This window comes from Emys orbicularis, chromosome 23 (genome assembly GCF_028017835.1).
Source record: "Emys orbicularis isolate rEmyOrb1 chromosome 23, rEmyOrb1.hap1, whole genome shotgun sequence".
In the NCBI taxonomy this organism is placed as follows: Eukaryota; Metazoa; Chordata; order Testudines; family Emydidae; genus Emys; species Emys orbicularis.
This window is the reverse complement of record NC_088705.1, coordinates 10,144,705-10,213,983: the sequence shown is the minus strand read 5'-3', so window position 1 is coordinate 10,213,983 and position 69,279 is coordinate 10,144,705. Positions and strand designations below refer to the sequence as shown.

Genomic DNA, 69,279 nt, shown 5'->3' with positions numbered 1-69,279 from the left:
GATGTCTCTGACAAACATATTCGCTGTCACCCTGGTTTTGTCTCCTTCGCCTTCTAGGACGCAGCATTGCTGCATTGTCTCTAGTTTTCCAACAATGGCGATTCTGTAAACGCTTTCCTGTTCCTGCCGTCCCAAAGCGCTGCTTGCACCAGTCAATGCCAACCTCTACCCATGTTTTGAGTGTCATGACGCCCGGCATTGGGCAGATCGAGGGACACAAGAAAACATCGGTCACCACCTTCAATGAAGGGCCATTCCAAGTCATTTTGTCCAAAAATTGCTAGCCAAATGTATAGAAAAATTCAGAAAACATTGTAGTTCCCATGAATCTGAACCCTCACTGTTCGCAAGGCTGAAGGAATTTCTGGGTTTGGGGAATTACAAGGATTCCTGGACTCTATTCCTGGATCCAGTCTAATCCAATCTATATATCTAAGAGAGCATTTATTTGCCCCTCATCACCACAGTCTCCCAACGACTCACTATGTGGCCTTGGATATGTCACATCACCTCTCTGTGCCTCAGTTGATCCATCAGTGAAATGGCTCTAACGACCCTTTCCTAGCTTGCAGTGTTGACGTGAAGCTTAACCAACTAGGTAAAGTGCTTTGGGATGCTTAGATGGAAGCAGTCCAGTGTTGCTTTTATTCACTGTCACAGCCACTGTGCAGGAACTCTGGGCTCACATCCGTCTGTGGCCCAGTTTTCCTAATGCATTTTCCATCTTCCGAGCTCCATTGGCACAGCTGTAATGTAGCTCTGTGTGTCATGAACATCAGGGCATGTGATCCTGCCCCTTGGCCTCACCTGGGACTGGTTCCCTTTGCCCGTGGTATCACAGGTGAGACTCTCCACCTTCCTGACCCAGGAGGAACCAAGCCCAAATAGGAGCAGAGCTGACAAACCAACCAGCTCCAAAGAGCTCTAACGGACGTCACAGCTTCTGAGGCCTCTTGCTACAGCTGGCAGCTTAGAGGAAACTGTTCTTTCAAAGTGAAGCTCTGAACTTCAGCGACTGCCCCATGGCGGAGTGAGTTTCCTGTTCTGTAGCAGCAGCTGTTGGTGGGGTGGGGGAACTGGGAGGAGACACCTCTGCCAACCTGTTCAAAGGTGGGTGCTTCAATTAGGCACCAGTGGCTTGATCTGAAGAGGTGCTGAGCACCCACGACTCCCACCGACTTCACTGGAGTCCATTTGGATTGAGACCCCTCGGATGCACCTCCTTGGATGCTGGCCCTGGTGGACTCCTCTCCTTCCTCGACATTTAGACCCTTCACATACACGTGGGCTGCGATCATGTGGGTATCCTCGGCCGTCTTCTACCAGAGCAACACCCATTTAGCGTCTCTAATCTCCCCATAGAAGGCAAACTTCCCAGCTCCCTGCTACTTGTCACTGGAGGCGCTGGAGGAGAAGAGGAAAGACTCCCAGGGTCCCATCCCAGCCTTCCCCAGGACGGTGAGGTCCTCAGCCCTTTGCACGCTCCAGCCCTTGTTCACCGGCCACGAGGAACAAAAGGCCATTGAATGAAATTCTGCCATGTACTTTGCATTATACCAGGGCTCATCTATGCATTGCAAATAGCCGGACGCTTCCTCATGGCTTGTGCTCCTAACACACTACCCTTCAGTGACCCCTGCTGGGAGAGGCTGGGTTTGCACTAGCTGCGAACTGCCCTCTGGCCTGTGCGCCTGTCCCAGTCCCTGCAGTGACTCCTGCTGGCAAAGACTAGAATTGCACTTCCTTTGAGCTTCCAAACCGCGGTTGCTCCTGCACCCCACACAGGGCCAGAACCCCGGTGTGTGTAAAGCAGCACAGAAGTTACTCTGTTGATTTACACGGTGTAAGTTACACCCACCAAAGCCTGGCCCATATTTGTAGTGTTTGTTAAATGCACGAAAACAAATGCAATACCCTAGCAACGTCAAACAACAGAAAGGCTCTGAATGACTCTGGTGCTGCGCAGTTTTCTGGTGTTTGCCACATCAAAGGAGTGGGGTCACTGGCGGTTTGCTGAAATCCTGGGGTGAGGTCTCTCTCTCTCTCTCTCGCATGCACAGAACAGCGATGGTCTATAGTTGTTACAAAGGCTGTTTGCAGGAGTGTGAGTGACCTGCTCTCCTTAGTGGGTGAGCGCCGGGGGTGGGCTGCCTGTTTGTGGTTGCGGGAAGATCTGTGACAGGAAACTGCCTGCCAAACAAATCAATGGAATTTCTTTGTACACATCCGTGCTCCAGTTCTGGATCGCTGTTTGCAGCTTTCTGTGGAGGTGCTTGCCTACTGGAATACCCCCGGTCTAGATCTCTGTGGTCACATTGTCATGGAGGTGCTTGCCTACTGGGTTACCTGGATCTCTGCACTCAGACAGTTCTGGAGCTGTATGTAGACAGGGGTAGCCCAGGTCTGGATCTGAGCAGCTGAACTGCGGTGGGGCTCACACAGGCTGGGGTACCCGGATCTCTGCACTCTGCTTGCCATGGAGGTGCATGCCTGCTGAGTACAGTCATATTGCTGGGCTGCACTTTGGAAAATTTCGCTGCAGAACCAAGCCTAGATCATTAAAAGTGATCGTTAATTAAATCAATCAATCAATCAGTCAAACCAAGGAAACCTAATAAACCCCAGCATTTCACCTTGGCAGCTGAGTGAGACCCCGTTGTGTTGTATCTAGAGGGAGATCCGGCCAGGTAGAGTCTCTTTTGCTGTGATAATGGGGAATCGTGAAGACCTCCCTCACACCCACAAACTCCCCCCCGTGGGTGTAACTACGGCCCTGGGAAAAGCCTTGCATCTTTCCCAGCTTGGAGCCAGTTCATTGATGGGAAAGGCCAAATCTGAGGTCCCACAAAGCAGGCCAGGTGCCCCCCAGCACGGATCTCTCCTGATCCCCTCCCTGTCCTGCCCCCACCCACTAAACCAGTTTATGCAGGCGTCAAGGCCACTTGCGCCCCCCCCCCCCTTTTGGGACTCCTCCTGGTACTTTTTGCATCCTAACAGGAGGGCTACCAAATCCTCCATCTGGACTCTCTTTTTCTGGCAGGGGTGAACGAGGGGCCATCTCCCTGCATGCCATTGGCTAATCCCCTGTAATCCCCGACACGTGACGCCCCCGGGAGAGCTCGTGTTCCACAAACAGGTTGTCAGAATGAGGGCTGCTGCCTGTGATCCTGCTGCAGGAGCGGCTCACCCCGATGCTGGGGACCTGAGAGCAGAGCGCACCAGCCGGGGCCAGAAGAGATGGGGCAGGACCTCTGAGCCGGGAGGCTGGGGGGCATGGCAGGGCCGGCGAGGGCTGCCCGCAGCTGTGCTGGGTGGAGGAGGAAGTGATCCCAGGTAAGTGCCACTTTCCAGCCTGGGACCGAGACTTGGAGCCAGCTCTGCAGTCAGGCATCCCAGCCAAGTGAGCAGCAGGATTGAGGTCCTGGGTTCCCATCTCTGCCTTCCTGCTGGGATCTGTGGATCGGACAGTCCTTGGCATGCAGGACCGGGAGATGCTCGGAGGAGCACCCTTGGCTGGGCCGGCCTCTCGGTCTGACAGAGGCGCTCTGCTGCTTCAGGGCATGCTCCTAGCGAGGCTGATTGGGAAGGGGCTGTTGAGAAAGTGGATAAGGAAAAAGTTATTTACTTATTCCCATAATACAAGAACTAGGGGTCACCAAATGAAATTAATAGGCAGCAGGTTTAAAACAAATAAAAGGAAGTTCTTCTTCACGCAGCGCACAGTCAACTTGTGGAACTCCTTACCTGAGGAGGTTGTGAAGGCTAGGACTATAACAATGTTTAAAAGGGGACTGGATAAATTCATGGTGGCTAAGTCCATAAATGGCTATTAGCCAGGATGGGTAAGAATGGTGTCCCTAGCCTCTGTTCGTCAGAGGATGGAGATGGATGGCAGGAGAGAGATCACTTGATCATTGCCTGTTAGGTTCACTCCCTCTGGGGCACCTGGCATTGGCCACTGTCGGTAGACAGATACTGGGCTAGATGGACCTTTGGTCTGACCCAGTACGGCCTTTCTTATGTTCTTATGTTCTTATGGCTGTTTGCTGGGGGAGGGACGGGGGCACTCTGGGCTGTGAGTCCACGTTGGTTTGAGAGACGAATCCTGTTGTCGATTTGATTGTGACTCTGCCTCGAGGCTGGCGACAGGCATGTCCTAGAAATGAATTAAACCTGACTTTCGGCGGCATTTCCTGGGGGCTCTTGCTGCCCATCTGTCTTTGGCTGCAGCCCTCTAGTGCCCGTTCCACCCCCCGCCCCGCTCTCCTCTATGAGATTCAGTTGTTGAGGCCTGCCAACCGGCTACTGCACCTCCTTCCTTCGACGGGACTCCGTCACGTGCCAGCCAGCGTGGAGGGTTCCCAGGGAGACGCAGGCACTGGCAGGGAAGTCAGTGTCAGGCTAGCAAAGCTGTATGTGCATCAAGGATGGCCACGTGAAAGGAGACCCAGCTAGCCCCATCCACGCTCCCCAATGTCCTGGGAGCCTGCAGGGGACAAAGATTTGGGATCATTGTAAGAGAGCACAGCTGGGATTCCACCTGCAGCTCTGGGCACGTCGGGACTGGGAAGAGGCAGGTAAAATGAATCGGCTTCAGAGAAGAGACACAAAAATGACAAAGGGGGCGGAGGGGGTAATTTATCTGGAAAGATTAAAGGAGCTAAAGGCTCAATTCTGCTCCCTGTTACAATCAATTGACTTTGGCAGCCCCAGGATCTGTTAGATACGATGGGCTTGCCCCAAAGACCCTGATCTGGCTATTTTGGAAGAACTTTCCTTAGGAATTTTCCCCATCTGCCCCTTTTCCTGAGTACTCCACTTAGCTTGGTACAGCAAGTCTGGACCCACTGATTTTGGCCTAGAAAGGGCTCAAGTTGACCTAGTCTAATGCGGTTGGTCACTTGGCATTGCCTGAATTGACGTGAGATGCTTTTACCTGCAATAAGAGCATCCGCTCCCAAACTCACTCCAAAATAACAAAATCAGTTCTATTCCCCCCCCCCCCGTGGTTATTTCAAAGGCCTGGCAAGAGGACAGATTTCCTGGAAAGCTCAGAGCTAGGTCTAAGTTCTCAACACTGATGCCTGGGCCGGATTTTCAGAAGAGCCCAGCGTCAATGGGCCTTATTTTGGTGCCTAAATCTGGCCCTTCCGTGTGCATGAGCATGAGAGACAATCACCGTCTCGGATCTGAGCCCGGAGAACAAGGGGGTGTAACTAGGAGAATTGAGGTGGACTGTCAGACAGGACTTCCCGATAGAGTGTGGAATAGCCACCCAGGGGAAGGGGGAAAGCCCCAGAGCTGCAGACAATTATAACCCGACTGGATACAGCAGAAGAAAATGTTCACTGCATGGACCAGTCCTGCCCTGACTGGACGGATGGATCTGAGGAGTTAATTTTTATGAGCAAATACTCCCCCTCCCTTCTGTTCTGGCGGAGACTCCACTCCTCTCCCTTTTTTGAAAAAAAATAATTCTTATTTGTCCAGTGCAGAGCTGACGATGATCCGCGCGCTTGGTGTAAGCTGGACAGCTGGAAAGGCAGAGATGGCAGCTGTGTCATGCTGGCCCCGGGACGGGTTCTGCGCCCGTCGGCGGTTACATTGTCATTGGTGCTCCCTGCCTGCATTCTGTTCCCACAAGCACTTTCCATCCATTGCAGCCACAGCGTCTGTTTTCAGACCCCCCTAGTCCCGGGGGCTAATGCTCCTGCCCGGCGTCTGCATGTCATGGTGTGCGTTAGCCATGCAGGCCATCAGCTGTGAGACGTCATGGGGGGTCAGCGACCCGCTGGCATTGGGGTACTTTCAAGTGTCCTTTGCAGCCTTTTTAAGCCAATACTTGTAAGGGTGCAGGGGACAAAAGCATCGGTCCAAGTGAATTTGTCTACAGGGCTGGACACGGGCTAGAGAGAGGGATGGATGACGGACTGTGCCCAAGTTCTGGCACTGCAGGTTGCAGATTCTCCATTGCCGTATGGCCTCTGCAGTCATTCCCCCGGGGCAAAATGAGCGCAGAGTGACCGGAAAAAGGCTGCCCGCGCAGAGTGGGATCAGGCCTTTTGTGTTTGCTTCCTGCTGTACAGCCCAAACTGCCCTTCCTGGGCAGATCTGCTTTACGTTCCAGCCACTACCGCAGACCACCCCTAGCTGGCGCTAATGAGCCCCTGGCCAGAGATCCCAGTGACCATGGGCCCTAGGAGTGAAGGGGAAGATCTAAAAAGAAGCAAACGCACAGGGGTGTAGAGCGCCTTAGGGGCAGGGATGTTAGAGGTGGAAAAAATCCATCCCATGTTACCACAGATCACTGAGCTGGTTCCCTTCGGGTGCATCTGCTATTAAGTGACCACGCTTGATCTGAGCCACAGGGACCCACCCCGGTTAATTTAGCCGTGGGTGAGGATGCTGCATAGCCCAGATTCTCCATCGCCGACCCCAGTGTGGTCCCTGGGGATCCCTGAGCTTGGTTCCTTGGAGATGACTGAGTCACTCGCAGGTGAGGCTGGTTAATTGCAGGGCGGGGCAGGGGCAAGAGAGAGAAACACCAAGTGTGTAATTCGGCTGGAGAACTTGATTCTGATCTGACCTCCACTAGATTTACACCAGTGTAACTCCTTTGCTGTCAGGGGAGTTACTCCTGATTTAAACCCGGAGATTCCGGCTCTTTGCATTCGGGTCCGGATGTAGGGTGTGACGTGTGAGCCCCCGTCTAGCGTCCTGATGAGTCTGATCCGAGCCCCCAGGGACAGTGACCCCCCCCCCCCCCCGGCCAGTGACTGCGTGGCCCCAGCCCCTGGTACTGTGAGTGAGCAGTTTGCTCTTGTCCTCCTTGTGCCAGGCTCCCCCATGCTGTGGCCAGACTGAGAGGGAAGCGAGCGAGCGGCGATGCGAGGGGAGCTCCGTGCCATGCTGCAATGGCGGGAGGCGGATTTCCAGGAACGATGCACCTACATCGTGAAGGACCAGCCGTGCGAAATGCTCACGCGCCCCGACGTCCCTCGCGCACAAGCCTCCTTACCCCGAAACTTGGCCTTCCGGTGCAACAGCAGCCACAAGGTGAGTCGCAGGCACCAAGGGTTTGGCTGTTCCTGGGAGCCCCGGCCCAGGCAAGAGGCAATGGGACAAGAAGAGGGGCTCCGAGGTATCCTTTGTGCCCCCTCACCATTCCTCTAGGCAGATAAACTGCACACTTGCAAGACACTTGTGCACATTCTCACATACGTACACACACATTGTGAACCTACACGTGGACCTGCTAGTGAACATGCGACTGTGCATACACACCTGCTCGTGCTCATACGCATGCATGTGAACATACTAACACGCGCACACCCCTGCACATGCTAACGTGCAGACACAAGTGTGTGCATGCTCACATGCATCCACACCCGTGCTCATGCTCACACGCACGCACATACCTGTGTGCACACGTAACACCGACAGACCACAGTCGTCGGCAGGCTCGAACATGCTCATCCCTTGCAAGCTGCCACGCATGCCTATCGCACACCATCAGCGGGGGCACACCAGCAGGCCTGCACACAGACGGGCCGGCTACCGTCTCTCTGCTTCCTGCGGGGAGAGATGAAAGCAGCAGGGGCTGGGCGGGTGCGGTGAGAGCCGAACGCGCCTGAGCCTCCTGGGTGTGAGTGCAAGGGAGGAAGCTCCCAGGCAGGCCCCGCGAGGGCTGTATCTGCCTGTGGTATTCACCAAGTGACAGCCTCTGGGCTCAGCTTCCTCCCATCAAAGCAGGAGAGCGAGACGCAGCCACCAAGGCATTAACCTTCCCCTCCCTCCCAGCCCTCTCCTCCCTGCAGCCTGGCCTTCTAGGGGCAGGTGCCCAGCTGGTGGTGTGTGTGCGGGGGGGTCATTCCCTTCCGACAGTGAGCCCTGCCTGGCCTCGGCCGGTGCTCAGACCCCTAGGCCCTGTCGCCGCTGGCAGTGTGCCCATGTGGTGGTGGGGTGGCATGCCATGGCGGTGGGCAGCCTGGTTATGTCTCACAGGCTCCCTGACTCTGACTCTCCCGGGCCCTCAGTGTTAACCCTCTGCCTGCACCCAGGAAGTGCCCTGAGAACTTGCCACCTTGTCTTTCTCTGTCCCCACAAAGGCCCAGGGGCATGTGGGGGCCCTGGCAGCTATCAACCGGGGGGGAGGGGGGAGCTGAGTGCATCGCCCGCGCCCGGGGTGTGAGCACTAGACCCTGCTGCCATTCCCAGGGAGTCGGAGGGGGCAGATTTCCAGGTGCCTAGCACCAGCCCAGGGCATAGGCCACGCCTGGAGCTAGGGACAGGCAGAGTAGGGGGTTGGGGTGGGGAGGGGCATCTCCTGACACGTGTGCTGGTGGGAACATGGGCCAGGTGGCTGCTCTCGGGGGGGGGGGTGTGTGTGGAGGGGCGGGGGGCTGCTGCTGGGAAGGAAGGAAATGCAGAGGAGGAACGGCGTGAGTCGAGGGGGCAGTGAAGGGTTCCGAGGAGCTGGGAAAGGCAGAGAGCAGAGGAAGTGAAAGCGAGGGAGCAGGGACATTCCCAGCAACTGGGTCAGGCTGGGGTTTTCCTGCTGTGGCAGGCTGTCCCGGGTGGAAGGGGTGAGCTAACCAGGCCTGCCCTGGGATCCGAGCAAGGAAAGACTGGGGTTTTCCTGCTGTGGCAGGCTGTCCCGGGTGGAAGGGGTGAGCTAACCAGGCCTGCCCTGGGGTCCGAGCAAGGAAAGGCTGGGGTTTTCCTGCATTTCCCACGGGAGAAAGACCCCGGTGTATTACACCAGACTTGCTGACGCAGTTGGGGCAGGAGGTGCATTGATGTGCCCGGCTGGGATAGGTTCCAGTGGGAGACTCCCCTGGGCCGGAGTTCCTCTGCCACCCGGTGATAGCCCTGGGCATGCCAAGCCAAGCCGATGGGAGCCTCAAGCAGCTTGGGCCCAACCAAGTCAAGGGAAAAATTACCATGGAGTGAACTGGGGCAGGTCCCCCATCAGCTTCTTCCGGGACCCTCCCCCCTGCCTGGGCAGGTGCCCCTCCCTCCTGGCAGCCATGCTCACCCTGTGCAGATGAGCAGAGCCCACATGGGCTGTGGGCGCTGCTGGTTCCCAGGCTAAAAGGAGGTCACTGACCAAGCTTGGGTCCCATTGTGCAGAGAGCACGTGGCTGGTGGGGGAGGAGGAGGGAGCTGAGGGGTGGGGAGGGAAAGAAGGGGCAATGAGCCATGGTGACAAGCGGGGGAGAGATATTAGCCAGACCCCTGCTGGTCCCCCACCCCTGAGCCTGCCCCCACTCCTCCCCTCCCCACAGCCCTGCTGCCTGCTCCATGGACCCGCAGCTGGGAACCCACCAGGGGAGCACTCTGATTAACACATATGCCTGCTCCTCTTCCCAGCTCTCATGTGCTGGGGCGGGGGGGGGGGAGAGCGCTGCTGGATCAGGAGGAGGAGGAGGAAGGGGAGAGATGGGGGATGGGGAAGCAGAGCAGAAGACAAACTTCCCTCCTGTACAATCTCCCTCGAGCGTGGAGGAAATCCCCCCGCTCTGTGCACCCAAGGGCGAAGGGAACAGGGCTGAGGAGCGGGGTGCCGGTCGGGAATGAGCCAGAGGGAGGGTGCGGCAAAGGGAGGGGGTTCGACTCCCGCGCTGCCCGTTTGCTAGGCTGGAGGGGCAGCTTTCCCCACGCCCGCTGCCTTTGCAGGCTCCGCTTGCACGGCCGCTGCGTTTGCCGGCAGCCGATGCTGAGGCCACGAGCGCCTGCCCTCGCCCAGCGGGAGGAGGCAGAGAAGGGTGCGTTCGTGCGATGAGCCAGCCACAGGCGCGAGTGGCCAGATCCCATCGCAGTGTGGGCCTGCTGGCAGCTGGAATTCCTCCTCGCCCCGTCGCACAGGCAGAGTTTGCATCCAGCCCTGCATGTCACCAGCCTTTGGGCCAGGGGGAGGCCAGACCCGGCTTGGTCCAGCCCAGGCCCGTCTCTGGGCCTGCCGGAAGAGACACGCTGCCCCGTGTGCAGCCGTCTCCCCTCGTGGCAGGACTGAAGGTGTCTCTGGGTGTAGCAAGGCTGGAGTGTTTTGGGGGGAACTCCGGGGTTCTTTGGGAGGCTCCGGCCCCAGGAAGGGGTAGCAGGAGCCAGTTCCTGACACTCTGATGGGAATCGGAAGCACTTTCATTCACAGTCTAACGCAGCTCTTCTGGGCTGATCCCCCCCAATGAAGCGTCTGACTAATCCTGTTTAGGGATTAGCGTGTCAGGGGCCTGGGCTAATTAACACCAGACCGATCCCAGGACCGTGCTGTCCATCACCTGTTTGCACCGCCATTAAAATCTGGTCTCCCCAGCTGGGTTGCACTGGAGGTGCCGGCGAGACCTGCCCCAGGGGAGCGGGGAGGTGGCAGGTGGCCTTGGGCCGTAGCTGTGCTGCAGTTGTGGGAGGGTGCACGGAGTGTATGGCACGGGGGAAGGGGGATGGCTGTGTGGGGGTGGGTAGTTTGGGGGTATATGTGTGTGTCAGGAGTGCTGTAAAGATTCAGGATCCAAGGAGGCTGCTGGGATGTTCCCTGGAGCCCGTTCCCAGGCGTGGGAGGAGGGCTGGCCGGTGCTGACTGCATGCTGGTGCCCCTGCAGGTGGTGGCGGTGCTGAGCCGAGAGTACATCCCGTCGGGCACGCGCTTCGGGCCGCTGGTCGGGGAGGTCTACACCAAAGAGAACGTGCCAAAGAACGCCGACAGGAAGCACTTCTGGAGAGTGAGTAACGGCTCCCTCCTAGGAGGGTGATGGAGTCGGTGTGTTCTTCCCAGCCCCAAGGCCGGCCCCTCCAAGAGCTTTCACCCACTGCTCAGGGCTATCTGCGCAGCCTTCCTCCCAGACATGTCTCTGCTCCTGGCAGCCAGCCAGAGCGGGCGGCTTCCTGCGGGGGTGGAAGGCTCCTCTAACAGTCAGCTACCAAGGGTGCCCGGGGCGGAGACAAGCAGCACCTTCCCTAGAAGACTTGGGTCACCAGCACTATGAGACAGCCGGCTTCTGCCAGGCCCTCCGCTCCTCCCGAGCCCTGCTCAGCTCCACTGGCCCCAACCTGCCCTATTGACCCGGGACTCCATGCCTCCGCCAGTCACCTGCCAGGTTCTCTGGGGGCAGGCTGGCTCAGCATGGGGGCCAGTGCCTGGGAGAGAGAGTCACTGGCATCTTTCCAGAGCTGGGCACAGCGTGGGCCTGCCTCTGGCTCAGTCTTTGGAAGACACTCCAATCAGGGAAGCTCCTTGCGGGAAGGTTTTGCTATCTCCAGAGCACTCTGCCTCCATCCCCAGTCTGGTCCCCCAGTGCCATAGCTGGACCTTTGGGGGCACTGTCTTCCGCTCATGTAGCCATATAGGGCTTGGGTGGCTGGGATCTCATGGCTGCCAGGGAAGAGGCCAGGGAACGCTCTACAGCATTGCCGGAAGCAGTGTCTCCACAAGCGGGTGTTGTATCGATGCCCCAGCATGCTGTTGGGCAGACAGTGTGGCTGGGGACAGAGTCCTAATGGGAGCATGCGTCACATCTGGGTGCCATCATGTGTCCTGACCAGAGCCCCTCACCTGGCCAGGGTCTGGAGTCCATCCTGGGGCTGCTGGTTAAGGATGTGTCTGCAGCTCCAGCCACCACACCCGAGCTAGCTTGAATCTAGCTACCTCTGGTTCCGGAGCCATGAAGCCGCGGCTGGATGTGCTTCAGCGGCAGTACAAACCCCGGGTCATTGCTTGCTGGGCCAGCCTGTGCTGAAGTGCATGCTGCCACGGCTTCACTGCTCCAGTGCCTGAGGTTAAAGCTAGCTCGGGAATGTCTGCCCAAGCTGTGGTCACGCCCTGTGCCCGCAATACCGACGTATTCTGAGTGATCATTTCTCTTTTATTGCATCTTCCTTCAAAGCACTTTACATACGTCAGGGAATTAAGTCTCTCAATCCCCTGTGCAAGGTGGATCAGTATGGCTACCCCTCCTTTACAGATGGGGAAACTGAGGCACGGGGCAGGAAAGTGATGCAACTCTGGGAGGCACAGCAACAGAACTCAGGAAAGGAGCCCCCCCGCTCCCTGTCCTGTGCTCTCACCATTAGACAACCCTGCCCTAGGTTATTTACACAGAGTAACCCCTCCCCATGCCCAGAGGAGGGGAACTTTTGCTGGTCAAACTGCAAGCAGAAAAGCCCCTTTCTGCATTCCCCTCTGTGCTGGGAATTTCGGGTGGGCGTCAGCATGCCCCAGTGCTTGCTGGGGAGTGTTGTGGTTTTTTTTGCTTTGGTTCGTTTTTCTTGTTTCTTAAAAGGAAATAGTCCCATGGCTGCGAGCCAGCTAGTACTTAGCCCTCTGGCCTTTGTCAGCTCTTCCTGCCCTTCAAAGCACCAGGCGGCTCTCAGCTGTTTGCTTCCTGGAGCGACAAGGGGAACAGACCAGCCCTTTCTGGGGCCCTGCCCAGTCCCTCCTGCCGGGAGGCAGAACCGAGTCTGGTGCCAGAAAAGCCACAGAGGTGAAGGTCGAGGCTGCTGAGTTTGAAACCAAAACTCTCCCCACGTGGGGTGATGTCAGCAGGGGCTGGGATAAAGCTCCTCCTGTGCCCAGTTCTCTGGGAGTGACTCATGAGAGCCCCACAGGGAGAGCAAGAGATCACAGACGGGCTGTAGGTGTCGCATGTACTTGGGACCTCATCACTCTCAGCAGCTGGTCACGGCGCAGACGCTCCACAGCCGAGGTGCTCAGAACATTGGTTCTTACAACCTTTTGGAGCGGGACCCGTTTTTGCGGAGGGTCCTCTGGGGCTGACCCCCGGCAGCGAGTGGTTGGCGAAAGGAGCAGCTGTGCTCCGGTGGATGGAACTCCTGGCTGGGGACAGTCAGGACTCCTGGGTTCTATTCCTGCCTCTGGGAGAGAGCTCGCTCCAGTGGACTGAACTTGCAGCTAGGAGCCAGGACTCCGACACAGGGCAAGTCACTTCCCTCCTCTCTACCTCAGCATCCCGCGTCTGTTAAAAGGGGATAACAAAACTGGGTGACCATGTGCCCATCACCATCAGTGACAAACCTAGTGGGCACGACCCAGGAGGCCCCAGAGGCAGCATAAACCTCCTGACAGATGCACCGGCAGGGGATGCTCCTTTCGCTAAGTGCCCCCAGCTCTGTGGCTAACCGGACTGTCTCTTCCCTTCTGCCTCCTACAGATTTACTCCCCGGGGGGCGAGCTTCACCATTTCATCGACGCCCGGGACCCCCGCCGCAGTAACTGGATGCGCTACGTCAACCCCACCCCTGACGCCCCGGCCCAGAACCTGGTGGCCTGCCAGAACGGCCTGGAGATTTACTTCTACACCCTGAAGCCCATCGTGACGGGTGCCGAGCTCCTGGTGTGGTACAATTACGAGTTTGCTGAGCGCTTGCAGTGCCCACTGCCGAGGGAGCTGGCCGAGGAGCTCGGTGAGGAGTGTCTGGGAGCGGGGTCTTGGGGTGGCTGGTGTGCCTCTGTATCTGAGATGTACTGCAGCCCCAGAGAGAGTCTGGCTGTAATGGGGGGCAGGGGGAGTCATGCCAGGGGGCTGTGCCCCGAAGGAGGGGGTAGCGTGTGGGGTTGTGCACGTGTGTCTGCCATCCTGCACTTGTCTGGGTTCGCACAGAACTCCTGCCAGTTAAGCCACACCCATGGATAGCGGATACTCTGCTCTGGAGCTCAGCTGATCACAGGCTGGCTGGCCCATCCCCAGCCCAGCCCTGAACCTTGATTGTGGGTGGGTGTGGAGGTGAGCTCCAGGTGCCAGCTGATCCCCAGTGAAATAGGGGAGGGACATCAAGTACAGGTGAGTTTCCTGCAAGGCGGGGAGGAGTAGGGCCAAGTGATGGAGTGACAGGGGAGCAGGCAAGGTTGAAGGGCGCAGGCTCCCAGCCCGGCTTTCCTCTCCCCACAGCTGCTTCCAAGGAAATGGACAACCTTCGCTGAACCAATGTTGATCTTCCAATCAGGGTTCAGCCTGAGTCTGGGCCAGTTCAATCCTTATTTCACCCAAACTGACCTGTCCATCTCTAGTAATCTAGTAATCTCTGTCCATCTCTAGTCATCGGCCTCGCTCCAGGCCAGCTGAGGAGCTGTCCCGAAAAGTGAATTTAGCGCTGGTGAAAGACGCGGGGGGTGCAGCTGGTCCCACAAGGGTGGAAATCTCACCCACAACCCGTGGTCTTGGGAGATCACCATTGACGATGGTGGGATTTCCACCAGATGGACCCAACCGCCTCAGGACAGGAGCTGGGTTCTGTCTATACGGCAGGCCCAGCTGCAGGGCCCTGGGGACTTGTCTGCATTTAAAGTGTCTCAGGTGCTTGGAGCCTGGGATGGGAGCCTTGGATAGGATATGAATAAACAGCCAGGTAAATCAATAGTCACTCACAGTGCCTGGATGGAAGGGGTGGGGGTGGGATTCCCCTGCCAGTGACACTTCCTGGCAAAGCCAGTACCCAGACATGTGTGGTAACATGTGTGCTTGCTTCTTTCTCTCCAGAGCACGATGGTATCCGGAAATCCACCGCAGAAGCCCCCACCACACCGGGGCCTCAGCCACCACAGGGGGGCTCGGCCGCCAACCCAAACCTCACAGCTAAGCTCACAAAGAAAAAGGAGGAGGAAGAGGGCGATGAAGATGAGAGCGTTGACCTGGAAGCGCTGGACAGGGGCCTGCCACCGAGCCCATCAAGATGCCGACGTGTGGCGTTGCGTGGGCAGCTCCCCCAGGAAGTCAAGCAGTGGCCCCTGGGGTTTAGCCCTTTCCCCAATGCCCCTGGCAAGGAAGGGGCGCCTGAGAAGTCCAGCCCTCCATGCCAAAGAGCCGCGAGCCCCAGGAACCAGCCAGTCCTCAACTGCTGCCCGTACGGCCCAACTACCTCGCTGTGCAAGGAGCTACAGCGCTGCCTCAGTAGCCTCTACCCTTCCTCCCCTCTGTATTTGCCAACGGGCCACCTGCCCCAGCCATATCTTTATGCCTGCGGCCCCATCCCTGCCCACTACCCCCAGTTTGCGCTGCCCCCCCACGCCGTGCCCTTCCTGCCAGCGCCGCCCATGAGCAGGGTGGGGAAAGTCCCTCCCTTAGGGTTGCCTTCGCAGGAGCCGCAGGTATACGCCCGTGCCCGGGGAGGCGGGACATCTCCATCCCCAGGCCTCTACGCAACTGTCTTGCCTCATGGAAAACAAGAAGCCCACGAGCTCCGGAAGCCACAGGATGTTTTAATCTCCCTCCAAAGCAGCGCTTTCTCCTTTCCAGGCTTGGACTATGGACCAAAGCAGTATTTGTCCCCTGCTGGGGGCACCTCATATACCTCTGAAGTTCAGCAACAGAAACCTACCTCCCTGCTTGCCCAGCCACTGGAGGCCATCAATCTCAGCACATCAAAGTGCTGCCCGCCAGCCGGCCGCTTGGGCACCACGCCCGTGCCCTACCCTCTGAAGAAGCAGAACGGCAAGATCAAATACGAGTGCAACATCTGCGCCAAGAGCTTCGGGCAGCTCTCCAACCTCAAGGTACCAAAGGGCCACCTTGGGCCATTCTCCCACCCTCCTCCGTCAGCAGCCTCGCCCCTCCCGACCCACATCAGTATGCTCCTGCTAGCCTCTTCAGAGGCAGCATGGTCTAGTGGCTAGGGCACTAGGCTGAGAGTCTGGAGACCCGGGTTGTATTCCTGACTCTACCTGCTGCGCGACCTTGGGCCGGTCACGTCCCTGCTCTGTGCCTCAGTTTCCCCATCTGTCAAATGGGTATAATGATACTGACTCACCTCTGCTTTGCGCACTATGGAGGAAAAGTACCTCCTCATTTGGTAAATACCCTCCTGTGCCTCTTCCTTAATCAGTCAATCTCCAACCCTCTCAGCAGCCTTTAGAGCAGGGGTTCTCAAACTGGGGGTTGGGACCCCTCAGGGAGTCACAAGGTTATTACATGGGGGGACGCGAGCTGTCAGCCTCCACCCCAAACCCTGCTTTGCCTCCAGCATTTATAATGGTGTTTAATATATTAAAAAGTGTTTTTAATTTATAAGGGGGGTGGCACTCAGAGGCTTGCTATGTGAAAGGGGTCACCAGTACCAAAGTTTGAGACCCACTGCTTTAGAGTCACGTCTCACCCACCTCCTAGATCTCCCAGTCACAAATCATTACGGCTGAAGATGTTCCATTGTTAATAGCCGGACACTGGGCTACCCGGGATCGTGCTTCGTGGGTGGGCTTCAGTCTCAAGCTGATCAGGATGCCCATGATGAATAGGGATGGGGTCTGGGAGGACGTCACTAGAGTCCCCTCAGATGTCTTTGCCCTGCCTCTGTGTTATCTCAGCAGCTCGGGGCAGGTCCCCTGTCCTGGATCTGGCACCTGGATCACATTGCAGGAGAATTTCCCCAGGCTCTCTCTCTCATTAGCACAGCACAACCCGGATGGGGGAAGCCAGGATGTTCCCCGCCTTGCCCCAAAAGTTCCAGGCAGGAGGGAAGAGCCAGCCCAGGAAAGGGCCCCCCCTCCTGGTCAGCAAGGGACAGGCAGGCGCCCCCATTATCCCTGCTCATCCATCCCCCAGATGAGGAGAGCCCAACTCAGAGGGACAGTCGCCTCTCGAGCAAGAGGCTCCATCGCCTAATGGAAATGTCTCTCGCTTCTCTCCTTCAATCCCTCGCTTTTCTCAACCCCCTGAGCTCCTCCCATGCGCTTACTCCTGCACTGTCCCACCTTTCTTTCTTTCTTTCCCTCCCTCCCCACCCCTGCCCCGCCCCCTGTGCCCCCTGCAGGTCCATTTGAGGGTGCACAGCGGCGAGAGACCCTTCCAGTGCCACATCTGCAAGAAGTGCTTCACGCAGCTGGCTCACCTGCAGAAGCACCACCTGGTGCATACGGGCGAGAAGCCTCATGAATGCCTGGTAGGTGACGCTCCCTCCTTCCTCCTGCTAAAGGCCCCGGTGCTGGGAAAGGGGCCCCCAGGCCCATCGGAGCCCGTGACGGCGTGGGGGCGGTTGACTCCGAGGTTTGAGAGCGCGGGGCACTGTCCGTTGGGGCAGCCTGATGGAGTGGTATCGAAGGAGGGGCAATGGCATCAGCGTGGTGGGCAGAGACCCAGCGGGGCCTCGGTTGCTGGGCAGTGGGAGGGTGGATAATGGTTGTCGGGGGGACGAGGACTCAGCTGGACATGGAGCCCAAGGCACAGGAGCAAGTTCTGCCCTGGGCTGAGTGAGCCCAGCTCCATTGCCTGGGCTGGAGTCGCCCCCAGCAAAGCTGATCCTCGCAGCAGGCCCGTGCCTGGGGGACAGGCCGGGGGCTGAGCCCGGGGGCTGTGGTGGCTGTCAGGCGGCCAGCTGTGGGTCTGACACGAGTCCGTCCGCCCCTCCGCAGGTCTGCCACAAGCGCTTCAGCAGCACCAGCAACCTCAAGACCCACCTGCGGCTGCACTCGGGCGAGCGGCCGTACCAGTGCCGCCTCTGCCGCTGCCGCTTCACCCAGTACGTCCACCTCAAGCTGCACAAGCGGCTGCACGAGCGCAAGCGCCCACACCGCTGCCCCAGCTGCCCCAAGACCTACATCCACCCCTTCAGCCTGGCGCTGCACCGCCGCGGCTACTGCCCGCTGGCCCCTGGCGCCGCCGGCCCCCCCGCCCAGCTCGGCCACTTCAACGCCATGATCGACCACTTCGACTTCAGTCTGGACGCCGAGCGCCTGGAGGGGGAAGGGGCCGACCCCGCCCGGGCTCCCGGGCTCCTGGAGAATCTCATCCTGAGGGAGCTGGAGACAGGCAGCCGTGGGCAGCTCCCCAGGGACAAGGGCCCCTGCTTGCCTGGCCTCCACAAACAGCTGCCGCTCCTGCCCCTGCCCCACTACAGTGTCTCTGTCAAGCAGGAAGACTTCCCATTGCAGCCGGCCTGAGCCGCTCACTCTGCTGGGACTGGACTGGACCCCACGCCCACTGGTTGGCTTTGGCTAGCTGTGGTCCCCTGGCTTCCTCTGGGCCAGGGCTAGGCAACAGACTAAGCCCTTACAGCCTCCTATGGGCTCTGTATCTTCCCCTCCGGGTCCCACGGACCAGCCCTGGGTGCCAGGGCCTGGGCTGGGGTACAGCAGCCTGGGATTTTGATAGGGGCCATGGACGTATCCGCAGGGTGAAGCGGGTGCCAGGGAGCTGTGGGTATCGCCTCCTGCTCTGGAGGCAGTGCTGGGAGGGGGCTTTGTTTCTTGCACTGGCCTCCCCAGTCTCAGCACTGACCGGGGGGCTGACACCTGGGCTTTAAATGAGCTCCAGCCCCGTAGCAGTGCCCTCAGCCTAGGGGCCTGTAGGGTGCCCTGCAGGGATCCAGGGAAAGCCTGGACAGCCCAGCCCAGCCCAGGCCTTCCCTGGCTTCCTGGGATCTCTCTTCAGTGCAGGTCAAGACTCACTGTCCCAGAACTCCGGGAGCTGCCTGGTCTGGGTTATCTCTGTGAATGGCCCAAACCTCCCCTTTAAAAGTGACGCCACCATGCCCACCAGGAGGTTAGGGTGGCAGGAACCCCGGGCTGGCCAGGAACCAGCTCCGGTCAGCTCTGCCGTCCCAGTGGGACCTGATTTCCTTCAGCACCACAGCGGCTTCCGGGCCCCAGGCCTTGTATAGAGATACCAAAAACTGGGATCCGCCAAGCCCATCCCAACTCCAAAGCACCTCAGTGCCCGAAGGGGGCTCCTGCAGTCTCCTCTCCGGGGTCACAGCCTGGGAATCTGTGATGAATCCTCGAAGTGCCACATGTCTGGTCGTGCCCACAGCCCCTGAGGGCGCAATCCAAGCGACACGAAGGTACAAAACCAAGGGGCTCCTCTCTCTGGTCTATGGAATGAGCTTTAACCTCTCAGGTCCCCCGCCCTGCCTGTGGGGTGGGGGGTGTATAGGAGCAAGACTTCGCCCCTGTCTATAGAAAGCTTTAATCTCTCCAGTGCCCCTCTTGTGGGGGCAGGGAGCTGCACTCAGTACAAGCCAGGGACCCCCGCCTGACCTATGGAAAGAGCTTTAACTTCTCATGTGCCCCCCTCCCCTCCCCGATCTCGGGCTGTGACCCTCTCAGGTATCCCCGATGGGGCCGCCGCCCTCGCATTTGACTGTGCCCTTGTTTTTTTATTTATTTCTCGGCTGGCTGCAGCCCTGGCCGGAGCCTTTGTGTATTTCTTGGGCCGTTTGCTGGCGTAGAGTGCTGAAATGGAGGGGGTGAGAAAGTGGGGCCAGCGGGGGCCTGATCCTGGGGGCAGGAAGGTGGCACCTGGGGCGGGGGGACATTTAGCCCACGCCCAACATTCTGCACCCGTTAGCGGCTAGATTTCTGTCTAGTGCAGCGCCCTGGGACATCTGCCCAGCCCCATGGGACACCCCACTACTTTCCTGCTCCCCACTCACCGGTCTGTCCCCTCACCCCATAGCTCCTTCGCGTCTTTTCCCCAGCACCCTCCATAGCCAGCAGCCTGCCTGCGTGCTTCACGTTAGACCCATTACTCTTCACTCCTGTATCCCCCTTGCGTTCTGCCCCCTGCCTCTGCACCTCCTGGCACCCGTTGTCCTCTATATCCCTCCTAGGTGCAGGCCCGGCTCTCCACTCCCTGCCCCCTGGTACCCACTGAGCTCCCTTCACAGCCTGCAAGCCAGGGCGAGTCACATACCACTCTGGAGCCGGCAGACAGACCCCCACCAACCCCCACCTCAGGTGCCACAGCAGAAACGTCTGTTGATCGGAAACGCCTGGTAACGTGGAAGGGGCCAGGGCCGGGGCTTGTGATTCCAATGTTTCTAGTCAATAAAACTTTCTGCCTTTGTACTTTTACAAATTTCTCTGAGGAACAACCTGTTTTCTGGGGCCTTTTGGTTTCCATGGGTCTGTGTAGAGGCCTCAGCCACCCAAGGAGGAGGTTCTGGGGAGCGGTATTTCCACGGGGATGCCTGAGCTCTCTTCAGGCCAGCGGTCCCCTCCTCCAACATCCCCAACCACTGACCAATAGATTCTTCACAGCCACTGGTGGTCAAGGCATGGCCACCGGGCAATAATACAGCTCTTCAACTTCATACAGACGTGTGGCCTGCATGGATGACCCCCTCCTGCATGCCACGTTGCATGGCAGGCCAACAGCAATCAGACATACTTCAGAGTATCAGCTGTTTGCTGCAAGGGTCAGGAAGGAATCTACTTTTAGCTGGCATACAGCATTGCGTGGTTACCAGGTGCATTCTGGTTTGTATTCCACCCCCTTCCTCTAAAGAACTAGAGAGTGGCTGCTGCCAGGGACAGGATACTGGTTAAGGTGGACCAATGTTCTGATCTGCTATAGCAAGTAGTCCATGATGGAGAGGTTAGAAGAGGGAACTGGGTTGGGACCCAGATCTCCTGGGTTCCTTTCTTGGTTATGCCGTTGAGTGACCTTGGGCCAGTCACTTTACCTCTCTGTGCCTTGATTTTTCCACCAGTAATATGGGCATAATGTAATAGACTGGTTAGTGTCCCTGTGCACCACTGCCCTCTGCTGGCTGGGATCAAACCTGCTCAACTGTGTATCATAGACCCTATACTGCTGACAACTCTGGGGATTCTTCTTTAGCTCAAATGACTGGGCCTTGTGCTTTTAGAGCAGGAGGGAGATCTTGGTTCTGACCTCAAAGCTGATGTGAATTTCCTGGTTGCCCAGGGATTAGTTACAATGCTCACCTGCATCAAAGGGGTGGGGTTAATCAATGGGTATCTGTTTGTGAAGGGTTTTGGGGGTCTCAGATGGGGGGCCCTGTGAGCAACTCTCGGAAGTGTTTCCAGAACCGCTGAGCAAACCAAGCGGTGAGGGGTCTTGCGTGCAGTAGGTGACGAGGGAGGTTGCCACTCAAGTCCAAGGGGAAGTGCTCTGCTCATGACCTGGCTTTCTGTTTCCTCATCAAGCCTGGGAAACAGCAGGGTTCCCCATTGCGGCCCAAGGAAGGGAGTTCTTCCTGCCCAGCTGGTAAGAGCACATCACCCGCGAGATGGTGACAAGGAATCAGTCACGTGACTGGCTGCTCCAGGGCTGTGCAGGGAGCAGGCTGTGAACCCCAGCGACAAGCCTCGTGCTCACCCCTAGGAGCTGCAACAAAGGTGTCACCATGACACTAGCTCCCACATACTTGCCTATTCCAGGGGGCTCTCTAGGGAGCAGGGCAAAAGCTCTGGTTGTGTGGGGGGAATGTCCCAGCTACTTCAGTCCCAGCAGGGGGCACTGTAGGGAATGGGGCAGGAGCAGTGGCTGTGGGGGAGCTCACACCTATTCCAGTCCCAGCCTCTCCCAGCAGGGGGCGCTGTAGGGAATGGGGCAGGAGCAGAGGCTGTGGGGGAGCTCACAGCTATTCCAGTCCCAGACTCTCCCAGCAGGGGGCGCTGTAGGGAATGGGGCAGGAGCAGTGGCTGTGCAGGAACTCACACCTATTCCAGTCCCAGACTCTCCCAGCAGGGGGCGCTGTAGGGAATGGGGCAGGAACACTGGCTGCGGGGGGACTCACAGCTATTCTAGTCCCAGCCTCAGGCTCCAACCGAAGCAGGAGGTTCCTAATGGGGGATGAAACCAGGGCTGCCCAGAGGATTCAGGGGGCCTGGGGCAAAGCAATTTTGGGGGCCCCTTCCATAAAAAAAAGTTGTAATACTATAAAATACTATATTTTCATGGGGGCCCCTGCGGGGCCTGGGGCAAATTGCCCCACTTGCCCCCTCCCCCTCTGGGCGGCCCTGGATGAAATGTTTTTTCCATGGGTCCCCCTGTGAAGTGGAGGCGTCTCCCCGGCTCACAGGCTCCCCGTGCTGTATGCAGGCTGTGCCACCCCTTTGTATAACCCCCACCAGCATCTCTGCCCCGGAGGCAGCTCTCGCCATCCGGCAGCTGCTGTTTAAAGAGTCTTGCGGGTGCGTGACTCATGTTTCGCTGACTTCCCCCCCATGGCCCACCCCAGCCCTGGCTGAGGGGGAAGATACCGTGTGCAGAGCCAGGCTGGCCTCTCAGCCCCTCTGCCTGTCACTTCAACAGGAAGAGCTGAAGGAAGCAGCAGCCTCGAGCTCTCGCCTTTGCTGCACTCTGAGAAATCCCCTCATTTACCAGCAGGCCGGGTGACTAATCCCCACCGCATGGCGCACGGGGGGCAGGCAGGCAGGTACCCAGCTGTCTAAGGACAGGGCCTGGGGCCTTCCTAGAACTCACTCAAGGCTGCAGGCTCGGGGGTGAATTAACCCATCATTCCCCAGTGACACAGTACGAAGCGCTCAGGCTAGCGGCCATATTATGGGTGTGGAAGCAGAAAAAGAACTGTCAGAAAAGAACTGCAATGCATGACAGTTTGTTAGCAAGAGTCAGGCTAACTGTAGCCCTGATAACGCGAGATTTGTAGAAGCGAGGATTGTGTGAGGCGGGTGAGAAAGTACTGTGTGAGAAGTTATTGTGACCTTGTATAGATAAGGTGTAGAAGACCTTGTGTAGATAAGGTATAGGAAATATTGTATGTTGGCAAGAGTCAAAACAATTAAGAAATAAGATATCAAGATGGCTTATGTATAACAAAATGCAGCTGTCCCTCATTATTTTCTGTAATGAAAGGTATAAATGCTTGTTGTAATTAGGTATCAGGGAGAGAGACCTGCTTGGCTCTCTCCCTCTGCACAATTGTGAGAGTGAATAAAGCTTCTGACTTGCTGTACCCAAACAAAAAGTGAGAACTCAGTTTTTCTCCGACAATTTGGGGGCTCGTCCGGGATGGCAACGCCCTCAGAGGCACCGGCAGTTACTACGGATCGTTCCCCTTCGAACCCCATGGCGCCACAATAGAGGTAGGAGACCTTTTGAAATCTCTATTGGGGTGTCGGAGGAGGACTGTCCGTGGGGCCGTCTGTCCCTGTTGGGCTCACGCCATCCGAACTTATTGACTGTGCAGCAAGGTCAGATGCTGAGCGGCGTAGGGGAATTGTTTGCCGCCCCCTGTATGCATATGCGAGGTGCATAGGATTGCACCTGTGTTGAGGGGTTGTTACCGCCTCAGCAGGAGGGGTTTTTACTGCCTCATAGTCCGGACAGAGGGGTTGTTTACCGCCTCAAGAGGGGTTTTTACCGCCTCGAGTGATGCATCGAGGTACTTGGGAATAGTACCTGAGGTACTTGGGAATAGTACCTGGAGTAAGGCCTTGGTGTGTGTGTGTGTGTGTGTGTGTGTGTGTGTACACACCAGTGTGAATTGAGTGTTACCGGAAGACGCCCAGAGTACTCTGCGAAGTCTTTTGGCTCGTGACCAGAACTACTCTAACGCAAGCCCGGTAACTAGAGGATCTTTTAGGAGATCCGACCCACGGTACGCTAACTCGGCCTGGCATCGTCCGGCGAGGAGGCTGCCTGGGTCTAGGAGTGTGTGAACCCATCTTCCCTCCCCTTTTCCTCTCCGTGTGAGCCACTGACAGTCGGACCATCTCACTGGATGCAACAGAGTAAGCGGCGCCGTCTCTCTGAGATTAGCCGACGCTCTTTGCTGAAGGGAGGTGTAGGAGGTCATGGCTATCCTCGTTAGTCTCTCCTGTGTGAGTACCCTGTAGGGAGAGATCCTTAGTTTATATGCCGCTAGCGCGGACAGGGCATCCTCCTCCCTGTGTGTGTGATTGGAAAATGGGTGGGGGACAGTCTAAGGATTCCCTCTCACCCCCTAAGGGTACCACAGCTTATTTTATGTACGTACATTATGGTACTAAAACCTGCAGGTATTTAGAGAATTGGAATCATTACACGCGTGAAAATTCATCTAAACAATGCCCACTAGAAGGTACCTTCAATCTAGATAAGATCATACATCTCAGAGGAGTTTTTAATCACCAAAAAAGAAAGCCTCTGACACACAATGGGAGCAATTTGTCTATTGAGGAAAGGAACGGGTTAATTTGAAATTCAGCTTGGTCCAGAGATAAAGAGAAAGTTAATCTGCGTTCAAGGTCAAGAATCAATGCAGACCAGGCTAAGTACAAAGAAAAACTACTTTCGGCCCCAGCTGGCTGTGAAAAAATATAGACATAGTCAAACCAAAGGCAATACAAGTTACAGTGCTGAGATTACATTTGCAAAGCTTAACTGTCCAGTGAGATCCAACAGTCTGCCTTTGCGACCCTGGAGCTGGCGTGGTTTGGGGACGCTGAAGAAGCCACAGGCAGCCGGCCTGGACTGGAATCACTGAAAAGACGCCCCAGGAGACTTCAGGGTGTAAAAGAACTGCCCTCCCAAGAGAGGAAGCAAGTTGGAGATTGCACAGCACCTTCTCTCAACGTTATACACAGACGTGGCCAGTCTGGACATACGTGTGTGAGTATGAAAGTGTGCCTACTCTCAGCCGCAGTAAGTCTGAGAACCGGAGAGGGATTTAGCATTCCTCTCTCCACCCCGGTTGACCGGGAAGGGTGTCAGGTGGATCTACCCCAGTCGTAGCAGGACTGGGCAATAGAGAAGTTGGAGTAATAGGAAGAGTTGTGTACTTGATAACTAGAATTGAGCAATTAAAAGCATAGATCATGAACCAGGCAGCAACTCAAACCTATGCCCAGGGCAAGTTGCAAGCCTTGAGACAGGACTTCCAGGCAGAAAAGGAAGCACTGGCTAAGCAAGTACCGGTCCTTCAGGGACTTGTCAGAATTTAACCATTTGTGTTTGCATATGCTGTAACAGCAGTGTGTTTGCCACAAGAGAAAATTGAATAGTTAAACGCCAATGGGCCCTGCGTTTTGCCCAAGTGGCAAGCCTCACGAGGGAGGACTCGGGTAGCCTTGTGAGTAAGAATGTTTAAGAGAAGAGACCAGGAAGGGTGGGGGCTAGTTGAGAAGCCCACCCTCCTATCTAAATTGGTAGGGAAAAAGCCGGTGCCCATGGAAGGGACGGTTCAGCGAGAAAAGCAGGATTGGGCCCAAGCGGGCAGGCAATAGATAGAGAGATTGGAAAACAGGTTGGAAACTTTGAGGGCATAGTGGAAGGAAAGGAGTAAGTAATTATAAGCATGGGGATTTCAAATCCCCAGGATAATAATTGGAATGGTAAAATCTGAGTTGAGTTGGGTGTCGTTTTGGGAGACAAGCAAGTGATTTAAGAAAAGAGAGTGAAAAGTTAACTCTGTAGTTGCTAGAGGGAATCAAGCAGTGAAACTTGGTAGGAATGTCTGTAAGTAATTCAGGCAAGAGGTTATTTAAGTGGAATTATTCGACTATGAATACGTTAGTCTAATTTGCTGAAGAACACTCCTGCTGTATACAATCTGTGTTTTATAAGTTTGAGATGAATTGGTATTGTTTAAAGTTGCAAAAACCGAAAATACTTTTGCCAGACACAGGAAACTAGTGTTGTTTAATACGGTGTTTAGCATTTAATCCTTAAGGTGACTTAATGCTTTACAAGATTTAAAATGTTTTAACTAAAGACCAAAGGTTGTGGCTGCAGCAGGGTAGTCAAAGCCAGGAGAATAAAAGATTTGAATTTGTTTTTGGGTAACAAAATAGCAGATAAAAGATCTGGTAAAAAGATAGAGAAGGACAGTGCCCCTGGCTCTGTGTGGTCGAGCTGTCACTTTACTAGGGGTGCATGGAGATTTTGTAAGCACAAAAGAAACAGTTACACCTTGTGTAGAAATTGATGTGGCTAGTGTTATGGAAATTGAATTGTGGAGAGGATGTGCATTTTCCCCAGAACATGTGCAGTGTATATTGTAGCAGAGGTAAAAGAAATGCAAACCTACCAGTATAGGTTGTGTTGTCTTTTTCAGATCACTGGGTGTTTGAAAGCAGGAGCTAGAAGTAAAAGGCAATCAAAAGTCTGGGAAAGTTAATTGTGTCCCTTTTAAAGTAAGAATCTTTAAGCTGTGGATAGCTTTGGATCTGGAAGCAAGCCAGAAAGCATCTGTATTAATGCAATTTTCTAACTAATAAGGTAGAAGCCACTGAAACCTGGGCTGCCTATGAAACAAATACAAGGAAATATGGGGTAATTCCTCTGTTTTGTCTAAAATCAACAAGAGTATGTGTATATAAAGGAAATATTTTAAGCAATGACTGACTACCCAGAAGGGGTAGACCTCTGTTCTTTTGTCTTTCAGATCATCAGAGAAAACGGATGCCAGCTGAACAGCATTCAATGTACCATGCATTTACTGGTACAATAGGAATTATTTTTGTGTTCTTTGTCCTGTCTTGTGGTGTTTGTCTTGTGGCCAGAATTGTTGGGTTTAATAATTTCATAAGACAGTCTAGTTCAAAATTAAATAGAAGGGTTAAATCAAAAAAAGCAGATACTTGTTTTATTCAACTTGGAATACAAAAAGTGTTTGGATAAATCAGGAAAATGTGATATACTAAAGTCTAATACAGTTGCTTAAGTAAGAAAAAGAAACTTCATTGGCCAGATTTTTAATTGAAAAAATTGTTGTTAAAATTTGCATACCAACAGTCTTTGGAAGCAAGGACATGGAAGGTTAACCCACTCCCCATATTGCCCATGGGATCCTTCTGGCTACCTCAGATTTCTAGCCAGAGGGCTGGGGAGGGAGGAAAGCTATTGGACACCTGAGGTTGTACCGAGTGAACTCCTCAAAAGTGGGTGTGCTTGTCCTGGTTTGTTGCTCCAAAGCTCTGTAATAAAGTTATTTTACTGGAAGGGTGTACATGGCATACATTGAATAAGACGACTAATGTACTGTATAATGGCAATGTGTATGTGTTCATTGTTGGGAAAAGGTGTATGAGTGAAGAGTGGACGTTTCCTTTGTAGGTTAAAAGAAGCCAAGAAGGGGAGAAGGAAAAAGAACAGAATGAGTTAACTGAGGAAAAAAATAGCTAGCAAGCTCAGTCCAAAGATAAGACGTTGGCCCCATCCAAGGATACTACCCACAGCTAAGACTTGGCTGACAGCCAAGAAAAGGGGGGGCCTGAATGTGCCCAACAACTATGATATCTGCAAAACACTGCCAGGCATTAATGAAATGTGTTAGGTTTCTTTTCTCACAGATAAAAGAAGTGCTACCCAAAGACCCTAGCAGCCCTGCCATTCATTGAAACAAGGAGACTGAGTCTATGTAAAGTCCATCAACGAAAGACTGCTTTGGCTCCATGCTGGAAAGGCCCTTTCCAAGTCCTGTTAACCACCAACACCGCTGTGAAGTGCCAAGGACTGCCCACCTGGAACCATGCTTCTTACTGCAAAAAGACCCCTCCACCTGGAGAGGATTCTCCAGCTGCTGATCAGCCTATTTCTCCTGCTAGCTCTGCTGTGCCTCCTGGACAGCAGGGAAGGAGGACAAGGTGAAGTGCTAGTAACCTCTCCTTTGTCCTCTGACAGATCTACAATGCCTTTGAATTCTTTTACAGGAATCACACCAGTACAGGGTGAAGTGCTAGTAACCTCTCCCCTGCACTATGGTGAATCACAACTGCTTTTGAAGAAGAAAAGAAGAAACACTCGCTCTGCTGAAACCACCAAAGTCCAGGAATTCCTGACTACAAAAGACATTAAGAACTGGCCCTGGTGGAGAAGACGGAGCATCGTTTATTGGCAAGGAGGGAACTGTGGGGACCGTTCCTGGGAATGCGGGGTCCAGTGGTGGGGTGGATTCTTTCCAGGGGCAGGACTTTGTGCTTATGGACAGGTACCTTCAGGATGCACTGCCCTTCCTAATTGGCTTTCAGAAGATGAATATCAAAACCGCCTTGCCACCACTAGGACTACACCCACTAGTCCCTTGACCCCTGCCACCACCACTGTAACTTACCCAGATACAAACCGTACTGTATATTCCAATGAAACCCATTGGCCAAGGCTTTCACATCTTAGTGATTTACTGAAATTTTGTTCAGAGAAATTATTCTTTAAAGTTCAGGATAATGTATATGAGCAAACAATTGAATGGAAAACAAATGGATCAGTAGAGATAGAAATACATGATATCACTACCAGCGAACCCCAAGAATTAATAATTGCAATTGATGGGTTCTATAGTGAAGTAGATATGATGGTTGTTCCTGGAACTTGTACTGTGTTAAATGAGAGAGGCCCTTATTGTTATTTGGTCACCCAATTAGTGAATAATCAGACAAATACCCAAATTGTTCACAGGGGGCTGCCATTAGATTAGCACAACAGAGGGCTTGGGTTATTTCCTCTAGAAAGAAGAGAGACTTGACCGGATCCCTGTGGGATGGGGCCAATAGTGCAGCAGCAGTGTGGAATATTTTTAAGAACCAGGAACATGATGAGAAATTGGGCCAACTAGAGAAGGCCATTGGCCTTGTTTCTGGAGCACAACTAACCCAGGTACAGGCTGGAGTTGGTGAGTTACATGTTATTTCCGCCCTTAGTTCTATGACCCAGAAGTTGCTAAGAGAGATGGTACTGAATATCACTGAGGCTGGGAAGGCATTGCAGTGGGATCTAGCATGTTCAGAGACTCAGGATTTCCTGAATGACCAGCTGATGTCCATTCGGAATGATCTAGAACATCAGGCTTGGCCCACTGCCCTTACAGACACATCAGGAGTACCATCTGATCTGTGGCCATGGAGACTTACTTGGAAACTTTCTGGATGGAAGTGCGGACGTTCTCAGTGCTCCTTCCAAGCATATGGACCGGTAAAGGGGGTGTGGGCTCCTACATACCGTATCCTGCCGGGTCCATGGGGAGGATGCATGTGGGATTGGATAATTCACCGAGACATCTGGGAAATTAGACCACCTGATATGCCCAATCGATTTTTAGTCAGTGCTCCTGGGATTACACCTCACATTTGGATGGGGTTAGGAAGTCAGTGGACATTTTGGCCATTAGAACCCCACAGCTTCAGTGTAACCGTAAACTGGAGCCAGGAGAAGTTGTCACTGTTTATGACTACGTTTGCTGGGAGGGTAGGGGACAAGGAACTACCCTGACAGGACACTTACTTTTTCAAGCTAACGATAGCTGTGTGTATGTTAATGACACCACATTACAAGACATACATTTTAATCTCACTACCACTGCAGGCAATCATATTATTTACTGGCCTGCAGATAGAGCTTTCCAAGTAGCCCTTAGGTTCCAGATACCCTTTAATTGGACTAGTTTAGTACCTGATAGATTTCAGAATTTGTTTTCACTGTTACCAGAGATTCAGAAAATCTCTGAAGTACAAGGGCAAATTCACATGCTTCAAAACATATATCAAGTTGAAAAGTATGCCTTTCAGACTGCTTATAGAGTATCCACTTTATGTACTAAGTATAATGTATTGTGCTTTGTAACTAAGGCTGTACAACAACCCCATTATAGTTTTGCTATGGGAATGTTATTGCTTGTATTGTTATTAGTTAGCTTAGGATTATGTTATTGTTGTTGTAAAAGACGTAATAATAGTAATACCTTTCATGTTCATGCTAATCATGCATTGTCATTACATCCAATCAGAACCGCTAACATTGAAACATCTGATATAGAATCTGAAGTCCAGGACTTGATGCAAATAGAGGTTTGAGAATGTTTGTTGTACTAGAAGTACAAAAGGGGGGGTTGTGGAAGCAGAAAAAGAACTGTCAGAAAAGAACTGCAATGCATGACAGTTTGTTAGCAAGAGTCAGGCTAACTGTAGCCCTGATAACGCGAGATTTGTAGAAGCGAGGATTGTGTGAGGCGGGTGAGAAAGTACTGTGTGAGAAGTTATTGTGACCTTGTATAGATAAGGTGTAGAAGACCTTGTGTAGATAAGGTATAGGAAATATTGTATGTTGGCAAGAGTCAAAACAATTAAGAAATAAGATATCAAGATGGCTTATGTATAACAAAATGCAGCTGTCCCTCATTATTTTCTGTAATGAAAGGTATAAATGCTTGTTGTAATTAGGTATCAGGGAGAGAGACCTGCTTGGCTCTCTCCCTCTGCACAATTGTGAGAGTGAATAAAGCTTCTGACTTGCTGTACCCAAACAAAAAGTGAGAACTCAGTTTTTCTCCGACATGGGCCTGATCCTGCTCTTTTGAAACCGACAGGAGTTTTGCCATGGTCTTCGACGGGAGCAGGATCAGGGCCTGTGTCCTCTCTTATGGCCCAGTCCTGTGGGGTGAAGAGCCTTTTCCGGAAGGTGCTGCGGTACCCTCAGATCAGGCCCAGAGGCAGGGCCGCCCGATGGGGGGGGGGGGCGCAAGTGGGGCAATTTGCCCCGGGCCCCGCAGGGGCCCCCACGAGAATATAGTATTCTATAGTATTGCAACTTTTTTTATGGAAGGGGCCCCTGAAATTGCTTTGCCCCAGGCCCACTGAATCCTCTGGGCGGCCCTGCCCAAAGGAAGCGTGGTCTTGTGGTTAAGCCAGAGGCCTCAGAGCCAGGACATCTGGGCTCAGTTCCTGTGTCGCCTTGGGCAAGTCATGGCACTGCTCCGTGCCTTGGTTTCCCCACCTCTAAAATGGGGATAGTGAGAGGTAGACAAGCCATTTATTTCCCTTGGTCTAGCCAGGGGCTGGGCTGGAGGGATTGGTCTGTCCTCTCAGGTTAAGAAGTGTGTGACTTCCCCACCAGATACATCCCTCCCTGTGTCACAGAGCTGGGGCTGGAAGTGGGGACTGCAGGCCAGGCGGGTGGGCCTCCTTCCCTAGCTGAGTCACGGAGCAGGGCTCATGAGGCTCCTCCAAGCTGCCTGTTCAGTGGGGAAAGGCCTCTGATTCCCCCTCCTGCCCGGGTGCAGCGCGCTGAGAGCTCTGCCTGCTCGGACGGTTGCCCGCCAGCTGCCGATGCGAAAACTCTGCAGAGAGCTGAGCAGAGTGTTTCGAGGAACAAGCTTCCTCCTGAGATGAAGAAGAAACCAGCGAGGCTGGGAGAAGGGAAAGGCACCTGGCCGGGCTCCATGCGTCCTCAGCTCCGTCTCAGCAGCAGCTGAGATGTGCCTGCCCAGGGGGCCTAGCATCTGAGACTGTCAGACACCAGGGGGGTTGCCTATGGGGCTGAAATGGACGCCTTACTTAAGTTTAACGCTTTGCCTTCCAAAGGCTTGAACTGTTTTTTCCTCCTCTTCGGTATCTTTAATCAAAGGTGGGAAGGATTGTTAATGCCGTGTCTGCCGTGGGGCTGAGCAGGCGGAGGGCTCTGACTACCGAGCCCCGGACCTTGTTTAACGTGTAAGGTTGGACAGTGACTGGGTGAGGTTGACAGCTTTAGCCCGTTTATTTCATCTAAATTAATACATCAGCCTGCAGCTCCCCTGCCTTCAGCCTGCAGCTGGAGTGCCCCCTGGTGGGCGAACTTCAGACATGCTCTGGTGGAGCAGAGTTCAGGTTTGAGTTCCCAGGCCCCCTGGGTTAGTCAGGGGGCAGCATGGGGATTGAAGCGGGGAGCCCACGGTCAGCACCTCGCTCATTGCTTAGCATTTCGCTACAAGACGGGGCTTGAAGGACATTCCCCTGGTGCCTCCTTGTGGTTCACGTGAGAACTGTTGGGTCCAGCCTTTGGGGCTGTATCCGCACCGCTTGTGACCAGAGCCAGCGCAGAAGGGAGTGGGGAGGAGACAGTGGCGGAGCGACTACTGAATACATCAGTGCTGGGAGGGCGGCCAGCACCAGGGCAGACGCAGGCCAACCGGGAAGGCCAGGGCAGCGAGCGGGGCGTGGAGAAGGAGTCGTCTCTGAGATTGGCATCTGTTCAGTCTGTCACAAGGAGGGTGGATCTGCTGTGGCCGGCCTGGCTCTGGTGCGGTACAGATCTCCCTGCCGTGGTCTGGAGCAGGGGTTCTCAACCTTTTTCTTTCGGAGCCCCCCAGCATGCTATAAAAACTCCATTGCCCACCAGTGCCACAAGTACTGCTTGTCTGCATAGAAAAGCCAGGGCCGGCGTTAGGGGGTAGCAAGCGGGGCAATTGCCCGGGGACCCACACCACAGGGACCCCCGCAAAGCTACATTGCTCAGGCTTTGGCTGCAGCCCGGGGGTGTCAGAGTTGCCAGGCATCTGGTTTTCGACCGGAACGCCTGGTGGAAAAGGGACCCTGGTGGCTCCCGTCAGGTCAGTCTGGTCAGCGGTGCAGCGGGGGCCCAGGGCTAAGGCCCCAGTGCCAGCTCCGCAGCTCCCATTGGCTGGGAACCACGGCCAATGGGAGCTGCGGGAGCGGCACCTGCTGGTGCAAGGGCAGTGCATGGAGCTTCCCTGGCCGCCCATGTGCCTAGGGGCCACCGGGACCCTGCACCCCCTCCAACACCCCAACCCTCTGCGCCAGCTCGGAGTCCCCTTCTGTACCCAAACTCCCTCCCAGAGCCTGCACCCCCCAACCTCCTGCCCCAGCACCAAGCCCCTTCCTGCACCCCAAACCCCTCATCCCCAGCCCCACCCCAGAGCCCACACCCCCAGCTGGAGCCCTCACGCCCCCCCTGCACCCCAACCCCCAGTCCCCTCCTGCACCCCAAACCCCTCACCCCCAGCCCCACCCCAGAGCCCTCACTCCCCCTCCCACACCCCAACCCCCTACCCCAGCCCAGTGAAAGTGAGTGAGGGTGAGGGTGGGGGTGGGGGAGAGCAAGCGACGGAGGGAGGGGGGATGGAGCGAGCAGGGGCGGGGCTTCAGAGAAGGGGCGGGGCAGGGGTGTTCAGTTTTGTGCCATTAGAAAGCTGGCAACCCTAGGTGTCAGAGCTTCCTGCCCTGGGCCCCAGTGAGTCTAACGCTGGCCCTGCTTGGCGGCCCCCTGAAACCTGCTTGCAGCCCCCCTGGGTGCCCTGGACCTCTGGCTGAGAACCGCTGGTCTGGAGAGAGAGAGGTTGCCAGCCTCCAGGTAGAGCCACCGGAATAAAGTGAGTCCACAGGACAAAGCTCACTTCAGAGTCCAGCCCGCATTGCTGATAGCCCCTGGCAATCTGCCTGAAGTCAAGTGGTCATCACGGGGTTAACTGGGTTAATCACAGTATTATGGGTTGGAGCCATGCTCCGCCTTGCCCTTACTTCCTGTTTGGTTAGTGGGGTTTCCCACTCCCACGCTCTGTTGGGTTGTAGTCCAGAGCAGCGGCGAGTTCCCAGCCTGCAGTCCTGTGAGTGTCTTTGCTCAGTCCCTTTAGAAAAGTGCCCAGTGCTCGGCCTGGTGGGAGTCACAGCTGCCCCCCCTGCACAGTATGTTGAGCGAGGCGGGTTTCACAGCCACACCCTTCCTTTACTTTGTGCTAGCTGCGGGTCTCACCTTAGAACACGCCGGCTGCTGCAGCCAGGCTGGGGTCATCTCCATTTTACAATCCCTGCACTGGTTCCCATTATTTCACGGGGCTTTGGGTGTCCGCACCCTGCTGGCCTGCCCCATCTCCAGGGACTTCTCGCGCCTTATTTTCCCCGGCTCAGGGGAAGGCGACCCCCAGCTGGTCCTTCACGCTCACCCTCAGCCCAGCTCTGAGAGCTTTGGGCTGGCGCTGCGAAGGGTTTTCTAAAGCGCCGTGGTCACTCGGTCGCAGGAGCGCCGGGGATTGTCAGTAATTTAGCAAACGCTGCCTGTTGTGCTTGTCTCATGCGGCTCTAGTGACCCGACTGCAGACACTGTGATGCCCTTGTATTGCCCACGTGTACAGCAGAGCCCCGGCGTGAGCTGGCTCTGAGGGGCAGGAGGCAGCCGAAAGTCCCAAGCAGTGGCGCTCCCAGCGCCTCCCTCAGGAGCCCGTCCCCAGCCTAATTCAGCCCCTGTTGAGACCTGCCTTTGGGGTGTATGGAGCCTGGCCTCCACCCCAGCCCCAGCCTGGCCTCCTGATGTTTCCTGGCTCCCTCCATCTCTCAGCTGGACTCTCAGACTCTCTTTTCAGGCTGCTGGGCCAGAATTCAGGGACCCAGTGACAGACTGAGGCCGCGGCTCACAAGCCCCACCCCAGGACTTGCAGCAGGGACGAGTCCAGAGAGGTTAGCAAGACTCTGGGTGGGTCAGAGGACCGGCACTGACCTATAGGGTCTTTCCCATCTGGGTTGCTGAAGGTGACTCGGTCAGTAGTGCCAGGCCAGTCTGGTGGCTGCGGTGACAGGCCAATGGCCTGTGTGAAATGTTTGGTGTGTCCACATCTCAAATCCCCACCCTCAACTGGCACTGCCTGGCCCCCTTGTGGGCAGACCCAGCAGAGAGGCTAAGGACTGAGCGGGTCTCGAAGACTGAACTCCCCTCTAGGTCCGAGATGGGGTCCCCCTAATGCAGGGCTGAAGCACGCTGGCCAGGCAGAGAGGGGGCAGCTTTTTGGTGCAGGGAGAATGTGTCTCTTGGTTCTGTGTTTGTACAGCACCTTGCACAATGGAGTCCTGGGGCAGGAGCGGGGCTCTTGGGCACGACTGCAGTACACATCATACATAATAATAATACTACCCTAGGATTCAGGTTTCTAGGACTCTCAGTCTGGTGCATTCATTCCCTGGTGCTGCCTCTGCAAGGGGATGTTGGGATGCTTTGGCATGAAAGACATGCCCAGCACTCAGGGCCGGATTAAGCCATGGGCCCCATAGGCCTGTGCCTGGGACTAGAGTCAGTGCTGATGCCCAAAGCTCAGCTTTCATTTGTAAAAGAATGATGTTTCCAGTCCTCATGGGGGCGAAGAAAAACTTGAAGCTGTGACATGAATATAACCAGCGCAGTGGCGGCTTCCTGAGTCTGCAGAGAGCCTGAACCAAGAGCTCTGAGAAGGCTGAGCTGCACCAGTCATCTCAATGGGCTGTTTGCTACCAGACCCACTGCTCTGGGAGGGGGCCCTCACTGCTGTCACCCTGCAGGGGTGAAGTTGGCAGGGCCCCGGTATGCTATGCAGAGTCCTCTGCTCAGGTAGGTGGGAGATAAATCCTCCACCTTTAGGGCAGACCCCAGCCTGCCTGAATGCCGGGAGCAAGAGTGCAGGGGTGGGAACGCCCAGCCTACCCACAGCGGAGTGGTAGTAACCTCCCCACCAGCTCGGCCAATGGCTCTCGTGTGGGGTGTCCCTAGGGGACCCATGTGATAGGGCTCAAGGTAACAGCCCTGGTAACTGGTCCCTCTGCTTGGGCTCCACAGGCTTCCCAGGGCCTTGCTCCCACTCCAAACTGGGGCAGAGCTATGGCAAAGGGGTGGGGTCCACTAGAGGGGCCCGAGGGAGCTGGATTGCCTTAACCTGGGCCTGTTAGCTCTCATTTTCTGGGGCTCCCGTGCTGCCAGTCCCCACCCCCATTTTTGAGATCCAATGGTTTGGACCCATGGGGTAATTTCCACATCGTCGTTCCATACAGTGAGTGTGCAACAGCATCCGCTTGGGGTGTAACCCTCTCGGGTGCCATGTGCTAAGGAGGCTTGGGCTGGGTTTCAGCCCCTGGGTGGGAGACCCACCTGGCAGCAGACACTGAAGTTGGTGAGTCTGTTTCCTGTGAGTCAGTGCCTCGGGGTGCAGTGCTGCAGGAGGAGCCATCATTTGCATAGCTATGGTCATTAAAGATCCCAGGCCCCTTTTGCCTGCGTGGAGATGTTAACCCCATTGTTATGGCTAAATTCCAACTCAGGGAACTGCAATCTGCCGCCCGAAATCCCCCTACGGTTTGGAAAGGATACAGTATTCCTCCTCACTTCCTGTCCTAAACTGTTGTGCAGTATTGCTAAACAGCTGCTGTGCTCCACCCCAGAGATGGCTGCATTCTAATGTTGGATGAAGTGATCAGTATATAAAGTGCTTTAGGCTCCTTCAGGTAAATATATAAATGTAAGTTCTTATTTATTATTAACAATGCCCAAAAGGCTTTATCTAGGGCACAACCTCCCCCCCATCAGGGGGAATATGGAGAGGCAGCGGACTGAAGATTTGTTATAAGGCTCTGTCACTTCATAACAGATAGGCTGTTTGGAAGACCGGGCTAGTGGAATGAGAGTGGGGCTGGGAGCCAGGGTTCCCTTGCCCCCTCTCAGGTACTGCATCTCAGACTAGTCTTGGGAAGTCACCCCAAAAGCTGGGAAATGGGGGCGATGATCAAATTTACCCCCCTTCCCCTCCTGATAACGCGGGGGGGGGGGCTCCTTAGATGGGGCTCCTCTACCCAAGTAAGGGATGTAAAAGATCCATGAGACCACCCACTCGATCTCCCCTGGCCTGCTTAGTAGAGATGGGCCTGATCCAGCCCCCCAGCCTTTGGAGGGGCCTGGATCAGCCTCCGAATGGTAGAACTGGGGGCTGTGTCAACGGTGAATCTATGGGCCAGGCTGCAGTTCCCCGGGGCTCTCAGTCCCATGCTCGGTCCCTTGCTGTCTCACTGTTTGTTGTTGACAGTGCCGGGGTGAGACTTTCCCCAAGGACTCAGGCTGCTGAGATCTGCCTTGTTTGTTCTCTAAACAAACATGCAGCAGGTCGGATCCTTTCCCGGAGCCACTGAGTCTCAAATCCCAGCCCCACACCTGGCCCCCCTCCCCCCATCCGAGGCCTTGGCTGGGCGCTTTCCCGCTTTCCCTGGGCGGTTACGTTGCACACCTGTCTCCAGGCTGCGGTCACGCTCATGTGACCGGGCTCGAGTTCCCAATGCCAGGTAACAGCTCCGGTAACCAGGCCCTCTGCCTGGGCCCCACAGTCCTCCTGGGGCCGCTCTGGCCGTGCTCCCAGCTGGGCACGGCTGGATCTGTCACCATTGCCGCAGCAGGTGTTACTCCCCGCTCCCTCCCCAGCACACACACCCGGATTCTCCCAGGTGGGTCGGACGCCAGTGCCGGTTCCTGGCTAAGAAAAGCCGGCTGGGTGAGTGGGGAGCGGTGCTCCCGGCTCGTCCTTCCACTGGCCTCTAGCCCTCCGGCTGCTAATGTCTCTCAGGGCCGAAGACCAGGCAGGCTCCCCCCAGCGGGATCCCCCCAGAGCCAAGAAAGGGGGCATCAGGAGGCGGCTCGCCCAGCTCTTCTCCAGAAGTGAGATCAGCCTGACGGAGCTGCAGAGGAAGGAGGGCATCAGGGATGGCCCCAGCGCCCCAAGAGCTGCAGCCCACCAGGATGGGAAAGGGAAAGAGAAGAGGAGCAAGTTGCAGGGGTCCTTGCAGAGGTGAGCTCCCCGGAGGCGGGCAGTGGGTGAGCTGGAGCTTCTGGCTGCGGGGAAGGGGTCTGCTAGCTTGGGCCTGGAGACGTCTGCACACGTGGGGTGGGGGTGGGTGTTTGCCCATCAGCGCGACGGGTGGGTCTGTGCATGCACGTGAGTGACCGTGACAGGCAGCTGTGTTTTCGCATGTGCCTGACAAGTGGTGGGCACGTTTGTCCATGTGCATGTTGTGATTGTGACGAGCACAGGTGTGTGTTTGCGTGTGTGTGCGCCAGGGGCATGTTCCGCGTTCAGCTGTGAATGTTTATCCCCCTCACACGCTCCCCACCCAGGGATGTGCTGAGCTATACGTGGTGGCTATACAACTTGTATATGTGGTGGCTATACAACTTGTGCCTCCTTTGCTCTTGGTGTGTTTACAGGAGCCCTTTCAGGAAGCAGGCCCGCTGCTGAGTCAGCCTGGGGAGGTTTGATAGGAGACTAGGATCTGGGTCTGTCTTTCATTCCCAGCCCATAAGGAAGCGGGAGCAGCCCCTAGGCTGGCGCGCTTGAGGACGGGGGCTGAATTCTTGCCTGTGTCTCCTTTGTGTGAACGGGTCGCTAATGGGTCCAAGCTTGTAGTCCCCATGTCCAGACCATATACAACCTGGTGGTTTCAGAATCTAATCAGTGCACATCCAGTCAATACACACCCGGAAGTCAATACATCCTGTCCACGTGCATCTCACAGTCAGGGTATCTGGTCCATACACAAGGGACCCAGTCCCACTGCCTGGTCCATATACACCTTATAGTCAGCATGATCTGTGTTTGCAGTATCTGGTCTGTACATAGCTTGAATCCATGGTGCTCGGTCCATGTGAACCTCAAAGTCAAGGTGTCCAGCATGTACCCTTCAGAATGGGCTGTAGATTCAGGAGGCCAACTCCCTACCCTAGTACACCCAGTCCAAACAAGATGCATTCCTGTCCTACCCTATGGGATGGGGAACTGGGAGGCAAAGTCCCTCAAGATAGAGTCGAGGGAGCCTGTGCGCATAGACTGGAGGGTTCTGCCTTCTGAGATGGTTCTTCTCATGATGGGCTGAGATCATTGGGAGACAACTGAAAAGCCCAGGTACTCCCCTCTTTCCACCTGGAGAGGGGTCTGAGCCAGGCAGTTTGGATTCAGAGCTTTCCCCAAGATCAGGCAGACCGGGCTCTGGGCCCGTCACTAGCATCAATGTCTGCCATGGACTTTGCGCTTCGCTCTAGGATGGCCGAGGAGGACAAGATCTCAGCTGGGGGAAGCCGCAGCGAGGAGCCCCCCCATCCCAGAAGGCCCCAGAAGGCATCTTCGAAGGTGAGGCCTCTGTGGCGTGAATGGCTGTGGAAAGGACCTGGGTCTGGCCTGGGGCGTGCGGGCTTGCTCAGCTCCTGGGGCAGAAGGAGCTGTGGAGGGGCCTGTGAGCATCCCCTGTGCAGAGCCAGCGGGTCAGTCGCTGTAGCATTCTCCTTCCTTTGGTAACTGATACCCAGAGGCCTGCCCGGTTCTCCAATACGTAACCATGGGGTCGCTCGGCCCTTTGTGCTGCTGACAGTAGGGACCCCGGGCACCGGGCCTCTCAGAGCGCAAGGCCATGGCCAGTCTGCTCCACTGAACGTGCCTGAGGCTGGCCCTGCTGTTGGGGCCGGCCGCCCTGGCACATGTGAGGGTTAAGGAGACAGGTTCTCCAGCTGGGCTGGAGTGTGGTCTAGTGGTTAAAGCGGGGATCCAGGGACTTGGGTTCTTTTCCTGGCTCTGCCACTCACCTGCTCTAGGACTTTGGACAAGTCGCTGAATCATTGTGTGCCTCAGTTTCCCCACCTGTAAATGGGGATAATAGTGCTTGAAATCCCCAGGAGGCGGGACCCTGCTTTCAGAACTGCAGCCTTCTGTGCCTCTCCCGTCAGAGGCCTCCTCCATCCAGGGAGGGGAATATCCCAGAGGCTTGTCTGGCTGCTTTCCGCGGGCGAGGGTTGGTGCAGTGAGGCATGTGGGCATGGGGCATCACTGATGAATGATATTTTGCACTTCAAGAGAGACAGATGCTCCAGGCTCTCAAAGCGCATCACAAACGTTAATGAGTGATGCCCCAGGCCTGTCCCCATGGAAGTGGGGCAGTCTCATTTCCCCAGTGACAGATGGGGAAACTAAGGCACAGGGAAGGGAAATGACTTGCCAGGGTCAGTGACCCTGGGGGTCAGATTCTCCCGAGCCTCGTGACGCGTGGTGTCATTTACACCATTGTTACCAGGTTGTGTTTTACACTCGCTCTCCACAGGAGCAAATTGGTGACACAAGGCGCAAGGCAGGGGAGAATCAGGAACAGAACCCAGCAGTCCTGGCTCCCCATCCGTCCCTTACTCTGGTTACCAGACCCCCTTGGGATTCACTGTAGCTTTGCTCTTGGTGCCTTCCTTCCTTCCTCCTGATCTCACTGACTTCTGCAGAAGCAGCAGGCTGAGGGCCGTGGGGTGAGGGTGCCCCCTCTTGGGAGCTCGGGAGCACTACACAACAATAAGAGCAATACCTTGGAATGTCCTGTTTCCCATGTAATTCTGTTCGCGCTTTGATCCTGCTGGCGTTTGAACGCCATAAACAGGGAGGCCTGGGGGGAAACGCATGGGCCCATCACTAAACCCCACTGACAGCTTTGGGGAGGGACGAGCTCTCCTAACTGGGGAAAGCATATGCACATCTATATATTTTCTCCAGCTCTCTGTCTGTGTTTCCCTCTGTCTCTCACCTGTCTGTCCATCCATCATAGTGATAATATCTGCAAGACACCACCTCTGGCCCTGTGGCAGGAACTGAGCACTGGAATGGGTTACCTAGGGAGGTGGTGGAATCTCCATCCTTAGAGGTTTTTAAGGCCCAGCTTGACAAACCCCTGGCTGGGATGATTTAGTTGGGGTTGGTCCTGCTTTGAGCAGGGGATTGGACTAGATGACCTCCTGAGGTCTCCTCCAACTCTAATCTTCTATGATAGGCTGTGCTTTGCAGGGGCACGGCTGTAAGAGGAAGGGATTTTCCCCATCATTGAAGGGGGCCCCCAAATCCCCCACCATGATGTTCCTTCTGTGTGTGTTTGTGATGCCAGTGCAAGCAGATGAGCAGAAGCCACCAGGGGAAGATTTGAATTGGAAGTAGTTTGGTAATTGCAGCTGGTTTGGAGCACAGAGAGTGGAGCCAGTATTGCTAATTGCAAGTGTCCAAAAATCATAAATCAGCCCCCTAGAATCATGCGATGGGCTTAAACTTTCTTGAGATTTTTAAAAAACAGTAAATGATGGGTTCTTTTTATGGGCGCTCTGTCCATGCTTAAGGGCTTTTCTCAGCAATCATGAGGGCTAGGAACTTACTTTCATTTTAATGGAAGCAGAGAGTCTCGGGTGATCACCTGACTCCAGGAGCTGGGGCTTTAAGAAAACCACCAAATGTCACAAGCTTCGTGATAAAATCGTGAGAGTGGGCAACACTCTATGGCAGTCACTGATTGTATCTACAACCTGGCCTGTTCCCATGGCAAACAGCCTGAGGCCTCCGCTAGAAACACACCCGCTCTGGGGTTCCTGCATGTCTCTCCTCTGCTCCCTGCTTTCCGTCAGAGCAGGGGTCTGCGACTCCAGAGAAGAATTTGCTCAGGGACGGTGCAGGGATCCCCAGACTTCAGCAGAGATACTGCTACGCCGGCCCGTTCATCAGGGCTGAGGGGCTTGCGCAGAGCCTGGCTCTAGCCCATCAGCTCAGTGAACGCCTAGGAACGTTACAGGACAGAAAACAACCCAGTGCCTATTAAAGGAGAGAAACCTGCCCCCCGGGTCCCTGCTCTGGGCCGCGTGAGTCACCCCCGGTATTAGCGCGGTTCTCGTGGGAAGCTGCCCATCGGGTGGGTGAGGGAACGTGTGAAGGTGGTGGATCTAATCTCCCCAGGTGTCTGTGGAACACGTGCGCTCTGCTGGCCTGTGTCTAATAGTTTCTGCTGCACCAGTGACTCCTGAGGGTGGAACCCCTCTGGCTGTTTGCTCGGAAGCCAGCGCCTTGCCCCAGGGGAAGGCTGGAGCCTGGCTCAGCTGGGGCAAGTGGAACCACTAGCTGCTTGGTACGGTGTAGGGGCCAATGGGGATTATGTAAGGCTGGCGCTCGCTCTGCTGCTACATGTCAGATCCCTACTGCTGCCAGCCTGCACGTCCCCAGAGACAGGGCCACAGGGGCCACCTCCTATCTGCTGGATCAGGAGCCGCCCGCATTGGCCCAGGGACTGGGATCTCTAGTGAGCAGGATTTACTATAACAGAGACTTGGACCTGATCCAGTGACGCAGGGACCAGCGCCTAAGTTGCTGAGTCAGAGGTTAGGACTTTCCCCGAGAGCTGGAGTGGGATCTCGTTCAGTGACCAGGAACTCCCATAGCCCAGGGACATGGAGTCCCAGACCTAACCCAGTGGGACAGGCCTTATTGAGTGACAGGAGCACCAAGATCTCCTAGCGCGTGGGGTCTCCTCCACTCCCCCAGCAATTGGGAGAAGGGCTTTCTCTTATGTCCCTGGAACCAGGCCCTCCCTCCTCTTGCTGCGATGACGCGGCCCCGCTGATCTGCACGGGCACTGCCGTTCCCAGGGCAGCTGCATGAAACTGCCAGTCAGAGACAAAGTGACGGGCGCTGGCCAGCCTCCTGGATCCCCTCCCCTGCCGGGCCTGAGTTCTCGTTCATTTCTTGGTGTTGCCTTGATGCTGCGGGAGCAAGGGAAGGACACTCTGATCCTGCCACTGCTGAACCAGCTCTCTCCTGGGCTCACACTTTCCACTTCCCTCCTTCACCAGCCGGAGAATCTGGCTGAGGCCCAGGTCTGCCTGCCTGCCCCTGTGAACAGAGATCCCCATGTGGGAGCTGTCTGCATAGGGCTCATGATGCACAGTTGAAGAAGACCCACAGGCAGGAGCTGGCAAGCCCCAGGCACTGTGGAAATGCAGTTATCGGGGAGCGGGTGGCTCAGGAGACGGGTTCTGGGTTCTGGATCTTTTCTCACTTGCCAGAAACCAAATCTCATCCCCATCGGTGTGAAGCAACGGGGGGCGGGGGGGGGGGGGGTGGTGTGAGTCCAGTGCTCTGTGAAAAAGCTACATCACAACTAGCGCTTGTGTGGCAGACTCAGCGGAGGCTAAGGGTTGAACGAGCCGTGGAGACGGGGCAGGCCTGTCTTGGTCAGCGCTGAGTTGCACAGGCCGGGCCGGGCGAGGGCGGCTGTGCTGCCCCTGTCCGGCGGATAGGCGCTCCGCAGGGCTGGGATACCAGCACTAGGACGCTGAGCGTATCTGAAGTTTCCCATATTGCTCCGATTGAACCCAGCAGCGTGGACTGAATCAATTCTAGAACCAGGGGAGCCCAGGTGACACCAAGCGTTGGGAGGGGAGGGGGGCAGAATTCCAGCCTCTCAGCCAGTCAGGTGCAGGATCCCACCCTTGTGAGCCCTGGCGCTCAGGGCAGGGGCTCTCGCTGATGCTCCTGCTAGCAGGGCCGGCTCCAGGCACCAGCCCACCAAGCATGTGCTTGCTAGCCAGCACCGATGTGCTGCTGTGTGGGGATGGAGAGCTCTAGTGGCTGCTTACCGGCCTCCACTGCCTCCTGCCCATGCACCCGCTCATGATTCCCTCTCCTTCCCCCCCACAGCTGCATGCTCTCAGCTACTCGGAGTCCGACCTCTGGAGGAACGGCCTCCTGCGAATGTTTGGGACCCTGCCTTGGCGGAGGCGGCAAAACAGCCATCTGGAGCTCTCAGGCACCGGCGCTGGTGGTACGGGTCATCTGGGGAGCTCACTGGGCCAGCCCTGGCCTTGCGGGCGGCTACGGAGACCTGCGGTCGGCAGTGATTTGGATATGGCAGACCGGCTTGACCTGTGCTCTGCTGGGAACCTGGCCGGAGAGCAGGAGACTCCAGAGCCATCTGCTTGGCCCATGGACACGGGGAATTCGAAGCCAGCCACACCCAGCCAGGTGGAAATCTTCGCATCCTTTGACTCTCTGCTGGACAAAGAAGATGGGAGCTCCTGGGGAGAATCTGTCTCCATCGGCAGCACCTCCCTGGACTTCCCTGCCAGCCCCGAGACACAGGGGGAAGACTACAAGCTTCCAGCCGCCCAGGAGGAACCCAGCAGAGCCCCGGAGCCTCTGACAGAGTGGGCTGAAAGCCTTTTCCAAGAGTATTTAGACTCAGGGACCTTCCGCCCTAAGGCAGCGGGACAGCCAGACCATGTGAGCCATGGCCATGGGGTATCCACCTCTGAACCGGAGACCTGTCTGTTCGCCAGCCCTTCCTATAATCGGCTCAGCAGGATGGAGGAACCTGCAATAGGCAGGGAAAGCCCGGAACGGCCTCTGGAGACCATCCCGGGGGTTGAACCCGCCCCTGCCAACAGGCCTGCGAAGATCCGCTACGAGGTAACGATCACTCTGACCAAGGAGCAGGACGAGGGTGCGAAGAGCAGAGCAGAGGATCTGCCTAGGGTACGTGGGAATGGACGGGGTTCCCACGGAGCCGCGAAGCCAGCCAGGGAGGCAGGAGTTTCTCAGGGGGTTGCTGAGTTGCAGAAAATGGATGAGCAATGTCATGGGGAACCAGACAGACCGGCTCCCCAGCTGGCAGCACGCAAGGAATTCCAAAACTTCACGCTGCAAAGGGAGGGTACTGCTGGGGTGACCGGGCAGGTCCGCCCAGTCCCAGGATGCCTGGTGACACCGCTGCAAGGATCAGAGCCCAGACCCAGGCGGAGACGGGACTGGCAGGAACAGAGCCTGGCCCACTGCAGGGACCTCTCGGCAGCGGAGGGGAGAGCCGTCCACGCGGCAGGAGCCCCGGCCAGCAGGTACGTGAGGAAACAGGTCTTGAAAGGAACCTGGGCCAGCCCAGGCCGGTCGGCAAGAACTGGGGAGGGAGGCATGTCTCAGCAGAGACCGGAGCCAGAATGTCTCTGCTCCCCACCCTGGGAGCTGTATCCATTCAGCCTCCCCGGCACCTGAGCGCTCTCTCCCTCTGCCTGACTCATTGTCCCTGAGCAGCTGGGAAGGGACCCGAGAAGGGGAACCTCTGGCCGGAATCGCAGAGGGCCCCTGTGCCCATTGACGTCATGGGGGGGATGGGGACTCAGCCATTCATAAAAAGAGTGAAAGGGGCTCCCTGAGTTCTGGGCTTGTATAAATCCTGGTGGGGTGGGGGTTGGATCTGGGGTCTCAGCTCTAAAATTGCAAGGCCAGATTCAGCTCCCAGTTCCATGGGTGTCAATGCAGAGCGAGCGCACTGATAGCAGTGGAGTTACTCTGGATTTACTCCTGGGACTGGAGAGCAGAATTCAACCTGCCAGAGGCATAAAGAAACAACCTGGATCACACACAAAAATATGGCTACATTCCAACCCGTGTATCCAACCCCCTTTCAGCTGATGTACCCTCCTGTCCCAGCCACGTTCCTCTTGGAAGCGGGGCTTTCCCCAGGTGTTTGAAAGCCTGTTCACCCCAAAGGCTTTTAACAGCCCGGAGTGTTGGAGGCAGGCTGGGTCACGCTGCAGGAGGGTTTCGTTCTGAGTCTGAGGCTATTTTAAATATTGTAGTGACTTTGTGCCTGAGATGGAATCAATCAACCAGCCAGCCCTTCTGCCAAGCAGGAGGGGGGAAAAAATCAGAACCAGTTATCGAGATTAACCTGCCTTGCCCGAATTCTTAACCCAGTCTCTCTGGCAGCAAACCCTCTGGCCCAAGTCCTTCCAGGCAGCACGGATCATGACCTAGAGACCACAGGGCGCTGGCTGCAGACAGGATTTCCATTAGGCCCCACTGGGCAGCCAGCCCATCATTGTGTGTCCAGCTGTCTGGTGGTGTTACCTGGGCAGCTCGGTCTTTTGTGCGTCCAGATGTGTATTTTGTAGGAGCAAGGTAGTCACAGGAGTTTGCTGTTGTTGAAAATATGGCTCCATCGACGGAGTATTGGGGTTCGGGCCAGGGGAAGCCCCCAAATGTAGACGACAATGTCATGAAATGTCAGCTGGCAGAAACAGGCAGAAGGCAGCTGGGGCTCTTCCTCGAGGTCGCCGGTTCAAAGCCAGCCCCGGTAAGTGGTGGCTGGAACTTGTTACCATCTGATGCCTGTCCAGTGGCCTGGGTGCCATGAGTCTGCAGGTCTCCATCTAGTTCCTAAGGTTCAAGTGTCCGCATCACAAAAGCCTCCATTTTGGCTGATGCTGATTGGCTCGGCGGAAGTTGCACTTTATTGTTGTGGGTGTCCAGTGGCTTTGGAACCGTTTTTATAGTGGGGGTGCTGAGAACCACTGACCAAAACTGTAAACCCTGTATGTGATGGAAACCACTTCAAGCCAGGGGGTGCTGCTGTACCCCAGCACCCCTGTGTGTGTCTCTAGGGCGCATGGTATTTCAGGGCCCTTTACACAGTTTGGATTAGGAGCATTTAACTATCCACGTTGGGAATCATAACAATAATAGCAATATTCCTAGACTTTAAGGCCGGAAGGGACCATCATGGTCATAGTCTCACCTCCTGCACAACGCAGGCCACAGAACCTCACCCACCCACTCCTGTAATAGACCCCTAACCTCTGACTGACTTACCAAAGTCCTCAAATCGTGGTTTAAAGACTTCGATACTTAGCTCGTACGTAGCACTTTTCATCAGTGGATCTCAAAGCCCTTTACGAAGGAGCTCAGTAAATGCATCTCATGGTACTGCAGTTTTAAAGGACAGACCCGGAGAAACTAAGTCAGTCGGTGAAATGCCAGGGCTCTCAGTTGGTCCAATAAAAGCTATTACCTCACCTGCCAGGGTTCTTTGTGATCACAGTCAGCAGGAGGGCTGGACACAAAGCTGCACCTTGCAACCTCTTCTAAATGTCACCAGGTCCGGGATGAGCCATTTTTCTGGCGGGAATGAATTCCAGAAGCCAGAGGCTGCTGCTGAGAATTCCCAGCCCGTGACTCCTTCCTGGGACAGACAGCCCGAGCTTTCCGATGGTGGGGAGAGTCAGTTTCTTAGGTAACTTGGGCTTGTGTCATTTTGGGCCTTGTGACCAGCACCTTCACTTTCACCAGGAAGTGGCGTGCCGCTGTGATGCACGCTTGCCAGCTCGTTTTGCTCGGCAGGTGGCCAGACGCTTTCTGCAGTAGCCAAAGCTTCCAGGTGGCCTTTGAGGTAGAGCTGGGGGTCCGTTCTGAAGGGGACCACGATGAGGCCTGCATCCCCAAGGAAGGAATGTGTCAGCCCTTGACCAGCTGTGGGGGAAAGAAAGTGTCTCTGGCCACTGAAGCAATCTGGGCATCTAGGAGCAGTGGCAGGCACCTGCCAAACCCCAGAGATTGGGAGCCACCTCAGCAATAGACAGGGAGATGCCTGCAGCTGAGGGAGTGGTCACAGGCTTAACCAGCCGCTCAGTGCTTCCTTTGCCAGCCAGCGTCAGCTCCATCTTATCTGATTGATGCTTCCCTCCAGGCACTCATCTCTGCCAGACACTGGGCGAGCAGAGAGAGAGCTCCGTCTGGGGCCAGATGGAGACCGGAGTGCCATCTGATGGCTCTGTAGCCCATACTGCCTCGCGATTGCCCCAAGCAGTTTCCCGTAGCCACTAAACAAAGACTGCAGGACTCCAGAACTGGGAGTCCCCGTGAGATGGGACAATCTGGCGGTGCCGCACTTTGGGTCCCTGTTGACAGGAATGAATGGAACTGGTTTAAAGTGATACTGTCCAGACCTGCCGGGTCCCCTACGGGAGTCTTCAGAAGTGGAAGGATGGTCTAGTGGTTAAGGCACTAGTATAGGGCGTGGGAAACCAGTGTTCAGTTCTCAGCCACAGTCTTCCTGTGTGACCCTGGGCAAGTCACTTAGCCTCTGTGTGCCTCAGTTCCCCACCTGTACACTGGGGATAATAGCACTGCCCTGCTTCACAGGGGTGAGTGAGGATAAATACATTAAAGATTGTGAGGTGCTCAGATACTAGAAGAATAGGGGCCATATAGATACCTTAGACAGAGTTAGCAGCACCTCATGGGCGACATGGTCGAAGGCCACTGCTCTACTGGTATGAGCCAGGACACATGGTTTCTGTCCATTGCTCTGAGGAGATTAACCCCATTCCCATGCCTTAGTCTGGTCTGGAGCCTGATTGGCCAGGGTCCAAAGAATCTGATGATGTCAGGCTCAGCTGCAGGTTGTGGGTGGCAATCTGGCCCTGAGATCTTTTGGAAATCTGGTGCAGGGAACTGAGATTTGTCTGTAGCTTGCTACTGAGGCAGCAGGGCAGACAAGGGTTGAAAAGCCATCCAAATAGTTAAAGAGCTCAGGCAAAAGCAGTGTTTGCTTAGAGCAGGGAAGGAACACCTTGAAGTCACCTGCCAACATGCAGGTCCTGCGTAGTTATGGGGTCACCCAAACTGCATTTGGTCAGGTTACTGTAACGTCAGTATTCAGATGCTAATGGCCTGGGACCTCCTGTGTGAATCACAGGAACTTCATTAAGAATCTTTATTAAAAGGCTAATTGCAGCAGCAAATTCAAGCGCTCGGGCTTCTCGGGACGTGACTCATGCCCACACTCCAGTATGTGTCTGTCTGAATGCTGGACTTATGCCTATACAAATTGCCCCCTCCGAAAGAGGAGGCCGGGGGAGGTGCTACATGTTAGCATGACCTAGTGGACAGAGCACTGGAACGGCACTCTGCCACCAACTGACTTGGGTGACCTTGGGCAAGTCACTTTGCTGCCCCATGCCTCAGTTTCCCCATCTGTAAAATGAGGATAGTGACACTGACCTCCTTTGCCAAGTGCTTTGAGATCTACAGATGAAAAGTGCTAGATAAGAGCTAGGGTTTTATTATTAGTTATTTTTACACACAAAATTGAATCAGTTTAGAAACTGATGTTCATTTGGTTGAACCTGATTAGCTAGTGAAACTCAGTCAGACTCCCATATCAATTTAGCTTAAATTGATTGCTTAGGCCTGCTCTACAGACAGGTTTTGTATGGTTATAGGGGTGAATTTTTACTGATATAATTGTCCTAGTTATACCAGTGTAAGCCCCTTTATATCAGTATAACTGTATCCAGTCTAGAAGGCAGTTGTACCTCTTTAACGATCCCAGTGTTGCTAAAGCAGTACCATTTGTATGTGTAGACAAGGCCGTACTGACTTAAACTAAACAGATATTAGGGCCTCTTCGACCGATTTCAAAGGGCTGCACCGATTTGACAGCATCAGATTCTAAAGCGACTTAGTTAAATTAGCGCAACTGTGGGGCCTTAGAGAGGGGTGCAGGGCCGGCGCAACCCATTAGGCGACCTAGGCGGTCACCTAGGGCGCTACAATTTGGGGGGCGGCGACCACGGTGGTATTTCGGGGGTGGGACCTTCCGCCGCCTCTGTGGGGGGCGGCATTTCGGGGCGGGACCTTCCGCCGCCTAAGGCGGCAGAAAAGCTGGCGGCGCTCCTGGAGGGGTGACTATGAAAAGGAAACCTGCCTAGAAGGTAAACCAAAGGGGGAGTAAGCCACAGCTGATCAGAGAGCCACAGAATCTGAGATTCTAATGAGGAGGAGTGGTGGCTGTCAGAAGGGGGGCAGGGACAGGCACATACCGATTCTCAGAAAGTAGGACTTTGCTGTATGGTCCCTGCCCCAAGCTGCTTGCAATCTAGGTTAATTATGATGAGCCGTGAGGCAGGTCAGGATGACGCTAGGCAAGGTGGGAGGCGGGTTACACTAAAAAGGGCACCTTGTCTCTCCCAAGGCGAGACACGACGTTTCCCTTGGTATTAATGTAGGCGGGACCTGTGCTCCGAAAGCATTTAGGCAGCTCTGAAAATCCCACCCCATCGCATGAAGGGAGTGGGACTTCTGGAGAGCGATCGGAATGAGGAAAGGGGTTGAATAGCCTCCAGGGCTTTGGGGGTTCATGGAGGGGCGGGGGCAGCATGGCAGACTGCACCCGAAGTAGGCTTATACCCTCTGCCCCTTTGATTCTCGCAGTGAAATCGAAGACTCCCTGGCTGCTGCTTTGGGGGAAGGGCTGAGAGCTGCTCTCGGAGAGGAGGAATGCACCGAGGGATGTAGGTAGAGAGGGAGGGGCCAGTCTGGGTGCTCAGGCAAAGGCAGTATGGCAGGGGAAGCCCACCCCAAAGAAGTGGTGCCAGGATGCTGGCTGTGATCAGGTGGAGCACAGAGGGTGGTGGGCACAGGAGGACCAGTCGATACAGGGTGGACTCAAACACTCAGAACCAAATGCCTTCAAGCATGGGGGAGCCTGAATCTGGACCTTGTCTTACCCCGGGGAAAACTGCAGCAGGGCAAATCATGTCTGCACAAGGGGTCGGCACTGGCTGAAATTCCTGTGTAGACAGGGCCTCAGCCCATAGGCTTCAGGGTAGTGCTCTCCTCTTGAGGCAGGGGGTCTGAAGGGCTACCTCCTGCTGGTCTTCTTGGTTCAAAGATTTCCTTTGAGCAGCATCCCCTTCTCCTCTCTCTGCCCCCGGATCCATTGGCCCCATTGCTGTACAACCAAGGAAGTCGCAGGATACCTCCGACCCCCGGTCTGACCCAGTGACATTGAACAAACTCATTATGGAGAGACCCGATGAGAAGCCAAGGATGCTAAATGCTTCCGGCTCAGTCATGCAGGAGGTGCCTGATTGTGATGCCTTGTCAGCTGCTTAGTTGTAAACTGAAGAGCATAATAAAACTATTCTGGGGAAGCCACGCTCCATAATAACAGAGTCTCCCCAACAGAAGATAGCGCTTCGCTAGGAGGACGTTGTCTTTGCAGTGGGCAGGTGGGAGGAACGTCTAATCCTGTCGTTCACTCTTCCCGCACGTCCGTAAAGAACCACAGACTTAACAGGGCCAAGAGCTTAGCAAGATTCAATGTGGGATTGGCTATTTATATGGCTCTCCTGCATCCTAATAAATGACAGCAATGTTTTGGAGGAGATGGGCTTACACCAATCTCTGAGTATTAGAGAACAGGATTCGACAGAATGTGTGTGTGTTACTGTGGGGTTCTCTGAAACATCTGGTGCCACCACTATCAGAGACAGGACCAAGGGCTAGATGGACCTCCAGTCTGGTGATCCCTATGTAAAGAGCCACACCTCTGCTGCCAAGAAATACTAACAAAGGGACACATCCGTTGACTTCCTCAGACGTTCGGCATGAGTAAACGCGGCGTTTGGCCCAATATTAATAAAAATGCTTCCCTTCCTCTTGAGGAGTCTACAGCTGGAACTCCCAGCGAGCCAGTCCTTTCCCAGGGGAGGGAAGAGAACAGAGGAAAGGCAGCTCCACTCCTCCTTCCTCAGAGGGAGGGGAGTATCCTGGCTGGTTGGTTTCTGGCTCCTATGTTTGCAGAGTCGCTGGCTTGGCTTGGCCCAGACACCCAGGTGACTCACCCTGAAGATTATGGACACTTTGCTCTGCCAGGTAGGGCAGGCCGGGCTGGCTGTGTTCCACCCTCCCACAGGAAATGCCAGTTGTACATTTTCCAGCTGGTTTTTACAGGTGTTGCTCAGCACCTTGGTTCTGGAACAAAACGACTGCTCTGATGTTTGGCTGGCTCCTAGGGCGACTGCTCCTCCAGTGGGAGGCAGCGACGTCGAATGGACTCCACCTGATTTCCACTGGGGCCCACCCTGATGTACAAACTCTCACTGCATAACAGGCCAATGACCCAGATTGTGGGGTGTGATCCATTCCTCAGAGCCGGGGGGCAGGGGAAGTGGCAATAACCTCTATAGGTACGGGTCCCCCGGGCCCTCTAGAGCAGTTTCTATGTGACACCAACTATTAAGCCAAGCCTGCCTTGCACTATAACCACCTCCTATCAGGACTCCCAAGAAAATGAGTCACAAGGACGAGCCGGGTAGAAAGTCCAGGGCATGGGGGGCCGGGCTGGGCTGATCTGAGATTAGTTAATGAAAGGGGGAGGAACTCGGTTCGGGTTGTGACTTCTACAAGATGGTAGCTGCTCAGTGTGGGTGTATGCAGGGCTGCCCAGAGGATTCAGGGGACCTGGGGCAAAGCAATTTCGGGGGCCCCTTCCATAAAAAAAAGTTGCAATACTATAGAATACTATATTCTCGTGGGGGCCCCTGTGGGGCCCGGGGCCTGGGGCAAATTGCCCCACTTGCCCCCCCTCTGGGTGGCCCTGGGTGTATGACGGGCTCTCAGTGCTGGTGAGTGAGAACAGAGCCAAAGCAGGGAGCTCTGGGCCTTGCCCAAGCACTGACAGCTTCTCTTGTCTCTTCTCTCCTCCCTCTGTAGCTCCCCCAGCTCCTTCGGGCCGTGCCGAGACGGCGAGGAGGCCCACTCCGAGAGAGCCCCTGACGCTGGGACGGGGCTAGACGAGATGAAGAAGGTCGGCGGTAGCTCCCGCGCCCATCACCCCAAGCCAGGAAAGTCGACCCAGAGCACCTGGTTCAGCTGGAAGAAAGCACCCGCTGATCAGCCCGAGGAAGAGGCCAAGCCCTGCTCCCGCAAGGTCTCCCTGCTGTCACGGAGGTTAAAGGCCGCCGCCAGCCCCTCCCGGGTGTCGATACTGTTGGAGGCTTGGGAGAAGGGGACAGTAGGCAGGGAATCTGGGGACTTGCCTTCTCCAACAGACAGCAGTTGCTCCCGATCTCCCGGCCTGCGGAAGGATTTCTCTGAACACACGCCCGTGTTCTCACAAATCTATTCTCCCGTTCAAAAGGAGAAGAGGCCGACTGAAAGGGGAAAGCAGGCTGCTGATAGCACTACAGTCACTGAATCCCAGAAGGATGGCTGCCTGCCCGGCGCGGCCAGCACCGCTATACCCACTGGATCCCCCGGAGAAAGTCACCTGCTCGGTGCTGGTAGCACCACTACACCCACTGGGTCCCCAAGAGAAAGCCACATGCCCAGTGCAATTGGCATCACTACACCTGTGGGGTCCCCAAAAGCAAACCATGTGCCCCGTGCAATTGGCACCAATACGCCCATTTGTTCCCCAAGAGAAAGCCACGGCCCCAGGGCTGTCGGTATCACTGCTGTAACCAGTTCCCAAAGCCAATGGCCCGTCCCAAATGCTGGCAACATTACTGTATTTAGATCTGAAAGGGAAATCCTCATGCTCAAAGCTGGCAGCACTGTTGGGTTTAGATCCGGAAAAGAAGTCATTGTGCCCACCGTTGAGAGCACCAGTGTAAGCGAATTGGCACGAGGGAGCAGCACGTCTATCCCTGGATCCCCGAGCGAAAGCTGCTGGCAATGTGCTGGTGGAAGCCTGATGGCCCTTGGTGAGGCTGCTGGTAGCTCTGCTGCTGGATCGCCGGGAGAAAGCCGCCTGGCGCAAGCCGGCGGCGCTGATGTCAGTGAATCCCAAGGAGACAGGGGCACGCCTGAAACCGACGGCAGCCTGCCAGGTCCCGGCGGCGCAGCCACAACTGGGTCAGAAACGGAGAGCAGCGTGCCGAGCACGGACGGTGCCGTTTTAGCTGCACCCGGGACAAAGAGCGTATCTAATGCTGCTGGCGCGCCTGGAAATAGCGCCCAAGGAGAACGTGACAATCCAGAGCCTTTAGCTGGAGTGCAGCTGTCGGTCTCCCAGGCTACGGTCAGGGGAGAGGGGGATGAACCAGCTGGGAACTCCGAGGGATCTGCACAAGAGCCAAACGTTTCATCTGAAGAGACCGAGGCCTCCCCTGAAGCCTTGAGCCACGCCCAGCCAACGGGGAGTCACCAGGAGACGGCAGAGGAGGACCCCGACATGTCTGTGGACATGGAACTTTTGGTGGACACCCTCCGCAACATGGAACCCTCCGAAATCCGAAAGCCTCCCAAGATCCCCCGGCTGTCGCGCTCTTCCTTGCGTGGAATATACGCCATCCTGCCACCCATTGACGAGTATCACGTCGCTCCCAAGTCCCAGGTTCCCCTTCCAGAGGCCCTCAGCGAGCTCTTTGGTCGGACGGAACGGAAGCATCTGGAGGAGAATGGACTGAAACAGGAGAACCTGGATCCCTCCGAGGAGGAGGAAGAGGAGATAGAGAACCCATATCTCAGTAAGGATGAGAAGCCACAAGCCAAAGAGGAGCCCAGGAAAATTTACCCCTGGGAAAACATGTCATCTGAAATAGAGGAGAAGACGCTGTCTCTCCTGGGGAAGTTGAGGCAGCCCCCAGGGGATGAGAAGGCTTCCAGGAATCAAAGCATCCTTTTCAACGCTAACATCCTCAAAGGCGCCTCCCTGCTGAAAGATCTCCAGGAGCAGAAGGCAGTCCCCACAGAAGACAAGCCCTACTCCCGCTTGGACAGCAGCCTCCTCTACAGACGGTACATCTCCTCTGTGATGCCCCCGCTCAAAGCTCTGGAGAAGGAGCGAGAAGGAAGGAGCTCACCCACGCCAATTGACCCGGCTCTGCTAAATGCCAGCGGGCAGAGCTGGACGCCACCCAATGGGCCACAGTTGAAACCCTGCGAACAGCTGACCTCTGAGCCTTCCCCCACTGGAGTCCAAGATATGACAAGAGTCCTCTCTCTGGACCCTCAGAAAGCACCAGGCACAGACAAAAGCACTGGCCAGATTCCTCTGCTCTTCATGGAGGCTGAGCAGAAAAATACTCCTCCCCCGTTGCTGGATCACCCTGCAGCTGGGGTGAGTAACTCCACACGACGCAGTCAGGTGAGTCTCAAGAGCTCTGAGCAGGAAGCCGGCTCAGCTTGTCCTCACCCCAATCCCAATAATGCCACGCCCCTGAGCGCCTCGTCTGGTGGTAGGGGAATCAAAACTCACCAGGGGTTCCAGGCCCTAGAAACTCCCTCAGTCCCATTGCGCGGCTCTGACCCTGCAGCTTGTGTTCCACAGCTGATGGGGAAAAGCTACAAGGAAACTGATGGCGCTGGTGGGACCTGGATTCCCAAAGCAGAGTGTTGATAATCATAATGATCATCAATAATGGGTCAACTCAGGAGGTCCTTACTCAGGCAAAACGCCCCGTGAGTAAGGACAGCAGGGTTTGGCCATTGTAATATTCGTGATTGTTGTGAGGTTGGCCTTTGGAGGGGGGGGAAGCTTTGCGGTGTTGGTTGGGGGGGAGCTGACGTGAGGGAGTTCCACTCCGGCAGGCCCCAGGACCTGCATCCTTCTGGAGCCCTGGGGAGAATGCGGAGCAGCGTGGAGAATAGGAGGTGGGAGTGCAGACGCCCATCAGGACAAGGCTCTCGGGCGTAGGCAGGACTGACGCTGGCATCATGCCCCACGCAGGGTAGCCCAGCTGGGAACGAGCCGCTCTGTGACGGACAGAAGGGCCGATTCTGACACCCCTTCCTCAAACTGTGCAGCGCCTTACTCCACGAGTAGCTCCATTGCCTTCTGCTCGTGGAGTAAGGCGAGTAACGGAATCTGGAGTGGCCCAGAGAGAGAGACTGAGCAGCTGGAGTGAGAGATGAGCTGGAGCTGGAGAGCTGAATGAGAGATCGATGGGTGTGTTTGGGATTAGGTAGATAGATGGCTATGCACAGGGAATGCATATGTAGGGACTAGATAGATGAGAATGGAGATGTTTAGATAAAGGGCTGTGTATAAGGGGTAGACCGACAGAGGTGTATGGGGTTGGATAGATAGAAAGCTGTGTATAAGAGAGAGAGAGCTAGCTAGCTGGATGTGTCTGAGGCTAGCTAGAGAGATGGCTGTGTAGGACAGGGGCTGGATAGATAGAGAGAAATGGGTGAGGTAATTGATGAACAGAGATGATGGGATGCCAGGTGTGTGGAAGGAAGGAATCTTGGGGCAGACCAGAGAAGACGAGAAGGGACCGAGGGAGCCTTCTCGAAGTGCAGGGCTCTTTCCAGAGGACGTGCCATTTCCTTCCGCTTCTTACCCAGTTTTCCTTTCCTTTTTTTCCAGCAAGAGGCAAAGAACCCCTCCACGAAGCTCAACGGGAGACCTGGGAAGGTACTGATGCTGTGGGCAGGGCTGGGGTGGGGGCGTCGGCCATGCGCGGGGGCAGGGCAGGCAGGTGAGGTTAGCGGTGGTGTCATTTCTCTCCAGATCATTCTGTTCTCCGAGTCGGGCTTCGCAGGCCAGAAGAGGGAGATCTGGGGCGACGTCGCCGACGCTACGTCCTGGGAGCTCTCCCACACCATCTCCATCCGGGTGGTCCGAGGGGGGTAAGCGTGCCGCCGGCTGCTCTGGTCTAGCGTGAGCTCGTGCAGACACAAGGGCTAAGGATGGAGGCTACAGAGCCGCGCAGTGCTGCAGGGGGAATGACAGCACCGAAAAGGGAGCAGTGGGGGCAAAAAACCTAACTCGTTTTAAGACTGAGCTTGATGAGTTTATGGAGGGGATGGTACAATAAGGTTGCCTGCAATAGCACATGGCCCACCTGCAACTGCTAGTAGCAAATATCTCTAATGGCCAGAGATGGGACACTAGATGGGGAGGGCTCTGAGTTACTACACAGAATTCTTTCCCAGGTGTCTGGCTGGTGGCGGGTCAGGATCTAACTGGTTGCCGTATTTGGGATCAGGAAGGAATTTTCTCCCAGATCAGATTGGTTGAGACCCCTGGGGGGGGTTCGCCTTCCTCTGCCGTGTGGGCCATGGTTCGCTTGCTGGTTTGAACTCAAGTAACTGGTGGATTCTCAGTAACTTGAATCAAGCTCTGAGGACTTCAGTAACTCGACCAGAGGGACCTACTCCAGGAATGGGTGGGGGAGGTTCTGTCACCTGCCATAGGAGGTGGCAGGTTAGATGATCCCGATGGTGCCCCTGGCCTTAGAGTCTATGAGTCTGTGACCCGCAGGAAGCCGCCCAGCTCAGCTTGCACGAGAACCCAAATCCCCACATTCGGGCGACTCTCCAGAGCTGGAGAGGGAGGCTAAGGCACCGAGCTGGGACTCAGGAGATGAGGGCTCCGCCACTGTTCCCAGTGAGATCTCGGGCAAGAAATCTCTGTGTCTCGTTTTACCAGCGGGGAGAATAATCCTTCCTTTCTCCTACCTTTGTCGGCCGGGTCTATGTAGATTGTGAGCTCCAGGGCATGCCCAGCACCTAACACGCCGGGGCCCTAATCTTGGTGGTTAGAAACTAGTGCCCTGGTCACTGGTAACATGCCCTCAGCCAAAGACTGAATCCAGGGCTCTGGTCACTCTCTGGGAACCGCAGGACGGGGGGCTTTAAACAGTGCCCCACTTGGCTCAGCTTGGGCTTGCACTCATCCCTCTGATTATCGTCCAGGCTCTCCCATTCTGCTGGGAATTTAACAGTCTCTCAGTTATCAGCTCACTGTTTAATCGGGGCTCCCTGGTTATTCCCCTGGTTTGCTCCCGGCTGTGTGTTGACCCCGGGTTACTGTCCAAGGCCCTGATGCTGCAAAGTCATCCTCATAGGTAAGACCCTTTCTCCTACACAGAGTCCCACTGAACCACTGGGATGCCACATGAGCACTAGGGTTCCCTTTGCCTGGGCAGGGTCCCAGTGGGCAGGCAAGCGGTGCTGGACTCCCAAGATGGGCACAGGCTCAGAGGCTGTGCTGGCAGGCAGCAGGGTTACCCTGCAGTGCTCTCGGTGCAAGCCCCCCTCCCGTGCGCTGTGCTCCCTCCAGCTGGGTGATGTACGAGAAGCCGCGGTTCCACGGGCGGAAGTGTGTGCTGGCCGAGGGGGATGTGGAGATCAACAATCCATGGACAGCCTATGGGAAAGACGGGGAGGCGCCTGAGAACGCGCCCTTCCGCATCGGCTCCTTCAAGAGGGTGGTGAGGGTAAGTGCGGGACCCCATCGAGGCTGGTCTCTGGGTGGGTTTGATCCTCTTAGAAAACCCTTCACCTCCTCCAAAGCAATGGGATGTTCAGTAGAGTTGAGGCCAAGCCCTACACCCAACGCCCGTGAACTTTGTGGCCCCAGCCCAGCGGAAGGGCCTGCATGGCAGCTGGTGCGGGAGCAGAGTGCGAGGGAGGGCTATGCAGTGGGGCAGTGCCAATGGAGTGATGATGAGATCGTTGTCCATGGAAGCGTTCGTTGTAGGAGGTCAACATAGACAACGATGAGGCCAATAATAAGAGTAACGTCAGGGATGGAGCAGTGGATTTTTTTTACAAGGCAGATTCTTGGAATCTCTAGGGCTTTCAGGTCCATTTGAAGGAGAATCTAAGGTGTCATTGAACTCCTTTTCCGCAACCTGAGAAAAAGCCCTTGATGGATGTTGATCTTAACTTGTCCTTTGGGATCTAAATTAGAGAGTGAAGCAGCTGGCACCTGATTGGAGGCCGGGGTAGGTTTCCCTGGGGTGGTTCTTAGCACAAGCTCGGGGAGAGATGAAGGGTACCTTGGTCCCTGCTGGCTAGCAGGCTGCTGTCTCCTGTTTCAGGATTACCGGATCCCCGAGATCAGTTTGTTTACCGAGGAGAATGGAGAAGGCACAAAAGTGAGGTTCATGGATTCCTCAGAAGACACCCGGGTCCATGGCAAGCCCTTGAAGGCCTCTTCCATCATTGTCCACTCTGGCCTGTAAGACATGCGCACTGTGGCGCCGGGGTCTGGGCGGGGTTCCTCTCTTCCTGCTTTGGCTTCCCAGTGCGACCCAGGGGGACGAAAACCAGAGAAGGAGCCCGATCCAAAGCCCTTTGAAATCAGTGGAAAGACTCACATTGAGTTCAGAGAGCCATGGATCAGGCCCAAAGCTTGTCCGTATGTAATTGTTTTCTCGCTGTCCTCCAGGTGGCTGATTTACTCCAAACCTTTCTTTGATGACGACCCCTATGTTTTGGAGCCTGGCGGGTATCCCAATTTAAAAGCCTGGGGTGCGAAGGACCCTTCCGTCTGCTCTATGCATCCTATTAAACTGGTGAGTGCTCTGCATTGGTGCCTCCCACCCTCCCATTGCGGGATGCTACCAGCTAATCACGCCGTCCCTTCTAAGATAGACAGCCTTGTATCAGGGTCAAGTATATCTGATAAGGGATGGCCACCACCGTTGGAATTTGAACCTCCCCTGATGGAGATGGTTTGTCCCGAGCTGCATTTTCAGAAAGGGGTCTGGGACCTAGTGAAATGGCCAGTGCACTGTGGGGACTGGAACGAAGCAGGAATGCTCTGAATCCCCAGGGCTGCACAGGGCAGAAGACAAGCTGAAGCTCACACGCAGCCCCCTCCTTCCTGACAAGACTATAAATCAGCCTGATTTCACTTCAGTAGCTTTTGAGCCCCACGCCCTTAGCCTTGTCTGGTTCTAGCCTTGAATCTGTGCTCTGCTTCACTCTCTCTCTCTCTGCCAGGCAATTCTCATTCTGGTTTCCTCTTGTTTCAGGGCTGCCCTGCTGTAGAGAAACCTGGGGAGCCCAAGGTAAGAGAGGAAGGGACTTGCTGAGCCAGGGCCCTAAAACTGATCAGGTGAAGGGTCAGTTCCCAAAGGGAAGGGTGTCCAGAGTGCTCACAGCTGCTGCAGAACCGGCCACTCCCACCGGGAGGTGCTGTTGGGGATCACTCCAAGAGATGGGCTGGGGGACTGCTCACAACCCACTCCCAGCTGTTGCTAGGAGGAGTGACTATAGAGAACGGTGTCAGAAGATTGACTGTGGCAGTGCTCCCGCTACTCCAGCCTCTTCCAGTAGGGGGCACTTTAGGGAATGGGGCAGGAGCACAGGCTGTGGGGGAGCTCCCAGCTACTCCAGTCCCAGCAGGAGTCACTAGGTCTGGATCTGAGATTCCTCAATCGCCATAGAATATCAGGGTTGGAAGAGACCTCAGGAGGTCATCTAGTCCAACCCCCTGCTCAAAGCAGGACCAATCCCCAGACAGATCTTTACCCCAGTTCCCTAAAAGGCCCCCTCAAGGATTGAACTCACAACCCTGGGTTTGGCAGGCCAATGCTCAAACCACTGAGCTATCCCTCCCCCCCACGTGTTTCCTGTGTCTCTCCAGGCAGTGATCTACGAGAAGGCATGTTTCCAGGGCCACAGCTGCGAAGTGAACCGAGACATCTATGCTCTGAAGAAGCAGGAGAACAGCCAGGGCCCTGTGATGTCCACGGTGGGGTCTCTGCGCATCCTGGGGGGCTGGTGAGTGTCTGGAGGAACTGCAGAGACCGGAGGGTGAGATTGTCATCATTGCAAAGTGCCCTAGTGGCCAAAGTCCAAGGTGAAGAAGGAGCCCAGGGGTCTGCAAGCCCGGGAGCTGTTCTGGGGGAAGCGCCCCCTATACACAAAGGGGAAAGGGGTCCCCCAGCAATAGGAAAAGCATCTCAATAGCCTGGGGGTGAGTGTGGGTCCAGAAGGTGCATGACGGGACTGACTGCTTGTCTGTCTCCATTCCTTCAGCTGGGTCGGCTACGAGAAGGAGGGGTTCCGGGGCCACCAGTATCTGCTGGAGGAAGGCGAATACCACGATTGGGCGCAGTGGGGAGGCTACAGCGACGAGCTGATGTCCTTACGGCTGATCCGGACGGTGAGAGGAGCTAGCGGCGGGGCCGGCAGGGTGTTTGACAGCAGACGGCTGGATTGCCATCTCCTTTACCCACGCCAGCCTGGGCAGGGCAGGCTCTCCCACGCTGCCCGCCCACGTGCCTCAGCTGAAGTCAGAGCGCCTGGGGACTTCAGCGCCTTTAGCCAGCCCTTGCCCGCTCTGAAGGGTGCCAGTCAGTGCCAGTAGCTTTTGAGCTGTGACACCTGTCCCGCTGGGACTCAGAAGACCCACCAAACTCATTACACACAGGGCACCGGCTGGTAACAACTGTTCAGGCTGGATTTGAACCGGTGAGCTAGCAGTTATCCCATTCTCCATCACCTGCAGCATCCAGCACCACTAGGGACCCAGGTTGTGTTTGTGGAGGGAGCCCGCCGTGCCCCAGTGGCACCCACCGCCAAGCAGGGACACACCGGGGAGGGAGTCAGGCAGACAGACAGACTGAGAGAGGGTTCCCCATTCCCACAGGACTTCTCGGACCCGGCGCTGGTGCTCTTCGAGGCAATGGACTTCCAGGATGGGCCCAGTGTGGAGCTAAGCGAAGCGCTGCCCGACGTGGAGCTGGCCGGCTATGGAATCACAACCCAGTCCATCCATGTGCTGAGTGGAGTGTGAGCGCCCTGGGGAAGGGCGGGGTGAGGCTGGACTGTGGGGGGGCGGGGACAGTGCTGTAACAGGGAACAAGGGAGACTGCTTCAGCATAGAAGAGGGAAAAGGAGTTTAGGGTCTTGGCAAATCCAGTGCTGGGTAACTTAGTGACAGGCAGGAACATTTGTGCTAAGGACTGGGGGTAGGAATCCACATGCTTCAGGGCTGTTCACCATTGGGGTCAGGAAGTAATACTCCCCCACGTGCAACCCTTGTATGATTGGCAGGGCGCATTGAGAGCCAGATGGGTGCCTAAGTCACCCTGTTCCATTTCTCTGGCCAGGTGGGTGGCCTACGAGAACACAAACTTCTCAGGCGAGCAGTACATCCTGGAGAAAGGAGTGTATCGGAACAGCGAGGACTGGGGAGCCAGTGCCGGCCGGATCTCCTCTGTGCAACCTGTCCTCCAGGTGAGGGAGCCCTGTGTCTCCCCATACACCCGCCCCCCGTGAGGGAGCCCACATCACCCCAATTGCCTGCCCCTCTGGGCAAAAGAGTCCCACCCTGCCTTGCCCTTGCCCTGTGGCCAAGGGGTGTTAAGGAAAGAAGTCCTTCAATCTATGTTCTTTGGGCTTGATTCTCTGTTGCCATCCACCTTCCTGCTGTACAGGGAGTGGCCAGTGGGGGGAGATGGCCCCAGGGCAATACTCCCAGCAAAGGGAGTATCGCCCGTCCCGTGCTCGGTGTGGGGACAGAGCTGCTCCGAATCGGGGCCCTTTGCTCTGCAGCACATCATGGGAAGCCCCCCGGGGCGTGAAGGGAGCTGGTGTGGGGCGTGTGCTCCTGGCGCAGGCTGGGGGAGACGTTAATGGGGGTTGCTGAGGCCCCGTCTGAGCGCAGTGCTCACCGCTGTGGTGTGTGCCCCGGCTCAGGCAGGGTGAGATAGTAACCGGTGCGGCTTGTTTTCTTCCAGGTCGGGGAGCACAGTCTGCATTTTGTCTCCAGGGTAAGAGGTGGGATCCTTGGGGGCGGGGGTGTAATCTGTCTCTCTCCAGTCTAGGCCTTTCTGCTGTGCCCATCCCCCGGGGTCTGGGTGCCTCTGGTAAGGGGATGTCAGTGGGAGCGGGCGCTGGTTTGGTGCTGGGTTGGACGCACAAGCTTGAGCTGCTGGGGGATGTTGCCTCGCGAGGTGCCATGAGCTGCCTGCTGGAGGAGTCGCATGTATCCCTCCCCGGGTCCCATCTCCATTAAATCTCCCCCCCCCCCCCCCCCGACCCCATACCCTGCTGGCCCAGGCCCAGTTCATTCAGTTTTGTTCTTTGGGTTCTCCAGATCCAGCTGTTCTCAGGTCCCGATTACCTTGGTGATCACATCTCCTTTGAGGATGATCAGATGTCCCTGCCGGAGGCCTTCGCTCCCCAGTCCTGCAGGGTCCACGGAGGCAGGTAACGCGTCCTTCAGCCCTGCCAGAGCTGCCGCACATGCTCTGAGCTGCACGCCGTATTTACTAAGCAGGGGCCGCCGAGCAGGTGTCGAAATGCTGGCGGCTGCACGAACCTCCCAGAGCTCTGACGGGGTGATTGGGAAGGTGGGAGATCATGCCAGGAACGCCTGGGGGCTCTGCCCCAGCGGGCCCTTCGGGGAGTTGAAGAGTAGGGTCCTCAGTTCCAGATTTGGGGGGTTGGGCCCTGTGTGTTTGGCAAGGGGGCTGGGAAGCACATGGGCTTTTGAGGGTTGGGGTGGGGAGGATCTGGACAGGAGTTGCAGGGGACTGCCAGCTCCAAGGAGGGAAGGATGTGGGGGCTGGTAGGTTCCGGAGGAATGCAGGTGTCTTGCAGGTTGGTTAGAGGCGTGGCAGGGCGTGCTGGGGAAGAGGAGGGGAGGAGGGGGTGAGGTTCCCTGTGTTTGGAGGGGGCTGCAGGGGTTCCTCTCACTGGCACTGGAGGAGGGTTTGGGAAGAGCCCTGGGAGCCTGCACCCCAGCCCCCTGCCTGCACCCCAGCCCCTGGGGACAGAATCATGCCTGTGGGTGCATCTCACTTCCAGCTGGATTCTCTACGACGGCCGGGAGTTCGAGGGGGACCAGCACGTTCTATCGGACGGCGAGTATCCGTCGCTCACCGCCATGGGCTGCGGCTCGTCCACGGCCATCCGGTCGCTGCAGAAGGTCCCAATTGTAAGTATTTCAAATCTCAATGCTGCCTCTTCCTCCCCATTAGCAGTTTCTTGGCTTTGCCCCCAGCGCGTCTGTCCGTTTGGATGCGTATCACCATGTGTATTCTCCCTGCCTGCCCCATCCTGCCCCTTTGCTGCCTCCATCCCTTTCCCTTTTCCCTGCAGTTTTTCTCGGAGCCCTGGATCTTCCTGCATGGGCTGGAGTGTTTTGAAGGGAAGGAGATAGAGCTGACTAGCGAGGTGCGGAGCCTGCAGGCCGAGGGCTTCAATAACCACGTGCTGTCGGTGCGCGTGAAAGGCGGGATGTAAGTGAACAAACTTCCCCCAGCAGCACACATCAAGAATAGGGGCCAGCGTCCTCCCAGGGGCCCCCTCTGACATCCGGAAATAGTGATCCGCCTGGATAAACCAGGAAGAGTGCCCAGCAGTGACCTTCCGCCCACTGGGTGCGCATCCATCACGACCAGCAGTGCCGTACCCCACCACACGTCCTGGGTACTGCTCAGTTGTGACCCACCTCGGATCTCCGTCACCCCCCTGCAGTAGGGAACGGTAGCCACCCTTCTGTGATGCCTGACACGTACCCAGGACAGTGACCGATAGTGATTCTCTTCGGAGCCGTGTCACACAGAGGGAAGTGTCCAGACGCTGAGGGAACCACTCCACACCGTGCTCAGAGCCGCGGGGAAAGCCCTGCCTGCCTCCTGACGGCTGTGACCAGCTCCTGAGCCCGGGACAGTCAGACCCAGCCTGTGCCAGAGCCCAGCCCACAGCTGACACTAGGAGCCTGGTCACAGCTGCCCCAGGCCAACCAGGCTGGGGAAACCTCTCCCAGGTCTCCCCTTCACAATGTGCTATGGGAAAGGACTCAGTGCCCCCTCTATGGCTCCTCCCCAGAGACGGGCGCTGCTTTGGAACAGCCGGCAGAGCCAGAACCAGGACAGACCCGTTCTGTTTGCTTCTCCCCATCTGACCCAGGGCCCCGCCCCACACGTCAGCTACGCAGGTGTGTTTTGGCTCCGCCCCCATGCTGGCAGGAAGCCAGGCTGTGCAGCTTTCAGGCCGAAACAATAGGTTGACAAACACTCCCAGGTTGCTGAGCCCTGCCCCAGTTGTGGAAGAACGTGAAGGTTAAAGAATAACCTGAAACACACATGCCTGGCAATTTTCCCAGGTAACACCCTCTGGGTGTTAACTCAGAGCAGGCTGGCCTTGAATTAAAGATGGGATGAAATATTCTTGGAGACCCCTTTTCAGACGGGCTTAGCTCCCCGAGGCCGGGTGCTGAGAGCAGATTCGCTGCTGTCAATCCGTGCATTTAGTTATAGAAAAATAGCTCGGAAGAGGGAAGTTGAGCTTCTTGCCCCAGGTCACACACCGATCCCGTAACTGGACCCAGGAGCCCTGATTTCCAGTCCCCTCCTGTAGCCATTAGACCGTGCTCCCTCTAAGAGCTGGGGAGAAAACCCAGGAGTCCTGACTCCCAGTCCCTGGCTATCCACGCTGCTACCCAATCGAGCATGCAACTACCATAGAGCTTGGTGGGGTCTCTAGGGCAGCGGTTCTCAAACTGTGGGTCGGGACCCCAGAGTGGGTTGCAACTCTGTTCTAGTGGGGTCGCCAGGGCTGGCTTAGACTTTCTGGGGCCGAAGCTGAAGCCTGAACCCCCAGTCCCCCGGCCGGAGCTGAAGCCCTTGGGCTTCGTCTTTGGCACCCCTGCTCGGGGTGGCAGGGCTTGGGTGGGCTCAGGCTTCGGCCCCCCCTCCTGAGGTGGTGCAGTAATTTCTGTTGTCAGAAGGGGGTCGTGGTGCAATGAAGTTTAAGACCCCCTGCGCTAGGGCGACACCCCTCCTGGCCTGTGCACTCTTTGGAGCATTCTTCTGCACGGGGAAGGTACCAGAATGTCTTTGCTCCCTCCCCCCAGATGGGTGCTGTGTGAACACAGCAACTTCCGAGGCCGCCAGTGGCTGCTGGACTGTACGGAGATCACCAACTGGCTGACCTACAGCGGGCTTCAGCACATAGGCTCCCTCTACCCCATCCGGCAGGTGAGTGCTGGGCACCAAACTTCCCTCACTGCTGTGTGTGCTGGAGGCAGGGAAGACCCGAGAGGGAGTCCCCTGCTCTTTCCTAGCCCACCTTCTCAACGGGGGAGTAACAGAAGTGATGCTGACAGCCATGTGTCACCAGCACAGCCCACGCTGTTCCTACTGAGCTGACACTTTGCCAGCGGGCTGTTCCCTCTCTGTCTGGGCCAGGAGCCCAGGGGACTGAGAAAAAGTGCTGAGATTACCGGGAGTGCATGAAGATGTCCTGGGATTTACTAGGAATTCACTGGGGTTTGCTGGAGATTCCTAGTTACACTCCGTGGATGGAGCTGGTATAGGAAGGTTTGGCCCAGAGTACATCTACACTTGAGCTGGAGTAGACGCATGTGCACTAGTCTGGGGATTTGCTCAGCTGGTGCGGAGGGTCATTAGGACATCTGGAGCTGCAAGAGGAAGGGACAGGGCAATACATTTATTCTACATGGTTTATGCCATGGTCAGAACTTCATATCAACTGCAGGAACAAAACTCAGCTCTTCCTGCTCCTAAAGCCCAGCACTTTTCCCCTTGAGCTAAAGGAGGATCTCCATTAGCTGTTAGTAGTGTAGAGCCTATGACACATTTTGGAGCAGTTCTGATTCAATCCAGTAGAGGGCAGTGATGCACAGGGACACTAGCCGGCTTCTCCTTACACTAGCTGGCTCTTTACACTCACCTGTGACCAGACCCAAGCCATGTAACTGCTGCTCTGTACCAGAAGGAGGGTGGCCATGGTGAGCGATGCTGTGAAATGGGGCAGCAGAAGCTCATGGTTTGTCTCTTCCAGAGACGGATCTACTTCCGGATAAAAAACGCGGAGCTGCGGTTCTTCCTCTCTGTCCCAGACGATGTTGAGGACATGAAAGCAGGACGCGTGGTGGTCTCGGACCTGAGTGACCAGAGCAGCTCCATCTGGTACTACGAGGAAGGGCTCATCAAAAACCAGGTTAGGCCTGGCCCGTGCGTGAGGGTGACTGGAGACTCGGAGGGGCCTCATGGGGATGTCGCGAGCCCTGGATTGCATGGGTTGTAGGTGGCTTGAGACATGCCCAAAGCAGAACCCCAGATCCACACCCCTTGTCCCAGGTTCAATCCCCGCTGATGGCCACGGTGTCCGTATGTGCATACCTCCGTGAGTGGTTACCATGGCAACCTTGTTAATCTCTCAGTTCTTACCCTACCCCCAGAGCTGGAGGGATTGTTTGGGGCTGGTCCCCCTGGATCATGGCTTCCCAGGGAGGTGCATTGCAATGGACCCATGGCTCTCCTCTTGCCAGGGGGGATGTCACACCTGTGGACTCAGTTTCTGGGGTTACTCCCCAGCCCATTATGGTGCGGGGCAGCCAGCAGAGAGCAGTGTGTGCCCCTGGAAAAAGGCTCCCCCAGCACTGACGTCCCCCTTCATCGGTTCTGCACTTGGTATCGCAGGGAGGAATGTCCCTGGCACTTTGCACTGAACTCTGCCTGTCCCTTACTGCGAGGGCAAGTCTGAGCTTGGAAGGCCTGAGCCGGGCGTGGGAGGTAGCAGAGGGGCTGACTGGTTTGGCTGTTGCTGGTTTCAGGCTGCCCCCACCATGAGCCTGCAGGTGATTGGTCTGGCCGGGAAAGGCGCCAAGGTGGTGCTGTGGGCTGAGAGCCGAGTTCCCCGCCAAACCTGGAGAATCGATTCTTTCGGGCGGATCTGTAGCCAGATGTTCGAGGACATGATCCTGGATGTGAAAGGTGAGGCTTGGGCCTGCCCACTTTCTGAATTCGGGGGGCAGGGAGGGCAGTTTTCCAGGTCCTCAGATCTACTCCCAAAATCTCCGGGCTGTGGCAGAGACAGCCCTGCCCACTGGAGATGGATCATTTGACTGCTATGAATGTTTTTGGGTGGAAAACTGTTTCTTCGAAAGGTGGGGCAGAGGGGGAAAACCTGAGGCTTTTTATTTCCCCACTGGAGACTTCTCAGAGGAGAGGCTGCATGGCCGAGTGGCAGAGCCCAAGGGGCAAAATAAGGGCACTGAGCTACCAGAGAGGCGATGACTCAGCTCCTGTAAATAGTGACTAAAAGCACTGGGTCCTAGTTGGGAGATTGGCAGGACTACGCGGAGAAGGGGGTGGAGTTTAGGGCGGGGAAGAGGGAGAGAGAAAATACTTCCTATCTTTTCTCCATCAAACTCTCCCCTCTCTCTGTGCAGGGGGCAGACTGTATGACCGAGATCACGCCATCCTCTGGGACGTGGCTGAGGAAAGACCCACGCAGATCTGGGACATACAAGTGCTCTAAGAGCTTACATTCAGGCCTGGATCCTGTTGGAGGTGCCACCAAGTGCCCCCAGCTCTTCCCATGGTCTTTCTGGGTTATCAGGGTTCCTTGCAAAATGATTCAGAGGTGCTCCTACCAGAAAGTATCCACTGCCCTGGAATGAAGCCTGGACAGGCACGTCTCTGCAGCCTCTCCTCTGCCCGCTGGCCATTCTAGGGTTGTGACTACTCCAGTTCAACCCTTCGTCAATTCCAGGGATTGCCTGGGAGTGGAGGTGGCACTGCCTGTCCTGTTTCAGCATTGAGGGGCTCATCAGGACCCACCTGAACTATAGTGAATCACCTGTGTAGTGCCATGCGGTACCCGTGTGCACACATGTTGTGAGCGCGTGCAATGGGCCATCTGGAGTCCTCAGGCTCCGAGCCGGTTCTGGTGCGACTGATTTGGGCTGTACAGCAAAGACTGAAATGCAGATTCCTGCCCTGTCATGGCTTCCTCAGCCCCTGTATTTATGTGTGCGTTGGATACGATCCTTTTTCTAACACCAGCTCTCTGGCGGGGTGCTCGGTTTGTACCACCAGTCACGCGCTAACACACTCGTTGAGTTGGTCTCTGAGATGCCGGACGTGAGACACTAGGGCAGGGGTTCTCAAACTGGGGGTCGTGACCCCTCAGGGGGTCGCAAGGTTATTCCTTGGGGGGTCGCGAGCTATCAGCCTCCACCCCAAACCCCGCTTCGCCTTCAGCATTTATAATAGTGTTAAATATAAAAAACGTGTTTTTTAATTTATAAGGGGGGGGGTCGCACTCATATGCTTGCTGTGTGAAAGGGGTCACCAATGCACAAGTTTGAGAACCCCTGCACTAGGGCCTTTCACACAAGGGAGGGATCATTGCACACACAACCAGCTGCACACCGTAACAACATGGGAGCAGCCACCGCGCGCGCGCCCTCTTGTGTCCAGAGTGGCAATTGCAGGGTACATCGTTGGTTGCATTGCCAGCTAGCATCCATCGCTGGGGAGTACTTCCCAGCTGAGCATCTTAAAGCACTTTATAAACATTAATAAATTAAGCCTCACCACCCCCTGTGGGGTTAGCAGCTCCCAGTTTACATTTGGGGCAATTGAGTTGTACAGAGGTGAAATGTCTTCCCAAGGTCCCACAACAGACAGAGCTAGGAATAAAAATCGGCTCTCCTGCTCCTATGCTGAGCACTGACCAGTGCTTCCAGTGTGCTGTTTATGATCCTGCATATGCTGTCCTCCGAACACTGTCTATTAAGTGTAGAGAATGCGCTCACCTTCAATAAGGCGTCTGTGTCATATGAAGCACGGAGGAGGTCTCAGATTTTGCAGAGGGTGACGCCTCTCTGTCCCATTCAGTAGTTCTGGCGAAGCCCCTTGAATGACCCTGGTCTATTCAGAGAGTTAGCTGTTGCCCTGCACTTGTTTAGTTGCCATCCCAATATCAGGTGATATTGACCCGCCCTCTAGCATGTCACGCAGTAGAACCTCACAGCAGATCTCCGATGAAGCTTCGACCTCCAACCCCCAGCAGGCTGCCGTGCAGGCTCCTCCACCGTCATTGGAGCAGCATCGTCATTCAGCTGGTCTGCAGGTCTACACCCAAACCTGCATCAACAGCATTAGACATTGAGCCTGACCGCTGCAACCTTCACTGACTCCAACTTCAGTCTCCCTTGACCTGTGTAATCCCTGAACCAGCTGCGGAGCTGTGGCTTTCGCTGCTCAAGACTCCACTTGTATTATACAAACACACACTCTCTCGTTCATATACATTCATGCTCCGGGCCACACAAAGCACTAGAAAAGGCCTGCAGGACACAATCCTGCAGTAACCAGGAGAGAGATGGGCTGCATGGGGCGGGGGAGGGCCTTTTCCCCCTTTAATTTCTATGCTTGTATAAAATTTCACTTTATCTATAACAATAATACTAATACCTAGCTCTTATATAGTGCTTTTCATCTGTAGTTCTCAAAGCACTTTATAAAGGAGGTCAGTAGCAGTAGCCCCATTTTACTTTACGATCAGAAACAGAGCAGACAAACCCGGTGGAAGTGAAAGTATTACACGCAGTCACGTGAGTACGTTTCCCCCCGCCCCCAGAGATGGGTAGAGTTTATTCTGAGGGTAATGGATGCTTGTTGAGTTAATAAATAAACGCTCGTTCTTGGATCAGAAGAACACCGAAAAGAAAGCGGCAGCTTTTAAGACAAAGTGTAGGTCTACAATCCTGGATGGGCTGGGTTGTGGAATAATCCTCTCCTGCCCTATTTTATTGTATTAATGCAGAATTCTCACCTCCATCATCAGCCTTATTACCAGTAGAGGTGAGCAAAATCCACCCTTCCTGGCTCCTATTGGAGCTGGAGCTCTGGGCTGTTCCACATCTGGACCCAGATCTGAAGTTTAGGGCTGAATTCTGCTCCAGCTACACCCATACATTTCCTGATCGCTCTCCAAGCTAACCCGTTTTAGGACATGTCTAGATGCAGAGTTGCACCAGTCTAAGGCTAGGTCTACACTACCCGCCTGAATCGGCGGGTAGAAATCGATCTCTCGGGGATCGAATTATCGCGTCTCGTCGGGACGCGACAATCGATCCCCGAATCGACGCTCTTACTCCACCAGCGGAGGTGGGAGTAAGCGCCGTCGACGGGGAGCCGCGGAGGTCGATTTTGCTGCCGTCCTCACAGCGGGGTAAGTCGGCTC

At 55.7% G+C, this 69,279-nt stretch overlaps 2 protein-coding genes across 2 annotated transcripts; both read left to right on the top strand.

Moving 5' to 3' along the window:
• Positions 1–6,885: 6,885 nt before the first annotated feature.
• ZNF683 (zinc finger protein 683) lies at positions 6,886–17,884 on the top strand. The gene is made up of 6 exons (XM_065421868.1): positions 6,886–7,056; positions 10,602–10,721; positions 13,167–13,419; positions 14,493–15,505; positions 16,759–16,887; positions 17,357–17,884. The coding sequence occupies exons 1-6, from the start codon at positions 6,886–6,888 to the stop codon at positions 17,882–17,884; spliced, it is 2,214 nt and encodes a 737-aa protein (XP_065277940.1).
• Positions 17,885–36,739: 18,855 nt separating this feature from the next.
• On the top strand, positions 36,740–66,564 carry CRYBG2 (crystallin beta-gamma domain containing 2). Its single transcript, XM_065421821.1, has 22 exons — positions 36,740–36,972; positions 38,220–38,307; positions 42,658–43,850; positions 51,292–53,668; positions 54,893–54,940; positions 55,037–55,155; positions 56,591–56,747; positions 57,354–57,493; positions 57,704–57,830; positions 58,293–58,328; positions 58,907–59,043; positions 59,302–59,428; positions 59,915–60,057; positions 60,378–60,504; positions 61,008–61,040; positions 61,367–61,479; positions 62,080–62,209; positions 62,374–62,513; positions 64,133–64,256; positions 65,083–65,241; positions 65,858–66,017; positions 66,476–66,564. Exons 1-22 carry the CDS (start codon positions 36,740–36,742, stop codon positions 66,562–66,564), a joined length of 6,000 nt encoding a protein of 1,999 aa, XP_065277893.1.
• Positions 66,565–69,279: the final 2,715 nt, after the last annotated feature.

Bases quoted from the DNA above. Each gene is read 5' to 3' on its own strand.
- ZNF683 (XM_065421868.1), top strand. From the start codon at position 6,886: ATGCGAGGGGAGCTCCGTGCCATGCTGCAATGGCGGGAGGCGGATTTC. The intron at 7,057-10,601 runs GTGAGTCGCAGG...GTGCCCCTGCAG, and splicing joins GGTGCAACAGCAGCCACAAG to GTGGTGGCGGTGCTGAGCCG. The intron at 16,888-17,356 runs GTAGGTGACGCT...GCCCCTCCGCAG, and splicing joins AGAAGCCTCATGAATGCCTG to GTCTGCCACAAGCGCTTCAG.
- CRYBG2 (XM_065421821.1), top strand. From the start codon at position 36,740: ATGTCTCTCAGGGCCGAAGACCAGGCAGGCTCCCCCCAGCGGGATCCC. The intron at 56,748-57,353 runs GTAAGTGCGGGA...CTCCTGTTTCAG, and splicing joins CCTTCAAGAGGGTGGTGAGG to GATTACCGGATCCCCGAGAT. The intron at 60,505-61,007 runs GTGAGGGAGCCC...GTTTTCTTCCAG, and splicing joins CTGTGCAACCTGTCCTCCAG to GTCGGGGAGCACAGTCTGCA.